At 41.0% G+C, this 72,089-nt stretch overlaps 1 protein-coding gene across 1 annotated transcript; it reads right to left on the bottom strand.

Annotated features, from left to right (window-relative positions):
• Positions 1 to 27,542: 27,542 nt before the first annotated feature.
• On the bottom strand, positions 27,543 to 66,175 carry LOC125340197 (28S ribosomal protein S35, mitochondrial-like). Its single transcript, XM_048331643.1, is given in 9 exon segments — positions 27,543 to 27,814; positions 27,817 to 28,492; positions 28,494 to 28,733; positions 30,975 to 31,197; positions 38,127 to 38,227; positions 43,730 to 43,817; positions 50,323 to 50,440; positions 64,310 to 64,390; positions 66,169 to 66,175. Coding segments are annotated over 9 exon segments (1,599 nt in total). The 3' UTR covers positions 27,543 to 27,749.
• Positions 66,176 to 72,089: the final 5,914 nt, after the last annotated feature.

Here is a 72,089-nt window from a genome sequence, read left to right as displayed (position 1 = left end):
CATGAGTTTAAGGCCAGCTAGGCAAAGTTAACAATATTTTATCTCAAAAAAAAAAATTAAAGGCTAGAGGTGTAGCTCAAGCAGTAAAGCAAGTGCCTAGCATAGCTAAGGCCTTGAGTTCAATCTCCGGTAACCCCCCTCCTTCAGAAATTATACACATTCACTGGGGCTGGGATACTAAAAAGCAGTTGGGACAGTGTTATTATTAATTCCTAAATTTTCCTCTAACTAGCGTGACAACAATTTTTCTTGTTGTAAATTTGTCCCCTGGGGAGGGGAGGGGGGCGGGCTTTGAGCAAGGGAACAGCAGGGACAAGTCTAGGGACAAAAAGATACTGAGGGACGGAGACCAGAGCTCATGGCAGTCAGGATTCAGGACCGACAGGCTTCCTGGAGAGTCAGCGACAGCGGTGACGAGGTGACCGAGGTCCCATTGTCAGTTGCCATTATTTAGAATTACTTGGTGGCTCTTTGGATTTCCAGATCCACTATATATTAGCTCTAACTTTATGACTAACACCCTCATATTGGACTTTCACCTATTAAAACAGAGACTTAGCCTGGCACTGGTGGCTCCCACCTGTAATCCCCAGCTGCTCATCAGGCTGAGATCTGAGGATCCAGGTTCGAAGCCAGCCTGGCCTGGAAAGTGGGTGAGATTCATATCTCCAATGAACCACGGCTCAGGGTGATAGAGCACTAGCCTTGAGCAAAAGAAGCTCGGGCCCTGATTTCAAACACCAAGACGGGCGAAAACAAAGTTCTAAAGTCACTGACATTATACCAACGAGGATAAAACTCATTTTCAATGCTGTTACCTCCCAGGGCTCATCCTGTGTGTGAAGGCACGCAGGTGCGTGCATGAGGGCCAGCGGTTACGTGCATGCGTTGTACGCACGTGTATGCGTACCTGTGTGTATCTGTGTGTATTGTAGAGCGGTCATACACTTCTCCAGCCAGGATTCGGACTTACTTTGGAGCTGTGGGGTTCCGGAGGGAACCCAGGCTCAAAGGGGAGGAAGCAACAATCCTCTGGAGGATGTGTTTGCCTTCCCAGTGCTCTTGCATTCTGTTTATCTGTGAGAAAAGGAATGGCTCAAGGAGGGGAACCCCAAGTCTTTACCCTTGCATTCTACTTTCACGTTGACTTGGCTTGGAAAGGTGTTGTTTCTGCCATCCGAGGCTATTGACCTGTTGAATAGGATTGAGGTGGATGACTTTCCAGAAGGCACAGTCTATGAAAACGATCCTCAGGTCTGTTTTCATAATCAGTTCTAAAAGGGTCTCTGAACCCTCAATGCGTGAACTGTCCCATTGGCTAATTTCTTTTTTTTCTTCCTAAACCAACAACATGAATGGTGGAAATGCCTGCCGTGTAGCGACGAACTGTATCGATGTTGTGAAAGTTCCTGCCTCTTTGAAAGAGTACCAAGGCAGTGTTGTTTCATGGGGAAAGACAGGTTGCTTGTAACTAGAGGAAAGAAGAGGAGAGACACATTTTAAACATCCTGGGTGGAGATCACCTAGTCGGTGGTGCATTGGCGTTCTCAAAAATCTCCAACCTCATTTTCCATTCCAAAAAGGACAGCATCTTTTGAGAGGAGGAAGCAAAAGGAAGGAGAAAGAGACCTAATGCCTGCTGCCTGTCTCCCTAGCTAGGATCCAACTATTGCTTTTAAATTTATGAGATCAGAACATCAAAAGATAGCAGCTAAATATATTCCAGTGGAGTGGAAATTTCCACATCAATTTAGTGACTTATTTTTTTTTCCCCCTCTGAAGAAATGAGCACAAGTTTTCTCAAGCTATTTCTTAGGACTTCATTTACATAGAGACTCACTTAGTGAGGAAAGCCAATAAACAGAAGACCAAAGGAGAGTATCACCCATTGTCGGGTGCTCTGGGAGGGCAGGGTGACTGGTTACCGTCTCATCTTCTCCCCAGTGCACAAGGGGACAGCTGCTTTCTCAGAGGGTCACCCACTGAAGCCAATCCACTGTGGGCATCAAAGAGAACCAGGGTGAGAGGCTGATTTTCTGTTCTTCGTAGAGCACTTTCTTGAAAGGTTTATCTGTACGCTGCTTTCTAACCTCTCATCAAGCCCAGGACAGAGAACCAGTGTGACCGAGCAGACTGTGAATGGCTGAGCATGGAGGCCTCGACTGGCAAGCTCTATCAGAACGTGGACCTTTGGGGATAGAAAATACCATAGAGCTGATGTAGGGACAAAGAGATTATAGACAGACATGTAAGGACTACACACATTGCCAGGGTTATGTCTCACAAAAACAATGAAAAGAAATTTTCAGGTGCATGGAACTATTCATGGAAAAATCACAAAATATGAATAATTGGGTGAATTGGCTATCGATATACTTCCACGCTGTAAATATAGAAAAAATTCTTACGTGTGATTTACTCTTTCTTCAAGATAATGATTGTTTTGGGGGGGAGAGAATAGGGAAAGGAAGACATATGTTGTTGTTATTTTCCCCCTTATTTGTAATGATTTCTTAGTTTTAGCAAAGACCAGCTGAGAAAAGTACAGAAAAAGCAACATATAATTCTTTTGGTAGTGGTTACAGAGAGAGAGAGAGAGATGCCAATAATTTTCTTCCAACTTTTTATGTGTTTAGGATGACTTAACAAAAAAAATCAAACGATTACAAGCTTACCTTCAGTAATTTTGCTGGGTGACTCCAAGAGATCAGGGAAAACACACCGAGCTATATATTACAGCAGTATATTTATTATATATCTATTACATATTATATATTTATTATAACAGGATAAGAATAAAGAATAAAGGTGGACAGCATAGGTATGGAAAAAGAGGCAAGAGGATTCCATGCCCTCCATAGAATCTAAGTATTAGCTATCCAGAAGCTTGCCAACCCCTGGCCTTTGTGATTTTGCCAGGACTGCATTGCATAGGCATGATGTAAGCATGCTCAAGCAAGTCAAAATGTGATTGGATAAAAGTCTGTGATCTGTTACAGTGGGCGGGGTGGGCAAATCCAGCAAGGCCTGTTTGCCCCTTCTTGCTCCCCCTCTCCCAACTGTGCTGTATTCCTCCCCCCCTGCCGTCTCCCCCCCCCCCCAGGGTATGGATGAAAACCCTGTGCAAAGAGGATGAGTCTATCTACCTACTTTTGGAAGATGTCGTTCATCCAGCAATCGCAAATGAAAACATGTAGATGTATACCATTGTACTTATGCTCTGTAATTAATACAGAGCTCTGCATTATTATGCTCTGTGTCTAATGCACTAAATATCTCCATGACAAATTTTCAAATGTACTGACATTGTCTGCCACTTTCATTATTTGTGCTTCTTGGGTACTGTCACAAAAGCAAATAAACATTTGCTAGCAAGAGGAATATACCATTAACCAAAGAAGTTATTGATTTGATATGAAAGAAAATTAAAAAAACTTCACAAGAAGCAATGGAAAAAATAAATTAAAATGATGTACCTATGGAAAACCTAGGTTTTCATTTTAACTAAATGACTAAGAAATGGTGGTAATAAAAATTATGAAGGAAAAAAAGACGCTTTCCTTTCTCTTCCCTTCCATTTTCTCCCAAAACGCTATAAAAGACGGTACATTTTCTCATTGATAAATTATACCTCTGTAAAACTGATGTGAAAAAAATGCTGTGGAAAAACTGCATGTGCGAGATTGGCTCAAACCTGGAAGGCAAACACAAGGGCAGTATGGATGGGAAGAAGAAAGAAGGGAAGAGGCAACAGTGTTTCACATAGCAGACTTTTTGTTTGACTCCCTGTCCCAGAAGGAAAAAATATGAAAGAAAATAGAAAACTGTCTGTCTCTAAGAAGTCAGTCAGAAAATCGAAGAGACAGAACAGTTAGGCATGGATAATTTATCTTGCACTTTATCTCCAAGTAAGAAACACGCAGGTAGAGGACAAAGGGAAAGATCTCAGTGGATGAGAAGATGATTTTGGAAGAGTGGACACACAGTCAAGCTTCAGCTATGTCTAGATCGATGCGAGAGCATTAAAGTGACATTATTTATGGGCCCACAGACACTGGTAGCCAACTGTGGTGAAACTAAGTGAGAAGTCAGAAGGATCAAGCGCAAGTATAGGCTGAATAGACAGGATTCCCACAAAGGCAAACAAAGAATTGGGAAATGATTGGAAACAAGATTTCATAAAGGCTTTTTCCTGGTGCAGGGCCAGAAAAATAAATACAGGAATAAACAGAAGCAAAACGCTTGATTTCATGGTCCACCAAAACCATTATCAAAGGAGAACACTTTCTTTGCAGTTGTAAGAAACGGTGCAGCTTTCCCAGAAAATGTTCTCCAAACTTCTCTGTATCTCTAAATGGCAGTGATATAAAACAAGATACATGGCAGAGCCCAGCTCCCGTGATACTGGGCAGTCGGGGTTTGGGAAGGAGTCACGAGGTAAACCAAGTTTCATCAGAGGGGAAGCAGAACTTGCCACCGCAACACACAGGGGCTGATAGCACGGCGCTCCTGTTACACAGCCTGACTTCTAGATACCCTAAGAGTGGGGAAGTAAGACTGATTGCAGGAGTGCTTCCCCTACTCTCTATCCCAGGCCCACGCAGATACCAGGCAAAACCCCAAGTGTGCATGGACACGCTTGACAGGAAGGCAGGACAAGGAGACCTGAGTCTGGCTGTCAACATCCCATTGCAGGCCTAGCCTGTAAGGCCCCCAGGCCGAGCTGGAAGGTCTGGAAGGGGCTAAGGGGCTGGAAGACTTGAGAACGAGACCCTGCGAAGGTCAAACTACCTAGGCAAGACAGATGTCCAACTGTCTGCACATTTAAAGAGCTTGAGACCTTGCATAAGGAAATACTCACCCTATTCTCTGCTCACACCTGCAGTGGCCTCCCCCCCCCCCCCACACACACACTAAACTCAAGTCACCTCTGTCTCCTTGCTCAGGATCCATAAAAACCTTAACTCCAACCCCACCCTCTGACACGACCTCCCAGTGCAGAACACGGGGAAGGCTGAACCCCTTGTTGTTCCTCAACGAACAGTCCTAGCCTGTGGGAGGTCCAGTCTGGCCTGTTTCTCTCCTTTCTCCTCCAGCTTCCCAACACTGATTACCTTAGAGGATAAGGGACCTTGGGCAAGCTGAGTTCAGGAGACCATTGCTGAAGTAACCTGCATTCTCCTTTATCCGTACAGACAGCGCCTTGAGCATCTACTGTCTGCAAAGTCCAATTTCAGATGCCAAAATATCCAAACAAATAAAACTGAAGGCCTGGTGAAAAGAATTTGCTGTCTAAAATAAAAATACTCTCATAAACATCACTCTACAATTCTTTCCCTGATTTTTTCCCCCCAAACTCTGAAGAAATTCCAGGTTCCTGTTCTGGAAAGTAGTAGCAAAATAATCCGTATCTATGAGACATGTTCATTCGCTTAATGAAAGAAAGAGTCTAGTTAGATAGTTAAATTTTCACTTGACTAGACCCTGCTATATCTCCTTGCGTTGTGTATCTCATAGATACAGCCTATAGCTTAATCCCCCTCCAATCGTGCCCTGTTCTTCCGTTGGGAACCACTCTTCTCCTATCTCTACCTATCAAAGTCTACTAACCTTTAAAGTCCTATCAAGAGTTACCTTCCAAGATCATGCATCAAAGAAAAAATCTTTGACTCATCTATACTATTCACAAGCATTTTATTTACCAAGCTAATTCTGTTTCTCTTAAGAGCTATGCAAAACCTTATAACGTCAAATATGACTTTATCCCATGATTGCTCTCGTAAAGTAAAACAGAGAACGAATAAAAAACACTAGGTGACCTTATAAGATGTGCAACGATTCTATAAATACAAAATAAGAAGTAATTTATAATTATTTTTACGAAAAATTCTGACCATATCACTAGCTGAAGCAATTCTCTTTTACTCACTCACTTGCTTATTCTACCAGAATATAATAGTATTCTTAAATCTAGAAGAGACAATCCATTAGTGGATCATAAGGTAACGCTGATGTGTCACAATCACGATTTTAACAAGAAAACAGGGAAAGTAAACCAGGAAAATATCAGAGTATATTACACAGTATGGTATGTATGGTATTGGGATATTAATAGTTGGTTTATTTGTGTGTATGCATATGTGTGTATTTGATTGTAAAGAAGAACAATTTCTTATGTATGCCATGATTTCAAAAGCTTAACAAACCACTTATGTAAGTCTGTGGCACATTCTTGTCATGGATCTAGCCTTTGAAGGAACGTGACAAGATAAGCTACTTCTTAAATTAGCCAACATTTCTTCACTGGGTAGAGAACCAGTGTTTATTCAGACTGCTTTACTTTCTCCGCACACTCATTACAAGCACTACAGTTGGATTTCTTTGCAAATGTATTTTTTTATCACTTGATGTGGGTTGTGAGCATGAGAACTAGGATGAGATGTAATTGCTAAAATGTTAGCTCTGTTCACCCTCTAGGCCAACGATCAGCATCTTTCCTCAGACTAACCTCAAAGTCTGAGCGATTCAACCCTTGTTCATGAAAAATAAAAGAGCACCAGCTCTGTGAACACTTGAAAAGAGACCCTAGTTAAAACAAGATGATAGAAATAATCTTTATGCACATTTTTAGCTACAGATTCTAGATATCTAGGTCTAAGTGATTCTTTGTCTACATTGTCATTTAGATACAGATTCTAGGTATAATGATTGTTTAAATGGTTCTTTGTCTGCATTGTCATTTGGAATCTCTTGATCGGTAATACCAATAAAATTTTGAATCTGATTTGGAAAGTCTTAGATTAGAAATGTCTTCTTAAAAATGCACTATCAATTAATTCCATTGCTATCTATCTATACTATTCTTCTCTGTCCTAAATCCCCCAATTCTGGCCACTGTATAAAGGGAAGTGGCCATTAAAATATTTCCTCCTTTACCCTAGAGCTTCCAACCAGAAATATGAAGGAATAAACTCGACATTATTTAGGGCAGGTAAAAACCCAATGTACTCTTGCCACAAGTTAGCTGCTGTCTTTCAAGGTATGATTATGCCTGACTCTTAAATGTGTAACGATGAAATTATTTCAAACTAGAGCTAGAAACTCTTATAAACCTGGGCTCGAATCCCATCTCTGTCACAGCAAATTGTGTGGCTGTGGGGATAATTACTATAATAACAAGAAATTCTTGAAAGGATAAAATAAATATACGTGCAAATTGTCTGGCACATTTACTGGCACACAGAAAATGCTCAGCATCAGTAACATTATTTTTGCTATAATTACTATTGTTGCTGGGCTCTAGATTTCCCCGAGATCCTCACAGATTCATCTTTCAACCTGGCCACACAAGATCGATATAAAGATGCTCTGTATAAATACTCTGAATCCTCTTTCAGTTAAAAATGGTTCATATTGAGGCATGTGACTATTAGAGTGCACAAAAACTACTCAGAAGAGGAATCCACTGAATCAGGAGCTTCAGTAAAAAACAAAGAGAAAACAAGTAAATTAACAAAGGCAGCAATAATCATCCTAAAGGAAGTGACATCATTCCAAGTATTTAATTTACTGCAAGCAGGCAATTTCTTTACTGGGCAGAAAAAAATACTTTGTAGTAAATTGTAAATCTGAAGAAAAGTTAGTTGGCTTCAGCTTACCTTAAACAAGGAAAAAATGGGGAAATAAATGTTTCCCCACTTTGTCACATTTTGTAGCTCTTTCTATCTTTGTCTAATGGACTGACATCTTTCCAAACCCATACAGGGAGTATATTTTGATATATGGGCTCACCCACGAAGGAGTTGTAGATGTAATCTATATAGTGTTCTAATTATGTAGGACTTAGAATAACTCTCTGGGAAGAGACACATGGAGGAAATATTTGCAACATGCCTGCCAGGCACCAAAAGAAGGTTTCTGAATGCGAGTTCAGCTACAGGGTGTGAATTCTTAGATGAAAATAAAACTTGTTTCAAGTATTTTGTTAATGTTCTTTTTTTTTGTTATTTTTAATTTTATTTTTTTTATTTTTTCTCAAATTTTTATTATCAAACTGATGTACAGAGAGGTTACAGTTTCATACGTTAGGTTGTTAATGTTCTTTAAATGAAGATTTACTGAAAAATTTTCAAACCCAAAGATATAAGATATCAGGTTACTAACTTGGTATTTAAAGAATCCAGGCAAATAGAAATTTGGGTTTAAATGGAAATCATTTGTAAGTATATACTTTATGCTCATTTATAATTGTGTCCACTTTCCTTTCCTCAAAGCATGTTATACTATTGAGAACAAGCACAGTAGCTTACTAAGAAATCACACTGAGGTAAATAGCAACTTGTCAAGAAAAGGAAGTTTCTTGCTTAGAAAAAACTTATCAATCAAGGCATGGCTACTTATACCTATAATCTCAGCTGTTCAGGAAGTCGGTGCAGGAGGCTCATGGTCCAAGTACAACAACCTGGTCAAAAGCGTGAGCTCCTCTCTGAAAAATAAACGGAATCAAAAAGAGCTAGAGGTGTGGCAAAAGTGGCAGAGTGCTTGTGCCGCGGGCACGATGCCTCCGTGCAAACCCTAGGCTCCACAGATTTGGTCTTGTCGCTTTTAGGCCTGTCATGAGGCAGTGTACCTAAGCGGGGAGTGCATGGTAGAGCAAATCATTTTCCTTACGGTAAACAGGAAGCAAAATTTGCTACTTCAAAGGCGTGCTGTCGTGCCTCCAGGATGGTCAAGTACGGCCAGCTCTGGTAGGTTCCAGCACTTTCCATTGGCAGCATGAAGAGAGAACCGAGCCTTTAGTGTATGGGCCTTTGGAAGACGTTTATCAAAGCCAGAGCAAACACAGACTATTCTTTTTGTACACAAGTTCCACAAGTATTAGCTTCAGCTAAATGATCTCCACTGCCCCAATAAATCAACAGAATGCCCTGTCCGAAGATGAGTTCCTGAGCTGTTACCATCACGATAGTTCTACCATTGTGGGGGAGTTAAACATCTAGCTTATTCAAACATATATTTTGATACTTGACTATTTTTTATATCCTCATAGATGCTGCCTCTCCTTGACATTTGCAAAGATACTGCGGGGTTTACATCAGTTGTCCATCAGAGCTCCCAGGCATTTCTCTTACTGATGCATATATGTTGGAAATAGAATTCCGAGTTAAGGTCCCTAGAACACTGTAGCACATTTCATCCATCTGGTAAGTGACTCTCCCGTTTCCTATTGCTTGAATGGGGAGTCATATTCAAGAAAACCCATTATGCCCTTCCCTGTGGCAGAGGTACTCGAGGAGAGGGAGAGGGAAGTGGGCAGGGGGTGGCGAAGCCTGACATGAAAAATGAAAAGCACTTAAGCAAGCAGGACCACGGTTGCACTCTTTAAAAGATGGATGGTTGAAATGAACACGATGTCTGGAACTGTAGTTTGCCCAAATTAAAGTGGAACATAAAAACCGGGAGGAAAGGAATCTAATTTCCATTTAAAGCCGGTATCAGGGGTAGTCATACAATATTCTTTGTCATACCTTCAGGTGACGGACCTACAGTGCTGCAAAAACTCCGGTAATTCGCAAGTAGCCAGGGGCAAGGGAAATATAAAACCTACATCTGCCAAAATAGATCTGAGCAGAATGTTGGCCAGAGACGCATGGTAGGAGAAGCAGCAGGATGGGGTTTTGATGAAGTCATCGATTGCAATTAATGGCACCTGCCTGTATAATAGCAAATGGGGAGGGAAGGGAGGTCTCCTCGGGCTTTTCCTGAGTACAACTGTGGGGAAAAAAAAAAAAAAAGAAGTTGAGCAGTGGATATTCCACTTGGCCATTTATAGTTCAAAAGAAAAATCATTCCATTGCATTCTGAGAAGATATCCAGCTTTGTCCCCTTAATTAATCTAAACATACATTTTTTTAAAATGAACCCATGTTATTTATTTATTTGCTGGTTTTGATGAGTTGTTTGTTTTTTCTCAAGGCAGTGGGCAGGGCACTGCCCTGGAAATAAGGGGGCTCGATGCTTACTTTGGTCCTTGTCATTGTAAGTTGGCATCAGGGACCAGACATAGAACACAAAGCTCTTGAGCCTGGAAAGGCTTCTTCTGTCAAGAGACACTGAATGGATCCTCGTCTCAAATTCCTTCCAGGAAATGATTCATCTTCCCTGCGACAGAATCCAAGATTCTGTCCCCATTTCTGCCTCTCACGTCTTCCCACACGGACTTCCATGAGTCTTGGTTCTGCTCTCCTGACTGCATTTCCTGCCTTCATTCCAGCCATGGAGTGCTTGGAATTTAGCAGTGTTACAAGTGTGTGATTTGGGAAATTTATTCAGTCCCTGGGAGATTTAGTGCTAATCATCTGAGAAATACAGACAATTATAGTCCCATGTAAGGCTGATAGAAAGTTAAATGTACTAAAGTCAATGAAGTGATAGAAACCATAAAAGACGAGAAATGATAAATTAAGTCAGGCATGGTGGCTCATACATATGGTGTCAGTTCTTTAAAGGTAAGAGGGTCACAGTTCAAGAATAGCCAGACAAAAGTTCATGTGAGAGCTACCTCAAGCGCATAAATCGGCATGATGGTAGAGGTTTGTAACCCTAGCTACCTGGCATGTAGAGGTAAGAGGATGTGGTCTAAGACAAACTTGGACTAAGTTAGCAAGATCTTGTCTGAAAAGCAAACTGAAAGCAAAAGGACTGTGCAATCTGGCTCCAGTAGTAAAATGCTAGCTTAGCAGCATGAAGCCCTGAAAAGAAAATGTGATTTATCCAAATCGGAAACTTTGACTTTCGGAAGACATGAAGAAAATCAACAGATAAGATACAGAATAATATATATATATATATATATATATATATATATATATATATATATATATTTGACAGCTGGCAACATGTGCCTTGGATTTAGTAGCAGGCCAGCAGTTCAGCTGAATAAAGTTAAAGTTCTCTCCTGCCCTACCCCGCAAAACATGTATGTGTGTATATATATGTATATATACATATATACTTTTAACTAACAACACAATTGTATGCAGAAGATACACAGACAAATTGCTAATCAAACAATGTAACAAAACTGGTCATTTTTTTCACCAGAAATTTGTGAATTACCTACAGTCATCTGAAAAAAGACCATGTACCACTAGTCACAGAGTAATTATATGTTACAGTCACAAGGAGACATAATCTCAATTGCTAAAATGCCTGTAGTCAAGGGCTATAAAATCATACAACTATGATGGAGAAAAAAATGGTAGTCCCTTAAGGAGTTAAATATGAATCAATCACTCTACACTTCAGTATTTTTCCATGAGAAATGTAATCATACAAAGACACATGAACTGTTCATAGACTGAAACTTTATTTAGAATAGTCACATCCTGATATAAGTCCAAATATCTGTCTATTGGTGAATAATGGATACATAACATGTGGTATACCCATAAAATAGAAGAACAGTTCATCTTTACAAAGGAACAACTTAATACCCATACAAAATATGTGAATTTAAAAATCACTCTTCTGTAAGAAAGAATTTAGATTAAAAAGGAGGATATAACTTACTATTCTATTTATACAAAATTATGATGTTCTTTTTTGTGTGTATGATAGTGGTAAGGCTTGAACTTAGGGCCTAGGTGCTGTCCGTGTTTACTCAAGACTGGCTCTGTACCACTTAAGCCACGGTTCCACATCTAGCTTTTTGCTGGTTCATTGGCAACAAGAGGTTCCTAGGCTCTCCTGCCTGGGCTAGCTTCTAACTGAGAGCCTCAAATCTCGGCCTTCTGAGCACGTACAATCACAAGCTTGTACTTCTGCCTCTCTCACATAACATTTTTACACATGAAAACTAAGTTACAGTGACAAAAGGGCTGCAGAGTGAGACTCTTCCCATTTGACCACGGTTCCAAAGGCCCATACATGTCGTGGGCAATATGGATAAGTATAATTTATTGTAAGTAAACACTGTTGTAGCATGAAGAGCTGATTTTGAAACTTGGGTCACAGCTCTGTGTAGAATGAATATATTACTATTGTTTTCCCTTCATCATTATTATTATTTTACCATGGCAATTCTCAAGCCTTTTCTCTGCCCCGCTCTGGCTCCATCTGTCAGCAAGATCTTAGAATTGGAAGATACGGTGGTCAGTGAATAGAACTGTCTTCAGTGTTTGAGTCTGCCACTTACCAGCTGTGTGACCTTCAAGAGCTGAATAACAGCTTTCCAATGCAATTTGTCACCTATAAAATAGGCAGGATGGTAAAACTGGATAGGGTGCTTGTGAGCTTCCCAGCAGAAGATGGACAATAAATTGCCGAACACTTGGATCTGGTAAGATCCAGCAGATGGTAGCTATTCTAATCTTGTGCCCAGTGGTCAGGTAGGATGTGTGTATTTTGGCCATGGAGATAAGCCAGCTCTAGAGCTGTGAGTCTATGTGTAGTGAGTGGCACATCACTGTGGTCTTCTCTTTGCTTCTGTATTTCCTCATTTTCTGTGGAGAGGAAGGTCATTCGTATGGAACAGGGTCAGACCCTCCATTGACCATACATTCCTCCTTGCAGGTCATTTCCTCTGTCTGTGAGTTGTTAATGATGTGATTATCCATGCTGGTAGCCAATCCTATAACCTAATCGTAGCTCGGAGTCACTGTCAATTCATCTCCTTCAGCAGCTCCAGATGGCATCCAAACACACAGTGGGAATAAGCAAGGAGAGATTTTTTTTTTTAATTAAAGACGTCTGTAATCAACTTGGATAATTACCTCAAAAATAGTAATAATTCTGAATTCTCTCCATAATCCATGTGGAAAAACCCTAAGATCATGAAGAAAAGGAATGGTAATTAGCTATTTTTAGTTTACCTCAAAAGAACAGGACCAAAGGCATTCAGTCAGGGAACTTGAAATCACATCTTCAAAAGCAGGTTTGGTTAAGGAAGAAAAGGGAACATTCAAGGTCTCCTGGCATAGAAGCAAGGGCTGAGTCCTATGTGAATGCAGAAAATGGGTGACTTGAAATCGCCCCAAATGTAGTGATAAAGGGCCACGCTGTGTGCTTCTGTGGGAGAAGATCTTGAAGCATTCCTGTGTGATGTCATGGCGTGCACAATCCTACAGAGGAAGACCCCAAGCAGCCCACTTTGTTGTTTTCAATTTTTAAAAAGTTCCAGTGTGCCCTTTCTTCTGCGTAATCGGCAAGAACATCAACATTTCATCGGGGTGCTCAGTATTTCAATTAGTCACGGCAAAAGCAACATGGTGTTGCTTGAGGACAGCTAAAAGGAAGGCTGACGGATCCCTGCAGAGCTGGCTCTTGATGGACGGCCTGCAGAGTTCCGGACGCACTGCCGGAAAATGTACACGCATTCTGTGTGGGCACACTTAATGAAGCAAGGAATAATGGACCCCTTTTAGTCTCAGAAAGGCTACTGAGGAAATGAGGTTGAGGTTAATAGTTGGGGCTTATCAGGCTCTGTCCCTTCCCAGGTCAGAACTGTATCATCCTTATAGAAGTGGCTGCAATGTAGCTGCAGAAAGTGCACGGAGCCATTATTTTTTTTTTATCATGTAATGGTCTCTCTCTATTTAGAGAAAATTCCCTTATGAACACTATAACCTCCTCCTATGAATTTCACAGTTTATACTATATTTATAATTCATGGTTTGTTTATATGTTATAATTAGCATTGGTAATCCTGAAGCCTTGAAAAACTAAGATGGCTAGACTAGGAAGCTGTGTCATGTGTGTAAAAAAATTTTAAGAGTCATAAATTCTGAAAATAGTTTCAAAGAAATAATTGTGTAGGAAAACATCAAACTTACCAAGCTTGTCTCTCTTTTGTCCATTTCTCTTATGACTCCCCCCCTCTCTCCTCTCTCTCTCTCTCTCTCCCCCCCCACCCCCCCATACTGAGGCTAGAACTCTAGCATGTGAGCCCTGGAGATGTTTAATAAGACTTTTACACATTAATTTGGAAGTTGAGTTTCCTGGACTTTTCTAGGCTGGTTTTGAATGTTGATCCCTTCCACATTTCAGCATCCTCAATAGCTAGCCTTATGGGAATGAGCCTGGATTTTATCTCATTTTTTATTCACATGATTTCTAAGAATTGGAGGGTTACTATCTTACCTTCCCATGCCCCATCTGAAATCCTTAGGCCAAAAAAATAGCCTGCATGTAGTAAGAACCTGTTAAAATCGAACCCAATAATAAACACAGAACCAATAGACAGAAAAAGAGACTCCAGTATTATAACTTGGGTCCCTAGAGACACAGCTCACTGAGTCTTTCCTTTCAAGAATCAATAAGCTTTGAGGCTTTCTCATCTTTTGTGGTTGATGTGTTTATTATTTGCTTGCTTGTTTCTATTTGTTTGTTGGTTAGCTGGGTTTTGTTTGGTTGTGTGATTCCTTACACACCCTACACAATTAAGTCAGATTGAGTTGATTCTCGGTACTTGAAACCAAAAGAATTTGGCTGCTAGAAGAATGCAATTTTCATACTTTAGAGTTAAAAGTGGCTGGTATTTAGTAAGGAATGTTCAGTTTTCTCTACTTGGAGCCTTATATGAAAAATATATCCTGGCTTCTAGATCAGTGTTGTTAATGTTAGAAGAAAATTTTTAAAAAAAGATGTGAGAGGATATGATGTTAGCTATGATTAAGAACCAAAGATTTTAACAAACCTGATCTTTTTAAAGCCTGAGAAATGCTCTAGGAAATACATTACACCCAAAAGGAAGATAACTTGGAAAATTTTATTGCTAATAAAATCCCGCTTCATTTCCATAGGCACAACTGGAAAAAAATTGCATCCACAGTAGCAAGAATAAAAATTACATGGGGAAAATTAAAAAGAGGATATTTATGTCCTGCTTAATGATACCATTAAGAGTCTCCTTTTACACACACACACACACACACACACACACACACACACACACACCCTGTCCCTGCCCCTTGGTGCTTACAGGAAGACGGTAATTTACTGGGATCTAAAAGTGTACAGTATATTTGATTAAAGGCCACACAAATATTAAAATGTTTCTTCAAAAACTCTGTGTGAGACGGAGAAATGAGGATGACCAACTCTTCTCTGAACCTTTCAGGTATAATTACATTGTAAGTTTATTAATGACTCTGGTGGTTCTACTTTTCCCTTAAGCACATGTAGAAACTCCGTAGCAAGATGGCAAGAGCTGAGGAGGATTATTTTTGTCATCCATCATGGCGTTATGGGCTGTCAAAAGGAGTCCTTTGCAGTAAAAGCTCACATGACAGCTCATCTACTTTCTACATTATAGGAGACGGCGACGGCTGCCTAGCGGGCTGCTAACCCGGGCAACCCTCGCCATTCCCACTGGCTCAGGCTTCCACACACTTAGCTCTGGCCAAATTGAATTGCATGCATCTCCTCCAAGGTGTCTAGCTGCGTGCTACTACCAGATTTTCCCATCTCTTCTGAGAAGCCCTTCCTAGAATCCTGTCCCTCCATAAAACACATTCCTTTTTCATCTAGACAACCTCTGCATCATCCTTTCTTTTGGAAGCCATTACTTCTAGGAACACCCTGTATTTTGAACCCCACATGTCCCAGTGATTCTTATCTCAGTCTTTTGCAATTTCTCCATTGTTGTCTTTCTCTGCTAATAAAGGAAATCCTCCTTGCAAGTGAATGTGTCTGTCTTTCATAGACACACAGAGGTCCACTGTATGACAATAAACGCTCAATAGCATGTTTTCCAGTGCAACGCTGAATGCCTAACTCCCTTCCAAGGCCCATTCAGTGCAATCCTTGGACTCAAACATTGGGCTATAGGAACGGAAAGAGAAGGTGAAGAAGTACGTTTCTGGAAGCGCTAAGAACCAGGAGCTCTAAGAACTGGAATAGCAAAAAACAATGGAAAAATTGCAGCTGGACTCACCAACACATACTACCTACCATTTTCAATCTCTCAGTTACTGTACTCACAATGGAAATCTCGGACAGAAACATTCTAATTGATGCAGCTTGTCATTCTTATTTATAGGGTGGGTCTTACTCAATACTTGGAACTAAGAAATAGAAAAGGTTTCTCTAACAAAGAATAATCAAAATCAGATGTCTGATGAAGGGAAAATGCATTAAGGACAAAACCAAATACAAAAGTGGGTCCACGCATAAAGAGGATTCACCACTATCCCTCCTTCACTGGGCCCTTTGGCTTAGAAATAAGAGCACATACCCCAGTGGCTCACATCTGTGATCTTATGAGGCTGAGATCCGAGGATCACGATGCAAAGCCAGCCCAGAGAGAAAAGTCACTGTGAGACTTTTATCTCCAATTAACCACTCAAAAACCAGATGCCATGGCTCAATTGGTAGAGTACTAGCTTTGAGCACAGAGAGCTCAGGGACAGAGCCCAGGCCCTGAGTTCAAACCTCACAGCTAACATAAATAAATAAATGATAGATAGATAGATAGATACATAGATACATAGATACATAGATACATAGAATAAGAGCACACTTAACTGTCTCAAATTGTATCCTTCAAAGAGATTTATGTTTTGGAACATGGTTGGTTGTAACCTCTTGGTGAAGAAAAGTTAGTGTTTTTATTGTTTTACAGAATTTAAAGTTAATATGTGTCTGACACCTAAACAAAGTCAATTAATGTCATGCAATCGATGATGGACTCCACTTGTGTTCCCTTTGTCAGGCCATCCTAAGTGTAATCATATTTACACCTCAGGACACTTCCTTGCACCAACAGTACATAGGTGTTGCGTGGCAAAGAAGGACCCAGAGCAGCTCGCCACGATTTGTTTTGTGATTATTGGGAGCAAGGTGCCTTTCCTTTTGCTCAGTGGGCCTTCCATAGCCAAGCTGAGAGGGTTTCCATGTGCACTGTGGGCTGAGTCACCAACCAGGAGAACAGGGTGCTTTTGTCTGGAAAAGAGAAATCACTAACCATAAGCATTGTGGAAGGAAGGCATGTGAACAGGCTCCTTTACTCTTAAAGAATTGCTTGTGTGAGTTGGAAAGGGATGAGAGACCTATACTACACACAGATGTACATACTCCTTATCCCAAACAAATTATATCTTTCAGATTAATTATACCTTTATCTACGTGGTTCCATTTTTTTTTTAAATTTTGCCCCCCAAAGAGGAATGTTCAAATAACTTGGGAACATCTGGTTTCAATGCAAGCAATATGTACAAAGGAGAGCTATTCAGATGTGGTCGCTAACTCCGCGGAGCTTACTTTCTACTGGGAAAAGAAAGCCCTATGTGAATAAATAATTTTAGACAGTGATAGACGCTAGGAGGGAAATGCAACGAGCTCTGTGGACGAGATTGACGAGGTAATATCGCCTGGAGAAGCCAGGGACCACCTGGTTGATATGCCACAATTCAACGGAATCTAATGAGTGAAAACCTCGTGAGCTGATAACACTGTGAGCATCCGAGTGCAGAGCTGGGTGAGAGGGAGGAGAACCTGATGTGTCCGGAGTGATTCAGCACTGACTGACTTGCAGGACTTGCAGGAAGTGATACAGAGTGTGAATCTTATTGTATTTGTAACAGGAGGCCATTCGTATTTCCCATTAGGCAAATGTAGTCATCTGATCAGTATGTTTTACTAGTCACTGCCAACTATAACACGGATGAGTCACTGAAGAGGTTAAATCCAAAGCAGGAAGAACAATAAAAGGACTGCTTTAGAAACCAAGGCGAGATGTGATTTGGGTTGGTGATAGACCCACGAAAGTAAACCGAGGATCTATTTTGATCGTAGCTCAAAGGGATTTCCTCATAGAGTGAATGTTGTGGGAAGGAATAGAAAGGAGGAAAGAGAAAGCGAGTGCAGGAAAGTAGAAGAACAGGTGAAAAGGCTGACATTGATCAAGACGCATTATATTCATAAGCTGTTTTATTAAATGACAACTCCTTGGTACAAGTCCTTAAACATAATTTAAATAATAGCCCCCTCTCCCCCCCAGAAAGGAACAGAGATGACTATTCAGTTTTCTGGCTTGCTAACTAGGTTGTCAGTGTTCGCATTTATTGGAATATGGGAATGTGAAAAATCGGAAGGAGGAAGTATTCACAGGTGAAGAATAAAGTGTTACACATAGTACTGAGCATCAGCTAACTAGCAGACAGCCAAGCAGCGAGGTCGGGAAGCTAGCTGGAGTCAGTTGCTTTGAATTTGGCGTTAGGAAGGTCAGCCCCGATGGGACGACCTGGAAGGCAGCAGGAGACTCTCTTTAGAACAAATGACTCTGCTGCTGGGATCCTGCAGTGTGGGGCACAGCACCTACAGCGCTGCCTGAAAGTCTCGTGCTGGAGCCACGGGGATGTGGAATGAGAAGCCCCACGTCAGGGCCCAGGTAGAAATGCGCACGTGTCAATCCTCGCACGCTTTTCACCCTCCAAAGGGGGAAGCCATTCCTCTCGGGAATTGTGTGGGGGAAAGTTTTACTTCTGGACCACCTCTCCTGCATGGTGGGAAAACTTCATGGAAAACTTTATGAACAAGAGCATGGTTTCCGTCGTTACCCTTTAAACACATAGGAAGTGAAGTGGGCAGCGGAGGGTCTTGGGGTTCTATGCCTTCCTGTCACCCTCTACCCCGACAGAAGTGAGGAGAGGAGATGAGGCCTAATGGATGTGTTTTCTTTCCTCAGCTCTCCTCCGACAAGCCAAACTCTTAAAACAAAAGTAATATAATTCATTCCTCAAAGGTTTTCTGTTTTAGGTGGTGGCGATGGGAGCAGAAAGGATCTTGAAGATAGAATAAGGTTTAACTCAGCGGAAACTGATCTTTGCGCCTATCATCCTTTGACACGATACTTCACTTCTCCCTACCTCAGTTTACTCCTCTGTAAGTGAGGAAAATAACACCTCGTTCAAACAACTGTAGTGGAAGTTGAAGGAAGGAAAGACTAGTGAAAACCACTCAAAGTAATCAAGAAATGTTATTTTTTAAGCCAAAGTGTGTATGAATCGCATTTTATACACTCACATTAGAGGCAGGGAAGCTTGATAAATCATGTAGGGAAAAAAATTTGCTAATATTTGTTTATAAGTTAGGAAACTGCCTTGCTGTCCAACTGAAGGGCTCCTGCGTGGAGATAGTTTCACAAGGGAAACATCTGCCTGCCCCGTGGCCTGGCCAATCCCACCGCCCCCCCCCCCCTCCATTCAAGGCACTTGTCTGCCGGTGTTTGAGGAGAGGCAAGGTAAACAGACAGATAAGCACGTGGTGATCAATTCAGAAAGGCAGTGTCGCTTCCCACGGGGTTAGACCGTCCACCAAACAGCTCTGATGCCCATCCTTTGAGAAACCACAGTCATATCCAGATAGAGCAAGTCTCCTGAAACTGGGTAACCCACACTCGGGCTCAGCTGGCAGAGCAAAAGCATGGGGACCTGGCCTCCTAGGTCTCTGCTTTCGAGTATTCAGGATTTTTTTTTTTCCTATAGTTATCTTGAAGCTCTTTTTTTTTTTTCTTTGAGCTTTCCTTGGCCTTTTGATCAGGCTTGCTTATGAATTCTGGAGAATTCTCATTTGGGGAACTGAGCAGAAAAGAATGAAAACTGGTTCTCAGCAGTCCCTGCAAGCTGCCCATGTAATAAATGTCACTGGCGTTGCCATTCTCTCCTGATGGACTGCTTGAGCCTTCTATCTGACAGCTAATGAGCTCCACTAATCAAACCTAGCAGCAAATGTGATTTCCCTTCCTCCCCTCCTACCTGAGAAGGTGAGGAGTTCTAGCCCTCGCCCTAGCAGACTGACAGCACTGAATGGGAACTGAGTAGAAAGGAAAGCCGGAAGGTTAATTAAGGTAGTACCCAAAAGTTGTTTTTAAATCAATTTAATTAACCCGTGATCCCTTAAAATTAGAATATGTTACAACTGGAATGAAGGCAAATTTTATTCAACTTTCCTTTTAACCTTGTCTAGAAAACCCAGTGTCTGGGTAAAATCGGAATGGGGGGGGGGGACCGGAAGGGGAGTGTTAATTACCACCTGGACTTCACACACCTGTCGCGACGCCCTATGAATCGCAGAATTCATGGCTCCCATTCTTGGAGGAAGAATTGCAGCATTAACATCTGGTGCTGTTGTCAATCACCCATGTTTTTAATAGCCAACTCTTTCAACTAATAGATCTGTTTTCTCCCTCATCAGGATGAAAGCGATACTATAAGGGAAAGTCAATAAGGATGAGGTTATGCGAGTCTGCAGGCTGTCAGAGCCCAAAATCAGCCTCTGTAAATTCCTACCAGCTGGACCGGCACAGATTGCTGGACCTCTGTCTTGTCTTTTGCTTTCCTTTTAGCTTTACGGATAGCACATACCACATAGGTCTGGGAGGAGAGTGAAAAGACACAAGGAGCCAGCCCCTGAGGCTCACACTCATTGTCCTAGCTACTAGGGAAGCTGAGATCTGAAGAGTGTGGTTTGAAGGCAGTCCAGGCACAAAAGTCCATGAGGTTCTCACCTTCACTTAATCACCAAAGAGCCACAAGTGGAGCTGAGAGTCAAGTGGTCGAGCACCAGACTTGAGTAAAAGGTTGGGAGACAGCAGCCAGGCCCTGACTCAGGACTCAGGACTCAGGACTTGCGCGCGCGCGCGCGCGCACACACACACACACACACACACACACACACACACACACACACACACCAATCAAAAGATCTAGAACATAAGCTCTTTCATTTATTTATTTTTGTCAGCCATGGGCTTGAACTCTGGGCCCGGGTGCTGTCCCTGAGCTCTTCAGCTCAAGGCTAGATCTCTGCCATTTGAGCCACAGCGCCACTTCCGGTTTTCTCGTGGTTCATTGGCGATATGAGTCTCCTGGACTTTCCTGCCTGGGCTGGTCTGAACTATGATCCTCAGATCTCAGCGAGGTTTACAGGTGTAAGCCACGGGTGCATGGCCACAATGAGCTCTTTAAAGACCAATTATTTAGCAGAGCTCTTAAAAGACATTATTTCTATTGCTATTTTTTCGAGATGAAATCCATAAAGGTTTTCTTAAGCACCTAAAGTATGCGATAATCCTTGTGCTCTATGTACATTCTGCCTTCTGCAGAAGAAATCACAATGTTGAAGACATCTGAAAAACAGTTCTGTGTCTTCTATGGGCAAAGAAGAACTCATTGAAGGACTTACAAAGAGCTCATCTAACCAGGTAGAACATTGCTACTACAATGAAGCCACAACTGGCCTATGACTGACTCTCATCTGAAACACTACCACCTCTGCATTCTGCCTGTGATTTTTTTTTCAAATTTTTATTATCAAACTGATGGACAGAGAGGTTACAGTTTCATACGTTAGGCATTGGATACATTACTTGTACTGTTTGTTACCTCGTCCCTCATACCCCCTCACTCCTCCCCCTTTCCCTTTCCCCCCATGAGGTGTTAAGTTCACTTAGACCAAATAGTTTTGCAAGTATTGCTTTTGTAGTTGTTTTTTTCTTTTTTTTACCATGTGTCTCTCAGTTTTGGTATTCCCTTTCAATTTCCTAGTTCTAATACCAGTATACATGGTTTCCAATATACTCAGATAAGATTACAGAGATAGTGTAGGTACAACCACAGGAAGGTGATACAAGAACATCATCAATAATAGAAGCTACAGATACACATGGGACGTTGAAAGTAGTTACAACTGTGATATAACAATCGTTTCCATAACATGGAGTTCATTTCACTTAGCATCATCTTATGTGTTCATAAGGGTATAGCTATTGGGATCTTGTGATCCACTGCTGTGACTTGCCTAAACCTGTACTAATTATTCCCAATAAGCTAAATATAGAACTCCCCTATGACCAAGAAGCCCCACTTTTGGGTATCTACCCAAAAGAACACAAACAAAACCACAGTAAAGCCACCAGCACAACAATGTTCATCACAGCGCAATTTGTCATAGCTAGAATCTGGAACCAACCCAGATGCCCCTCAGTAGACGAATGGATCGGGAAAATGTGGTACATATACACAATGGAATATTATGCCTCTATCAGAAAGAATGACATTGTCCTATTCGTAAGGAAATGGAAGGACTTGGAAAAAATTATACTAAGTGAAGTGAGCCAGACCCAAAGAAACATGGACTCTGCCTGTGATTCTGGATTGCCACGGACCCAACCTAATACAAATGACAAGAACACAGCCTGCAACAACTGAAAATCAGCATCCTTAGGTGTTGCAGAGGTGGGGAGGACGGCTTCCCACCCAAGACAGTACTGGGACTGCAAAGGAAAAGAAGTCCCTGGAATGCAGGTGCATGGGTCAGTGTAGGATATTGCTTTCAAAGGTAAATTTCTGATGATACAGGATATAATTTTTGATAAAACATACGTGTCAACTATTAAAAATAACAATAGCTATGGACTTTAATGCTAACTAGAAAAATATAAATAAAATATAATCTTGCAGATGTTCAAGCGTACAGTGTATGGCTTTGGCAAGTATTTAACTTGATTAAAATGTATCAGTGCTCTTGCATACATATGTATGCTAAATAGCAGCACAGCTGTAATTCAGGTATGATGAAAGTTGAATTGTGTGGCTAAAATTTTGGAAACAGAAATGTAAGAGCTAGGTAAATTCTAGAAAGAGAACTTTGTCTTCAAGTTGTTCAGTCAAGAATGCCTGGGAGATTCGAGGAGCAGACGGGGAATCGCTTCCTAAACAGAATAAATGGTCACTCTACTTGGCCCACTGAAGTCACTAGGAATATCAGTGCCAAGAGGAAAGCAGAGGATCAGTGTTTTTGACTGATGAATATTACTGCAATGCAATGTTTACAAAGAAAACATGTACAGTCACTCCTTCAATTCTTTACTTATTATTTACCAACTTTCCCCTCTGCTGAAGGATGGTTAAGTATGTATCACGTTGAACAAGGTTGGTCCTAAAGGTGCTCATCAGAGATATTGATGATATCAAGGCTTGATCATTTTTTTTTCACTACGCAAATACATCGTTTTTTTTTCAAATAATGTATTTAGGCATGTTTTGAACTTACCCTGAGTTGGGTAATCCCATACTTCACAGATCCATCTTATTTTCATCTTTTAGGTTTTGATAAGGCTTTTCAACCACCTCACATAAATTGGAAACTATTTTCACATATCTTGTTGTCCTTTCATACAACTTGCCACAAATAGTCATTTTTAGGCTTGCTGTATTCATTGGTATCTCTTGATCCCCTAAAAATGCTGACCTCCTAAAGGCTGAGACTGTGTTAATCAAAATTATATTTCCTGGGTCTAGTACAGTAGAATCTCTGTTGTGATATCGTTAAAAAAAAAAAAAAGCACTCAAAAGAGAAGAAGGAAATACCCATCCTAGAAATACTCTATTTCAGCACACAGAAGTGTTACTGAGAATAAGATAAGTAGGACTTTAAGTACCTATTACACTTCAAACCTCAAATGTATTTAGTCATTCATCAAATACTATTTGAGCTGATTTCAGTAAAAACACAGATTTCTCCTAGTGGAAACATTGATAGCCTAATATAATAAGTTGTGGCTTTGTGTTTTTTTTTTTTTTAACTTCAAGGTGGCAAAAGAAAACAGCAAAGATCTGAAAATAACACCCACGGCAGCAAACTCACGTGTCCCCAGTTCAGACAATGGATTCCAGAAATGAATTCCAAGACTGCATTTCCTTCGTGCGCTCAGCCCCCACCGGGGGCAGCCAGAGGCTGAGGGGGGACTTCCCTAGTTACGAATCTGCCACCCTGAATCAGGGTGCTTGGCTTGATCTTGCTGCAGGTCCCCGAGGTGAAATGTTAGGCGGGCCTGACTTAAGTTCGAGCATTCTAACATAAACAACATCACACAGAAGAGGAATGATGCTAGTTGTTCTGAAAGGAAGATATAAATCCAAGTAGAATAACAGCAAAAAAAAAAAAATATCCTCTCCAAAGTGTCACCCCCCACCCCTCCCCAAACACACAAATAGCGCTGAGGCTTTAAGTGCTATTGTAATGAAGGCAGCTAAAAAACAGTCATAGTGGGAGTCAATATGAGCAAAGGAGGAGCAAAGGATATGATATGCACATATGGAAGTATATTAATTTGTACAACTAACATGTTAATTTTCCAAAAAAAAAACTCTTCAAGTGTCATAATTAACTTGTGTATTTGTTTTATTACGAAATAAGGCAGGGAAAGCGGAAAGCCTCTTTGATTCGTCAGACTTCCCTCTCAAGTCCTGCATAGAATTGTCTTCACTAGTGAATAGCAGCCTTAACACAGAAAAGGGCACTCACTTCCATATCCAGAAACACCAGGTATCTTCATGAAACAAAGGCCAACGGCCCTTCACTTCTTACTTCAGAGGACGAAAGCTGAAGATTTGAATGATAGCTTTCTGCTACCTCAGTTCTGAGAGCTCCTCCCTTCAATCTCTTAGCAGTGACCACTCAGCCCGTTCTAGAAAATCTTCCCTCAGAAATCATTAGGCCATGTGCTAGCATGACTAATCCTGTACAGTTATGTGTAAGAGTGAAAATTGGAAACATCTTCCCTTTTAAATACAGTAACAGATGCATAAAATAGGACATGGTTAGGAATGGCATTCAAGTCCTGTAAGCTGTAGATCTGTGCATATTCGTAGCATTTCATCAATCCTCAAAATTATATGGACTAGACATATTTATCATGAAATCTCTAGAATTTATACAAGTGTCTAAAGAAAAATGTGAATTTCCTCCCTCCCTTTCTTTCATGACAATTATGGTATAATTAATAAGTCAATGGTGCACAAATGTATATCATGTATGTATTTGTTATTATGGAAACAAAAATAGAGGAAGAATTTCTAGCCAATGGTAATAGAAGTACAGAACTGTGAAGCAATTATACATTTTGGTTCTATACATTTCTCTATTTAAAAAGGTACTAAACGAGGCCATAGTCCCTCCATTATAAACGTTTTGAAATATTTAAAATTATGCTAAATAACCATTAATAAATTATTGAACATTGTCAGCTATTTGCCCTTTGGAGTTAGGGCGATTTTTATCATCTTGAATTTTATTCTTAAAATACAATGAACCTTGCATGGTCTCTGCTGTTGGTGAATGAGACAGGAGCCAAGTAGCTCGGCCTCATCTGATGCTGCTCTGAGCAAGGGCTACATTAATTGGGCAGCCACAAAATGGTCCACAGAGTCCTGAAATAATTCAGCTTCTGGGGAAAAAGTCTGAAGTTCTTAGGACACTCAGAGCCACGCATCTTATTCTAAATTAAATAATATACCAACTTTTCTGTTGCCTTCCTCCTGTTACTCTTAAAATTGTCTTAACACAGAGTCAAACTTTACCTAGCTACTCAGGAGGCTGACATCTGAGGTTTGTGGTTCAAAGCCAGCCCAGACAGAAAGAATTTGAAATTTTGTCTCCAATTAACCACCAAAAAGCTGATCGTGGAGTTGAGGCTAAGTGGTATGGCATTAACCTTTAGCAAAAGAGCCCAAGGACAGCACCCACACCTGAGGCTTGCCATACACATACTCACACACACACACACACACACACGCACGCACGCACACACACGTATCTAGCTGGACAGTGTGTATATATACATATATATTAAAACTTTTAAACTCTATGCTTTTAGCATATGGATATGAAAATTAGCTTAATTTGATCAGTCCCTGAGATATATCTGAATAGAAACATTACACTGTTGTTTGTAATTATATATAATCATTATTTGTCAACTAAAGATAAAAGTTAAATAAGAATCTTGAAACAATAAACTATAATTGGGCTACTCACAGATTAGATTTGGAACAAAACATTGCTCTCTCTTCAGACCCAACCATGTTGCAAAACGCCAGCACCATCCTGTCTGTATGATGTCACTTTTAGTCATATTTATTTGTCTTTTTTTCCTCAAAAATAAATGCTTTGTTTTGCTTTGCTCCCCTTAATCTCTATGATAATCGCTGTGATAAGAACACATAAATCGGTAGCTGAAAAAAAAATGAATTCTCCTCAGATATGGCCCTTTATCAAACTCCCACTGTGCACAGCAAATTGGATATACCACGGGTCTGACTTGATTTGTGTCTTTCCTAGAAACGATCTGCCCAAATGCGCCACGGATTTAAATTCTATAGCCATGGCATGAGAATGTGGAAAATAGTTAAATAGCAAGAAAAGTAAAGTCCCGTTTGCCAAATGAAAAAGGGAAGAAGGAAAGTAAAAAAAGATAGGGGGGAAGGAGGGAGGGAGGGAGGGAGGGAGGGAGGGAGGGAGAACAATAAATAAGAGAGGAGGAGGGATGAAGTGTGCAAAGAGAATATATGAATAATGAAAAAAAGTATGTGCCATGTTTGAATAGAACCTTACTATAGCACACAGCATTCCCCACTTCTGCCATCCTTACTTGGAGCACCTGGGCAGCCGAGGGACACCTGGCCATTCTAATAAAGGAAGTCACCGACCCCGGTTGTCAAAAGGAGGGATGATTGTCAAGATTAGGCAGCTCTAGATGTTCTTAGGCTCAGTCTTGGCCATGACAGCAGGGTGCTTGATCAGTTCTTGAGTACTGTTCCTCGTAGTTCCCTCACTCTCCAGTTTTATAGGACTAACAGTAGAGACAAAGAGGACTGTGAAAATCCTTGCTGTTTGGGGATACCAGCCCTCGGATTCACAAAATGTATTCCAAGATCAGAGAACATCAAAATGGAAATGATTAGGAATACCCGAAATTGGCACAACTGGTGCAACATGATCAGGGAAAACTTGCCATCCTTGTTAATACTCCAATTAACTCCCAAAGTAAAGTCAGAATTAGAGCTGTGACTCAAGAGGCAGAGTGCTAGCCTTGAGCAAAATAGCTCAGTGACAGTGCCCAGACCCTGAGTTCAAGACCCAGGACTGGCACAATATATATTTGTCAACTACAATAGCAAAAGGCGTTGTCAAATTGTTGGAGAGCAGATTGTTAGGGGCAGTGAGTATTCAAGCACTGTGTTTCTAGAAAATAAAGATTCAGCCAAGGTAGACTTGATTTCTGACTCTTCCTCTTTCCTAAGCAACATTATCTCCTATCACCACTGCCTTAGAAGAATTATCATTGGAATCTAGGATTAGAACTGGAACATGGAAAACGCTAAAAAAAAACAACGTACCTTTCACCAGTTGTTTGGACAAAACGAAGGAATGACTTGAAAGCTGCGGACACGGTGTTAACGACAAACTGATTCGGTGGAGGGCAGGTAAAGTCTCAATGTTCTGTCAGCTGGTAAAAGCGATCTGAATTTAAAACACCCAACTCAAGAAGGGTTCTTCTGATTATTCTAATCATTCCAATGGAATAGAAAACTTTGAAATAACTGCCGTCACCGTACATAAACACAGAAGGGGTAACTTTATTTCATTTTTGTGCTAGTACTGGGGCTTGAACTCAGGGCCTAGGAGCAGTTCCTTAACTTTTTCACTCAGTACTAGCATCTACCACTTGACCCACAGCGCCACTTCTGACTTTTGCTAATTAGAAATGAAGATTCTAATGGATTTTTTCTTTCAGATCTCAGCCTCCTGAATAGGCAGGATTGTGTGTGAGCACCAGCACCTGGCTGGGTGGGATTAACTTCAGTGCTGACAAAAAAAAAAAATTGTGATTTTTCAATCTTTTCATTAGATACTGATTACCTGGGTCCTAAAATCTATAAATCAAAGTCTATTTTCTGCTTCACTCTTCATGTCAAATTTAATAGTTTCTTCACTGATTCTTTGTACTGGGAGAGGGTGGCCTCATTCTCCCGTCATTCTTCAGGCTCACAACACACTTCTGGTACTCTTTGCCTTCCTTGGCGCCCAGCAGCTCTTCCCTTGTTGCTTCCCCATCTTTCTCTGCAGCTCTAATTTGCCGCAGTGTCTCTAGGACATTTTTTTTTTCCGAGGAGCTATTATTCCATACATACTCATCTATGCCTGCTTCTGCCTTACTTTTTTCCCATTCCTCAGTTTTCCAAGACTCATGGTATAAAACCGTTAGCAGGTACATTGCATAATCATAATTCTGTCTCTTTAAAGGGCGCCTCTCTGTTTTGAGTATATCTGTGGTCTTGCAATATCGGTTTCCTACAAGTTTAATAAGTTTCTTCTTTGCATGATCATCTCTATTCAAACTGGAAAGTTTCACCCTTAATGTTACCACTCTGGCTTTGGGGTTCCGGATGGACGGTCCTGAGGACACATAATCAATGGTGTCAATCTCAATGGGAAAATGCTTCTCACATTTCTCATCCCTGTCTAGTGCAGCTGGCCACTCAGTGCAGAAATCTTTAAGAGCATCACAGTGCTTCTTGATTGCTACAGGAGTCAAATGAAGGAAGTTGGGGATCTTCAAGCGTTCTAGATTTCCCTCTTTTGCCAGTGGCACACCTTTTTTTTTTAATTTAGGATAACCCATTCGAATAGGAAGAGGCACCACAGAGGGGTTTGAATGGCGCTGCCACGGGGTAAACACTAGGCCAGCCCTGGTCAACTGCCATCTTCCTGGTCCTGGGAGGCAGGCAGGGCCTTTCTTCTCCTTTGCCTGTCACCCCTGGGTGTCTCTCTGGGTTGTACGCGCACGGTACCGCAGTAGAAGCAGCCGAGCTTCCCGGGCAGTGGGGAAGGGGCGCTGGGTCTTGGCCAGCCGCTGCAAGCGCAGGCACTGAGGGAAGGTGCTGGCATTTCTATGGCCACCAGCATTGATTCCAAGGTTAACGTATGATCCACATTAGATGCACATCTTTCTAGTCAACAATCAATCCCATCTGTAGAGGTGAATGCTTTTGCTAGATGGTTGTAAGTCTCCCTCCTCATCTCCCTCTCCCTCTTCTCCCTCTGCTTCTCTATCCCTCCTCCCCTCCTCCCTGCTTCCCCTTCCCGAATGTTTGGAGATGCCTGACAGAGGGAGCACCAGAATCCTCCTCTGAGCTGCTTCAAAAGTTCATGGGCATTTTCTAACCATGGAATTGGCATAGTGTATGTTAAAAGTATCTCAGAGAGATACTTAACGATTGCAAAATCTTTTCAGATAAATGGTCTCTTTAACCATAAGTCATTTCAATGGGAATATTATTTCAGTGGATTGGTATGTTTAACAATTTTCCCCTCTGTGATACGAATATTAAGAATGAATTTGAGTAAGAAATGTGTAATAACTTAAAATCTATTTTAGTCCATCTCAGAAACAATCATCTAAATTAAAAATATATTAAATGTTCAAAATAAACAAAGGACTGCATGGGACAAAATGCCTAAGAAATGAGCAAACCAACAGTTGTACTTTTGTAATTATAAACTTGCTAGAATAGCATTATTTGATAAATAAGCTACTTAAAGGAACAGAGGATAAAATGGTAGTTAACATTTACTGAGTGTTTTACTATATGCTAGGGACTAGAAAAATCACTTCATGTGTAGTGCCTCAGTTAAACATGACAACAGCTCCATTAAGTAGCCTTTTTATTGTTCTCATTTTCGGAGTGTTAAAACCATTTTAGAGGGGTATTCAGTAATAGACCTAACATCACACCATAAAACTAGGAACTAAAACCAGACTACCCTGGTACTCAATGTACTGCATAAAATTTTGTATGATACCAGTTTATGCCACAAAGGGGGAAGCACTGGTCTGGGAAAGTATTCCAGTCCAAAGATGTCTGTGTCTACTTCTCTCTCTCTTTTAAACTTTGCTTACAGTGTCTTGTTCCCCCAGTTCTCCTTTCCATGAACAGCACTTACTATGCAAAAGCCACAGCACCCAGTGTTTGGTTACTGACATGAGCAAGTCTTGGTTTCTGTCCTCTGATGAGTACACACTGATTGGAAGAACCAAATTAGCTGTGATTTTCTTGGCAGCGGCTCATGTCCATCATCGTAGCTACTCAAAGATTAGTAGGCTTGAGATTTGTGGCCAACGTGGGTAAAAAGTCCTTGAGATCCTATTTCAACCAATAAGAGCTAGGTATACTGGCTTGCATCTGTCATCCCGGCATAAATAAGAAGTGCAAATAGAAGGATAGCCATTCAGGCTGGCCAGAGCATATACCCAAGAGCCTTTGTGCAACACAGCTAATGCATCCAAAGGGCTGAGAGTGGGACTCAAGCGGTACAGTCCCTGCTTAGGAAGTGCAAGTCCCCGAGATCAGACCTCAGTGCCGGAAAAGAGAATTAACATTTGAACATTTGCTGAGTCTTGAGTCCCACTTCAGACCTGCTGGCCTGGAAACTGATGGTGATCTTCTGCCCCAGGTTTCTGCACAGTGCTTCTTGCTAACTCTGATGCAGCGAAGAGAAGGAACCACTGCTCCCGAACACAGTGAGCAGAGTGAGCTTTCTAACATCTGAGGGTCCTGACCACTGCCCTGAGTTTTGAAGAACAAAGAGAATTATCTAGAACAAGACCAAAGTCCTGAGCCAAGAAAGCAATGCTGCCAGTCTCCGAGACGTGAAGGGGCAAATACAACAGAAAATGACAAATGACCCGGTATAGCACAAGTAAAGAATTCCAGTATGGAGGGAGCAGACCCATCAGCTGCTCAAATAGGACAGAGTAGGTCGTGGAGTCTCGTCAGCCATCACGGGAAGACGGAAACTTTGCCTTGAAGGACTGAAATTGGAAATGAATGTCATAAGATTGCAGGGTAGAAGATCAAGTAAGAAATTATGACACCATGAGAAAACTACAAATGTGGGTATTAAAAACAAACAAAAAAAAAACAGTGGTGAGAGAGACAAAAACGGCATCATTTAAGCCGGACTTTGGTAAATTTATGTAAATTAATGGGAGGTGAGGCACTAAAAGATTGGGGAGATTTGCGGACACGCCCTCTTGGCTAATGAGTATTATCTCATACCATTCTGTGTTCTTTTGTCCCTCAGCCCAGGATTTCTTACTGACTGAATTCTGGGAAGCCACAAAGTCCTACCTCATACAGATCAACCCATGCAAAATATGAAGAATCGTTAAAGCCCCCTGGGGAGTAAATTATTCTCCTCTGAATATGAATGTGAGGCCTGGTTTTTAATGGTGTCTTGAATGGTCCCCTTGTGAGCATCCTTGTATAGGTTCTATCTCCTTCTCTGCCTTCTTCTTCATTCTCACACATAACTAGGACAGTAGGCTCCCCGGTGAAGTCCTTGCCGTAGCCCCTGACGTACGTGGGAACTCAGCACAGCTCATCAATGCTACGCTGAGCACGTGGTAAACATTCCACTTCATGCCAAATATCATGGTAGGGGCGAAAGACAAAGTGACAAACTCAACAGAGCTCGGGCTGTGATGGGCTTAGAATCTACCCCATGTGTGGCAAGCAATCTGAAGAGCACAGTATTAATAAATCCTCCCAGGGGCAGGTGGGAATGCTGTAGAAACGGAGAAAGGAAAACGGCCTTAGTGACAAAGTAGAAAGACAAGTTAATTGAAGGCATTGATGGAGCTTTGTCATGAACAAGCTTAATAGGCTAATACGATATGGTCTGCTGGGTCCGTCTATGATGGATCAGTGTGTAGACAGTCTTAGAAGTTATCAGGATGGAGGTGAAGATAAGAAATGATAAAACATAGTGGCAGGGGAATAGTATTGTAAGAATAATCTGGAAAAAAAAAAGCTATGGGGACAGCCCAGACACATCTGATACAGTTATTGGACCTGTATCTCTATTCTTCTGGGCCCTTGCAACGCCATCTCTCACAAAAAAAAAATTGTTTTGTGTAGCCAGCCATCAAGCTTTCTCTGTCTCTTGGCATTTTTTGTTTTCATTCACAAGATGTTACGAATAAGTCTTCAGGCAGAGGAGATATAGATTTGGGGCAAAATATACCTTCCTTATTCCTCAATTCACATGGTAGGAAATACTCTCTGAAATAAATCTGTTGCGACATGCAAAACAAGGAAAAGTAGATTGGCTTTCAGTTGGGTTCCAGATAAAAGGCATAAACAGTGCTGTTAAACATAAGCTACTTGTTACCACATTTTTCTCTTCATTGTACACGTGGAATAAGTGCACCCAAGCGTGACAACACGGGTTATGCAACAGCAGAGAAAAGCAAAAGAAGTTGTTCCTTGTCCCCGAATGTTTTGCAAGGCACATTCTCTTCCCTGTCAGGAAAGCCTTACATAATGAGGCGAAGCGCTGGTTTTTCTGCCCTCCTGGGCCTCTCACTGAGTGCATAGCTCAGTTTCTGGCAACAACGCACCGTGGGCCATTTCCCTGACAGCCACTTGCTTGACACTTAGCCTCACTCTATGACTTCCAAAAATCAGAAGCCAGACTGAATTTTCTGCTCTGTCCAGGCATTCACAACTAGAGTTCTGTCCTATAAGGCTTCCTTCACCAGGATAGGAGATCAAGGGGCAACCAAACACCCGGTGGGGACCAAAGGCTTCATTGGAAAATGAATCCCTACGAGTTGACATCAAGCCATGGTTCCGGCTCCTAGTTCTCAGCCACAGGAAGCGCCTGGAGAGCTTGCTGAAGGGTAGAATGTGATTCTGGGACTCTGAGGTGCAGTGTGGCCTGTATCAGCTCCCCAGAGCTGAGTGATCATCAAAAACCCAGCCTGTGGTCGGTGAACTGTCTCCTAGAATCTGCCTTGGAGGCAGCATTTCAACTCAGGAAGTCAGCAGACTCTACCAACTCAGGACAACTCCAAAATGACTGGACAGCCTTCACCAGCACATGTCTGGGGTGAGGTCTGAGAGGCCGCTTTCTGGACAAGGCTTCAGGTAGTGACACTTCCCGTACCAAACTTCCAGTTAGCAAGAATTTCAAGCCGGGGCTCCTGAGTACGCGGGTCCAGGAAGAACTTCTGATTCTCTCTCTTAAACAAGTCTATCACTAACACACTGTCATTAAGTTAACCTAACAAGGCTGGGCAGAAATGGCCTGAATTGGTCTGAACTTTTTCTAGTTTGGGTCTCTACACTCAGACTTTCCCATCTGCAAAGGGAGATGCGAAACCGATGGTTTCTTACTTCCTAGGAGCATCCTCGCCAGTAAGCAGAACAATATGGTTAGCCGGGTGCTGGTGGTTGGCACCTGTAATCCTGAGACCTGAGGATGGCACCGGGGAACGAATCCAAATCCAAGAGACTTATGTTTACAATTAACCAACACAAAGCCAGAGTCGTGGTTCAAACAGTAGTGTCAGGCTTGAGTGAAAAAGCCAAGTGAGAGCATCAGGCCCTGAGTTAAAGCCCCCAGTACCGGCACTAAGTAACTAACTAACTAAACAAAAACAAACAAAACGCTTAGAGCACAGGGAGTGAGTGGCACAGAGTAAACATCAATAGATACCAAGTGAATTTTTTTTCTTTACAAAATATAACCCTCAAAACTTCCAAAAGCAAATAAAATAAAAAGCCAACACTTGGTGAGAATGAGTATAAAAATATCATGGGTTGCCACTGTCTGCATTTGAGACCTTTTTATCCGGCACTTAACTCCATCTTTAAAACTCCTAACTCCACAATATTAGAATTCCAAGGTGGTTTTTCAGCTGATGGCAAAGGCAGGGGAGGGAGAAAAGGGAAAACTGAATTTGCATTCTATGTGTCATCGAACACACACAAGTTTTATTGTAAAGAAAGCAGTCTCTCTCTGCTCTCTCTTTCATGAAGATAAAAGTGGATCTCCTTGACGCAGAGACAACATTAGGCGTTTTCTATTCCGGAGCCCCGCACGTGCCTTTCAGCCCCACGCTCACAAGGGCTGATGGCTCGGATGGGTGGGGCTTCCTGGGCTTCCTGAGGAGCCATGTTTGCAGCTGTGTCAGCTATTTCCCCCCCAACCATCTGCATGTCCTAAGTGTGCCTTCCCTTCCCAGCCTAGGTACAGACACAGGCCACGGGTCCTTCCCTAATACCTGTGGACCTGCAGAGACAAGAGCGGGAAGACCTCCCAGCCCAACCTCACAGACAGGAGCCCTCTTCCTGCTCTCTATGCTGGATGGAAGAGTAGCAACGCGTGCATCCTGTCTTCTTATCAGTAGACAGGAAAGTGGAAGAAGAAACTTCAGTGGAAGAGACTTGTAGAAGCCCTCTTTTCACCTGCCTTTCTGAGATAGGCAGTAACGAAAAAGGTGATAGGCAAACAACCCAACCAGGTGATAGTCACACAAGCGAATAATAGTGCAAATGGACAGGTAATTTTTATTATTTCATCAGATATGTTATTTCTGTGACGGTAGCTCACAACACTTTTGGATGTGTTTATATCAGAAGGTGGAGACACTGGGCCATTAGCAGCAGGTGCCTGGTAGCTCAGATGCCTGGGGTGATCTGGGTTGTGTCAGACAACACTCAGGCAGGAAGATGGCAGCTCGCATCTGCTCCCCACTCGCGCTTGATGGGTGGATGCTTCTGTTAGGAATGGAGTTCATATATCCACAAATATCACCCCCTCTCCCCACCCGAAGCCCAAGAAAAGGTACGAAGTAAGGGACTCTTAAAAACGGGGGTAGTACAACCCACCCCAACATACTTTTTCACATGCATTTTTCTTTTCTTAAAAAAAAGTGTGTTGGGGCTGGGGATATAGCCTAGTGGCAAGAGTGCCTGCCTCGGATACATGAGGCCCTAGGTTCGATTCCCCAGCACCACATATACAGAAAACGGCCAGAAGGGGCGCTGTGGCTCAAGTGGCAGAGTGCTAGCCTTGAGCAAAAAGAAGCCAGGGACAGTGCTCAGGCCCTGAGTTCAAGGCCCAGGACTGGCCAAAAAAAGTGTGTGTGTGTGTGTGTCTGTGTGTCTGTGTCTGTGTATGTGTTAGTACTATGACTCGAACCCGGGTCCTAGGTCCAGATTTTTTAGCTTTTTCACTCCAGGTTGGCTTTCTACCACTTCAGTCATAGCTCCCCTTCCAGCTTTGGGCTGGTAACTTGAAGATAAGAACCTTCCAGACGTTCTTGCCCAGACTGGCTTCAAATCATGATTCCCCAGATGTTAGTCTCCTGTGTTCAAGCTTTAAAAAGAAGAGAAAGAAATGAAATTTTTTTTTTAATGAAATTGAAGAGGAGGGGAGGAGAGAGGAGGAGCGGAGGGGGAGGGGAGGGGAGGCGGGGGCTTCCGGGGCCTCCTGAGGGTCCCCCGTGGTTCTGGAAGTTCTGGGCATCCCCATCAGCACCCTTGGGAGGTCGCGCCTGGCCCCCAGTTCTGTAGAGCTCCCGCAGAGACGGAAAGGGAAGAGCTGGCCACGGCTGAAATGGGGGGCCAGAAAAGAACCAGGTGTCTAAAGAAGCAAGCAAGCAGGGGGCAGGAGGAGGGGGTGGGTGGGGTGGGCTGGGGTGGGGCAGGGAGCGTCCCTCTCATCAGGACAGCTACAGGCACAAGCCCCAGAAGCTGCTGTCATTGCCTGTCATGGCCCCGGCACGTGCCCTTCTGCCTCACTGCCTTCTCCTTGGGCGCGGGCCCTGAGTGTGGCAGTGAGTCTCAGGCTCCTGCAGAAGTTACAATGGAGATGAAACTGGGGAAGGGTGGGTCATTCATCCAAGAGACACTCGGCTGGGCTGAGAGGCCCCTCTGCCTCCATTGCTTTCCAACCAAGCAGAGTGGGGTTTTCCTGGAGGGGTGTGTGTGTGTGTGTGTGTGTGTGTGTGTGTGTGTGGTGCTTTTCTAATCTGTTCCATCTTTCTTTCTGGTCCTCCCCCCACCCCCAGAACAGCAGAAGGACTGGCACTGAGGTGGGTTCACTTTGGGTGTGCGTACACAAGCATGGGAAGATGGAAATGGAGGAGGACTCTGGAGAGCCCAAGGCGGTGCAGAAGGCACCAGAAGGACGGCCATTGGAGGGGCCTTCAAGCTCAGCTAGCACCGGGGCCCACTGAGCGCACTGCAAAGCCACCAGAGCCCTGGGTGAAGCAGACACCAGGGCCAGGGCGAGACTTCTCCCTGCGGTAGCGAAGGGAGGCGCTGCCCCCGGCTCCTCCATTAGCTGCCCTGGTGCTCATTTCACAAGAGCACCACCACCAAGTGGCCAAGCTAAGTGATGGCACCGTGCAGACTGGTAACTATCATCAGTCCTAGAAGCAAAGAAGCAAACCCCACAGGACTGACTGCTCAGGAGAGTCCTGTGGACCGTGGTCTCAACAGAGAAGACCGTGGAAGATTTTATAGATGGATTGCCCAGCCATGCATTCTTAGAGGACCCATTGGTTAAGCTGTGTACTTGTCACAAAGCCTCTTACTCAGAGACATCACTGGAATCTTCCCCTCCATGAGAAATTCAGGCGATGGGGGATCTCATATATCATGCCAAGTACACATCCGTATACAGAAAAGGAGTTTACAGCAAGCTGCGTGCAGGCCCCTATCCCTTTCCATTCGTGTTTACCATTTCCTTCATTAGTTATATTAAAAATGGTACCTCAATAAACATATTCTAATTATAAATTATGATTTAAATGGAAAGAGATATATTTAATCTGACTTAAATGGTACACAATGTATACATATATTAAGACATCCTTTTACCCCACTACTGTGCACAAACATTATGTTTCTGTGTTAGTTAAACGTAAATGACAACCCGGGTGCTAGTGGCTTATACCTGTAATCCTAGATACACAGGAAGCTGAGGTCTGGAGGATGGCAGTTCAAAGCCAGCCCAAGTTCACAAGATTCCCTCTCCAAATTAACCATGAAAAAGCTGGGATGAGGTCATGTTTCAAGTGGTGGAATGCCAACTATGAGGAAGCAAACAAATCAAGTGATTTCAAGACCCTGAGTTCGATCCCTGGAATAGTTAAAGGAAAACAAGTAACATGAAGGTGGGAGGGACAGAAGGAAGAAAGGGAGGAAGGAAGGAAAGAAGAAAGGAAGGAAGGAAGGGATGGAGGGAGGGAGGGAGGGAAAGAATTAGGGAGGGAGGAAAAGAAAAAGGAGGAGCGAAGGAGGAAAAAGAAGAGAAAAGAACAGCAGTTTCCACAAGATCCTTTTCTTTTATTTTCCAAAGTCCTTTGGATATCCACAAAAGAGCAAAGTTATTTTTACAATCAGAAAAATAACATGAAAATCAATATATACAGATGATGATATATCTTATTATACTGCTTCAAAATGTGAACTGCAAAATAACTGCAAAGCAATATATAATATGTTAAAACTAGCTATTCTGGGGTGATAATTATTCCCTTTTGTATTTTCCAAAAACTTTCATTTTACAAGGCTAAAAACATTTCACCTTTACGGTAGCAGAAATAAGTTGTTAATTGATGTTGAGGATGTCTTATGAAAGAATTCGAATTTGGACTTGGTTGCTTGAACTACTCTGTTGTTTTATATTGTCTTTCAAATTAAGTACTTAATATAACACTAGCCTTGGGTTGTGAATAGCTGTTCCAGAAAATAAAAGTCCCAGTGGTTGAATTAGGACATACTGAGTTCATAAAGTTAAACACATAAAACCCTTGTAAACCTCTAGGATATAACATGTATTACACACTTGTGCTGATGATGACATGTACTTCATTTCTGAAACTTACTAACTATGGAACTCAGTTTCCATTGAGGAGATGAAAGGAATACACTCTGGGAAAGATTCATGTCTAAGTTTAAGTAAAGGTATCACCATTCAAAGACATGCACATACAAATTCACATTTAATACAGTACAAGGTAAGCATTCAAAGACTTCATTTTGGAAGAGAATGCTCAAGAGATATATTGTCAAAAGTTTAATAACATATTCTATTCTTTAAAATTAAACGTTATCACCATCAAAATTGTGATAAATATAAGGAATAGTGCATGTGTTATGTAGAGCAATTTAACTATTCAACTTGTGTATATATATGTGTATATATATATATACATGTATGCATGTAAATATATGTATACATATTTCAAAAAATCCTGATTAGGATGAAAATACACACTTTCTAATCTATCAATTAAAATGTGTTTATTCATTTATTGAAAATACTCTTTCTGCACATTCTTTACAGTTTCTTCTCAGGAGTGTCCAATTATACTATCCATGACTTGGCTCCCAGACAATAATCTGCCTAGAGTACTGTACTATAGCTTTGTTATGCCGTCCATACCTGTACATTGCACTTTCCATTTTCCCATCAGCCGCTACCTCTGAACCATTTTCTTCTTCATGTTCAGAATGATTTCCTGGCCATCTTCATATTTCTGGCACTTTACAGGTGTGCAGTAAATATTTACCGACTGTATTTCCTGGACATAAGTCAAGAGGAATGAGGTTCTGTAGGGTTAACAGGAAAGGCTTCCACCGAGCTAACATGCTTTGGAAATAAAGTTAAGTTAAAGGAGTACCAGAGAACTTTGGACTTACAAAGAATTGAGTTGAATCAAATTATCCTGATAAAAGTCCTGGAGGGAAATAAAACTTGGCAGGGCAGGTCCTCCAAATTAGGTGTGAAGCTTGTCTTGTACCAAAGTCATAATAAAATGTAATGAAAATATTTGAAGTAGAAGGACAGTTGTATCTCCCAGAGAAGAGTATTTTAAGACATAGTGAAATAGTCCATTAGAATGAAAAGAGCTGAAGGCATTAGAATAAAGGGACATAAGTTTGAAGGCTGAAAAGAAATTTGGCTCTGGGGGACAGGAGAGCTATTGAGGACAGCGTGATGACTGTTTTCTGAATCCCTAATTGTTCTTTTTCTTGCTTATGCCTTGCAAATTCTCTTTGGGGAAAAATTACATGGAAACTCATTGTGATGCAACAAGAATACATTATTGCAAGTGGATGTCCTGCCAGTGACTGATTTCAATGGCTCTGCAGTGGTATCAAAACAACGCATAGGCAAGTTGGGAGTGGAGCTGGGGATCAATGTGCCTTCTAGTTGTTTTCAGCTCTCTTCACTTGTGTCATCTCAGGGCCTTACGAGGGAGTGCCTGGCTGTGGGTGCCCAGCTGCTTTCACTTAACTGTAGACAGATTTCTACCCATGGCATACCCCACATGAACTCTAAACTGACTCTGATAGACATTTTTACCTCACATGAACACTAATACACTGCCTCAGTCTGTTCTGTCTTAGCATGGTGCATGGAAATACCCCAGGATCTCAACTATCACTGGATTCAAACATAAGCAACACTCTCATTCGACACGTGAGATCACCACAGTCTTTACTATTGGTTACAGATTAAAAATCCCAAGTCAACAAAATTGGCTTCACTTGATACAGAAGCTACTGTTGTTCTTCTTATTATTATTATTGTACTAAATATCTTACTTGCATGATTGCTAAATTCTCAAGCCAACACTAGAGCATAACACAGTATTCCAGCATTTATAGCTGGGAAGATATAATTGTTATGATTAAGTAGTTGGTCTAAGGAAGGAAGGACAAAAAGAAAGGAAGGGAGGGGGAGGAAAGGAGGGAAGAGAGGAGAGAAGGAGGGAAGGGAAGGAAAGGGAATTCAGCTTCCTACCTCCAGACGCCTGACCTCCTTTTCTTTGGAATACTATAAATTTTAATAAGCTATATCTTTCCTTGTCTACTGGACATCTCCCAGCTTCTTGCTAGTGTTAGAACCCAGGAACATCCTTTCAAACGAACTGAAATCTATCACTTCAAAATTTAATGGTGGAATGTAGTCTCTTTGGGACCTTAGAAGTCTGTCTTACTCAGCTTGGACTTCGCTACAAATTACCCTAGAATAATCGACTAAAAAAATGCCAGCAGTTTATGTTTGACAGTCGTGGAGGCTGGACGTCTGAGAGCGGTCTCATCACAGCTGAGCTGCTGAGACGCCGCTTCCAGCCTGCAGGCTGCTGACTTGTGGTATCTTCATGATGCCAGAAAGCGAAGGGAGAAAGCACTTCCTGGACCCTTGTAGGGGCACTCATCTCGTTCATGAGAACTCGTCCTCATACCTTACCTCATCTCGATCCCTTCCTAATGCCTACCCTACCCACAACATCACATACGGAAGTACAGCACTAGTATATGAATTTGGGAAGATACAAATGTTCAGTCCACAAGAGCCAAATTCTTGCAACTGCCAGACACAGATGGGCTTATTACAGTGACCACCCACCATGTTAATATCTTCAAATGCCTTCCATAAAGTCATTCCAGAGCTTGACTTCTTTCAGTAGAATTGAGAAGCTCATTTCTATTTTGCAGGCTTACAATGAAGTCTTTTATGATAGTTTAGTTTGTCTACTGAAGTTTTCTTTGGTAAATATTAATGAAGCTGGGAATATACAAAAAAGACTTTACTATCTCATCAAAACCTTGCACTTTTCATTCAATGCAAATGAAAGATTGGCATATTACTTGTTGAAAGATCATAACTCATAAGAAATAATATTCTCTTATTTCCTTTTTTTAAAAAAAGTCCTTCTAGCATGGGTTAATTGTACAAAGCGGCTAATTGTGATAGTACCACACATGTACAAGTACTTTGATCAAATCCACCTCACTCTTGCTACTTCCTGCCCTCTTCTCCTTTTCCAAAAAAAGTGGTTGATAGATTTTATTATTCTATTTTCATACATAAAAGAAGTCTGATGATATTAAATCCGTTTCACCTTCTAATTTTACCATGTGTAGGTTCCTATTCTCACCCCGAAACAGTTCCTATTTTACAAGCAAGTCATTCCTTTTTTTGTTCTGTATTTCTATTATCCACACAGGGGGAAAGAAAAATAATTTTTGTCTTTCTGAGTTTGAATTATTTCTCTTAACATGATGAGGTCCAACTCCACCCATTATACTACAAGTGACATAATTTCATTTTTCATGGCAGAATATTATGTTATTGTGTATAGGTATGGGTGTATGGATATATTTTTTCTGTATACCTTCATCAGCTGGTAGGCATGAAATAAACATGATATTCAGGTGTCTCTATTTTACATTGACTTCTATTATTTTGGAGCAATGTCACAAATGGTATAGTAAGATCACATGGTGGTTCTATGTTCACTTTTTTTAAAAACCTCCCTACCAACTTCCATAGTAATTGTATACCAACAGTGAGTGTGAAGATCACTTTTCTCTGAACCCTTTGCAGAATTTTTTCTGTTGTTTTCTTCTTTTTTTTTGCCAGTCCTGGGACTTGAACCCAGGGCCTAAGCACTGTCCCTGGCTTCTTTTTGCTCAATGCTAACACTCTATCACTTGAGCCACAGCACCACTTCTGGCCTTTTCTGTGTATGTGGTACTGGGGGATCGAACCCAGGGCTTTATGCATGCTAGGCAAGCACTCTACCACTAGGCCACATGCCCAGCCCCTGCTGTGTTTTCTTGATAACAGCAATTATAACTGGGTGAGATGGAATAGCAATTATAACTGGGTGAGATAGAATTTTACTGCTGTCTTGGTTTGCATCTCCTATATGGAAAAAGAGTTTATGTATTTAGGAACCTTTTGTACATCTTGTGAGAAGTGTCCATTCTATTCCATTTATTTGCTTATTTATTTATTTCTCTTTTTGTTTGTTAAATTATTTGTTCATTTGATGTTTACAATTTGGAGCTCTTTATGTATTGCAGACATTCACCCATTATCTGATATACAGCTGGCAAAATGTTTTGTTTTGTGGATCTTCCTTTGGTTCTACAAAGCGTTTTCTTGGATGTGTGGAAATGTTTTAACTTGATGCAATCCTCTTAATTCCTGGGTTTTTTTCCTGAGTAAATGGAGATGTTACCCTCTCTCTATGTTCAATGGGCTCATCCTTGTGGGTTCCATAGTAGTTTCAAGACTTACACAAAGATCTTTGAACTGTTTTGTGTTGTTAAGTTTTGTACAGTGTAAAAGAGAGGGTTGTAGTTTCAGCCTTGAACATGTGTATATTGAGTTTCCCGAGTTCAGTTCATGGAGGGACTGTCTTGGCTTCAATATGTTTTTCAATTCTTTCTTGAAAATCAAATGGAGAATGATGCAGGTGTTTCATTTTTCTCTGTGTCTCCTTCAATTTATTTAAGTTTTTAGACTATTCATTATATTTCACCTTCCATTCTAGGTTTATTCTGAAGTATTTAAATAATTTGAGGTTATTGTGAATGAGATTATTTTCCTAATTTCATTATCTAATAGCTCACTCCTAGTTTTTAGAAAAGTAGTTGACATTTTGTGTGCTGATTTTATATCCTGCTACTTTGCTGAAAGTATTTATCATATCTAAGAGTTTTGAGTGGAATCTTTAGAGTCTTTGAATTATGGGATCATAGCATCTTACTCAAGAAGAATAATTTAACTTTTTCCTTTCATAATAGTATTACTTTTATTTCTTCTTTTTTATTGTTCTGGATAAGAATTCAAACACCGTATTGAATAAGAGTGGAAAAAAATGGACATCTCTGCCTCAAAGCCTTGAGAGAAAATAATTTCTGATCCTCTTGATTTAATACAATGGACAATGTTAGCTATAAATTATAATGTGTGTGTGCTTTGTTATGCTGATGTATAGTTCTTTTTTTCCTCCTGTACTCTGTGCTTTAACATGAAAGTGTGTTGAATGCTTTTACTGCATCTATTGGTGCAATCATACCATTTTTGTAAGTTGAATGAAACAATCAAGATTTGTGATGCTTTTTAATATGCCATTGAATGTGTCTTACAAGTCTTTTCCTGAGAGAACTTGATAAAATTAAATCCAAGGAAACTGATCTATAATTTTCTTTCTTTTTTTTTTTATCATGTTCTTACTTGTTTTTAGTATCATGGTAAGACTGGCTTTTTAGACTGAGTTTGAGAGTCTTCCTTCCCTTTGTAACTTTTTGGCATAGATTGGGGGCCATTCTTGTTAGTTCTTCTTTGACAGGTGGAGACAAATAGCTCAAGTGGCAGAGGGTAGACTAGTTGCCTTCTCTAAGGGTCTTGTTGAATTCATCAGTGAATCTCTCCATTTGTGGGCTTTTCTTCTTTGGGAAACTCGTGTGTGTGGGGGGGGGGGTGTCTGTAGTCCAGGGGTCTGATCTCAGGAACTTTAGTTTTCCAGGCAGATGCTCTACTATTTGAAACCAAAAGAGATGGCATCCCTTTAGCTCATGGTAACACATCGCTGGCTTCAAAAAAAAACAAAAACAAAAAAACTCCTTTCTTTGTTCTCGTCTCTGTGGCTTTTCTCATAGACATATGAAAGACTCAGTGTTCCATGGAGCACTGATTTAGAATCAACCATAATGTAGGATGAACTCATATTTTAAATTAACTGATTGCATCTTCTGAATCTATTTCTAGAAAAGTTACATTCTCAGGCTTCAGGTAGACATAAATGGGGTAGCAATTGGTCAATATGCTACAGAACCACAAAAACCTTATTTCCGAATATGAGTATAATTACGGATGCTAGCGTGTAGAAGTTGGTCATATAATTTTGGAGGACACAATTTGCAGAAGGAGGCACAGTTTAACTCCTTCCAATGGTAAAAGGTCTATTTAAGTTCTAGATACACCTCTGAAATGCACTCAGAACTAAATTAATAGTGGCATTCTCTTAGTCATTGCCCTATTGCTTTGAAGTAACTATTTTGGTGAACATTGGTGGGGGATAAGAGGGATAGGAAATTGAAATCCAGATTTTAATTGTAGCATATAATTAAAATAGGAATTGAACATGTTTATATTTTAGGGCATTATATAATGGGTCCTTCATTTATATGTTCCCAGTCACACACTTTTTCTTAACTTCTGTTTTCTGCCAACTCTATCTGTAGGCATCATCAAGAAAATAAACATCCCAGATCATTACATTTTGGAGGAGGTTAACGAAAGACTCGATGCAGGCTCTGGAGGCTTCTTCCAAACTGAAATCCACCATGGAATAGACATGGCATGAACTACAACCAGGAGAGAACAAGGACTGTGAATGTCAAAAGCGGTTCTCAGTAGCTACTACTGCTCCATGGAAGTTGCAGCAACATAGGTACGAAGAGGATGAAGTCTGGAAACATTATCTCCACGCATATTCTGCAGCTTCTGTATCTTCAGTGCCCTCTGATAAGATGACTTGTTAATATGTGTATTTGTGCTATTATCTCGAAGATATCAATAATTCATATTTTTATCTTCCTCACATGCTGAGCAAGAAGCTTGGCCCTTTGTATTTTCGAGAGCCCTTGTCTCAGGCCAGTTTTATCAGGGTGGAGTGCAAAACAATAAACCCGCTGAGATCAAGAGATTTTTCTCATTTTTACCGAAATGCCTCAGATATGAGAACAATGTACACCGTGATTTTTATTGCTCTAGAGAAAGAACAAAGGAGAAGAACCCCACTCTCACTGAGAAGGGGCAGGTGCAAGAATCCAGCATGTTCTGCTCATACACCAAAGGAATTTGCATAGCAGGCTTAGGGCTCAGGGTCATGGCCTCTGTTCCAATGTTCCAAGCCAGTTAGTCATGTAAGAAACCTGTAGATCGAGGTAAGTATGCATCTCATTGTGAACCAGAGTGGGCAAGATAACCTGAGGGGCCTTCCCTGCTGCTTTGGGGGTGCTAAAGCAATTAGTACTGCTATAGAGGAGTGGAAGGGTGGGGGGTAATCGCCAAAGTAACTTTCCTGCCAGTCCACTGGGTGGACAGTGTGTGTACAAATTTCAATATCTTTAACTAAATAAATGTTTTGCTTGGGGTTTTTATTTTGCTTTTTTTTTTTTAACACTGTAGTTCATGAAATAAAGATGACTTAAAACTACACTGTGTGTGGACGGTCCCAGAACAAATCATGTTAAGTAAAGTAAACCAAGCTCAGAGGGACAAATGGCACAGGTTTGTTTCATAAGTGGAAGCTAGAGTTAAAATATACTGAGACTATAACCATTTATACAGGACTCTAGGTATTCGCAGCCAGTGAGACCCAAGGAGGGTCATCCTAGGAGAAGAACAGGAAGGAGCAATGTGCCTCTAGTCATATAAACGAATACTTATCAAATTTAACTCCAGGAAATGGAAATAAGAGGTCTTTTCCTTGGTTGCTGCTTTTGTTTTTTCTTCTTTTTTTCTTTTGGTTTGTTTATCTGTCTTCGGGAAGATAAGGGGGAGACAGAAATGGCAGGACAAAGAGTGAAGAAATGAGGTCGTGGTACTTGCTAGACATACTATGTTGAAAATGAACTACACAACTTGTGGGTGGGGACGGAAGGGGAAAACGGGGGGGGGGGGAGGAGGGAGGGCAGAGGTGACATTCTCCAAAAAGAAATGTACCAGACTTAAGTCGTGATCAGACTTACGCAACTGTAACTGCTCTGTACATCACCTTCATAATAAGTAAAATAAATAATAAAAAAAATAAAAACCTACACCATTACTTGTTTCTCTTATAAAATTTTGGAAGTGTGCCATCAGATAGTATGTGTCCCCTCCAACCGTAGAAACTGAAGAGCAGAGAAAAATCAGCTGAGCCCAGGAAGCCAGGGCAAATAGAGCCCGAGCAGTCAGGCTCCCAGAACAGTGCTCCTCCTAAAGGAGGCACAACAGGAGAAAATTCAAAAAAGAATTGTTTTCTTCATTGTGGCTGTAGGTATTGTTGAATGTGTGGTAGTTATTGTCCTGTCTATCACAATCAATGAACGCTTTCTGTAATTGCCAGAAATAGCGAGGGTAATTTGCTATCATTAAACACAACGGCTCTAGTTCTGGATAGAGCATCTTGGCTACGAGGTAGTGGTAATGACTAAGGAACCGTTGCTGCCAATCATGGCAGCTGGTGTGCCAAGCTCACCTTTAGGACAAGCCCCCAAACAAACTCACACCTGTCCCTCCAGGGTCTAGAGCAATTGCTTTCATGATTAAAAAAAAGGGTTCTCTCACTGAAGTTAGTCTGTGTGCTCAGCTATGATGCGGGCATGGCTGTCCTGTGTCTGGCTCCATCAGTGCCCAGTGAACCCACCTAACCCCACCGTGTGGACAGAACCTCACGTGCCCACCACGCACCGTCCTTTCCCAGACTCCCTGTCGACTGGCTGTGGCTTCCCACTGGCCTTAGGACGTCAGACTCTGAACTTTTCATACAAATTCCAGCATCACCCCAGATGATAGTAGCAAACGCCATGACAGTAGTTATTGCTTTTCGTGACCGACATGACTCATTCTTCACAACATGAAGCCGTGCGGTTTTCTCCGTGATGCTCAGGTGGCAGAGGTGGAGAGTGGTAGAGCTGGAATTGGAGCGCAGAGGTTAATCCGACGCTCCTTCAAGTCCATCCAAGTCTCCAATATCTCTTACCAGACTCATTGTGTGTGCTGATAAAGTCTGTCCACTGAAGGAACAAATCACCCTTGAAGAGAAAGAAATGAAAGATCCACACGATAATGTCGCTGTCCGATACTACAAGATCCGTGCTCAAATAGCTACCCGGCACAGTGTGCACACGTGTGTGTGTGCCTCCTCACACTCAAAATGATACACAGTGAGAGGAAAGTCAGCAGGAAGGCTTTCTGTATTTTACTTTATTATCTGCTACTGTAGGCATAGGCACTGTTTTGGGGTGGGGTGGGTTTTTTTTGGTCTTACTTGGTTAATTTTGTTGTTTTGTTTAGTAAATCTTGTTCACGTGCCCAGAGGCCCTGAAACACACAGTGCTAAAAAAAAAAAACAGTATTAAAATAATAGCTATGAATATAAACATTGCCAAGTGGTAATTTGTAAGGCTAGGAGTCAAGCAAAATATTAAAAAATATAGATGTCAAAGATACACCAATTCTTCTTGAATTCTTTTTCCTGTTCTTTAGAAGTCAAGAGAGCTGACTTGTTATTAAAAAATATTTTTAGAAAATGAAAGTCCTCCTTCCAGAGCTCTCAGTGGCTAGAGACGCACACCTTAACCCATGACAGGAGTGGATGCTGGTTAACCGCGTCTGAAGAAGGCTTCTGAAGGAATGTGTCTGTCCCCCCGTGATTGTAACCAGACGTTCATTCTGTCTAAGAGAGAAAGTGGAAAAACTCGACCTGCAAACAAGTTGTTGGGAATGCTGATCCTCAAGGTGTGTTCCACTTGTGGTCATGGTCAGTAAAGACCAGACAACAGCATGAAAGCAAAACACTTAGACGGCTGGCGGGTTCTGACACCGAAAGCTGCTTCCAAGGGGTGCAAAGGGGATTCCTGCAGCGGTTCATTGTTCCATTCCCTTCCCTAGGCAGAATCCGAAGTCAGAAACTAAACGAAAGAGCAATGCATAGATAGTCTTACCCAGTCTTGTTTCTTCCTCTTTTACTTTTGACTGCACTGGGACTTGAACTCAGGACCTGGGCACTCTCCCGTAGCTCTTTTAGCTCAAGGCTGGCACATTTGAGCCACATGTCTGGTTGTTTGTTTTTTGTTGTTGTTGATGGTGGTTAATTAGATCATTGGAGAAAAGACTCTCACGCTCTTGTCTACTCAGGTTGGCTTCAAACCGCAATCCTCGCAGCTCGGCCTCCTGAGTAGCTAGGATTGTGGACATGAGACACTGCTGCTAAGCGTTTTCTCTTTCGGAACACTATGGCTGAGACTCCCCCTATCTAAGTAATACAAGGATCGAAAGAACACAGTGAAGAATGAGAGCAGAAATTAAAAATCCAGGAGAGAACACCAAGTGTTTCGTGCTTGGCATGCTACACCCACTTGCAGAGCATTTCTCAACTTGCAGGAGGTGTTTCTCTACCCCCTCCTGCTCTCCTTTGCATCCTAAAAATCCTAAAAGGCTGGAGTGAAATCAGATTCCGGCTGAATATCCAAAGGCCCTGTGGAGTTCAGCAGACCAGTCATCTTGAAGCTGTGTGCTCAGCTCCTAGGGCCCAGGAGGACACGGAAGAGGTAGCAAGTTAGGCCAAAAAAAAAAAAAAAAATGTACTCACTACCTTACGAGTGAAACTGTAACGCCTCTGGTCATCACCTTGACAATAAAAATTAAATTAAATTTAAAAAAAAAACACAGAGTTGCCCCATCTGAAACTAAGTTTTTAATACAGTCTGAATATACTGGTTTTATTGCCAGCTCAGACTTGAGCAAAGAATCCAAAAATCTATAAAACACGAAGTTCTTCATGAGCTGAATTAAATCCATGGATGCCCAAAAGCACAGACTCTACGACTCAGCTTTGTGCAGTGAATAACTTGTTCTTGTTCCAGTGTAACTAGTCTTAACTTCTTTTTTCCCTCAACACTCAGCTAAATTCTTTCCTGATAGTCAAACAGCCAGGATTAGTTTGATATCTACGCTGCCCATATTTCCTTTCGTTTCTCAAGTGAAGTGCTTTGACTAACCTGTGCAGAAAAGGAGATTAATATAAAGGGAATAGTGAAACATTTGATGGATATTAGGTGTTTATCATTCTTCATTAGGTGATCCTAAGTCACCTTCTTAAATCACTGCAAACAGAACAGAATGGGCTGTGACAATTGTCCAGCTGGCATATTAATGAGGAGGAATGTAAATGGGAGAAGGCTTTCATTTTGCTAGAACAAACAGAGCGATAGCACTCTCTCAGCTCTCTGCATTTTCTCCAGGGGCTCAGTCCAATTAGCTATTTCATATTAATCACTATTTGTGCAGTTGATTCTTCCTGCGGCCGCTTTCCATTATCAGTTGCCCGGAAGACTGAAAGACATTTATATTTTTTTTGGATGCTCTACAGAATCCAGGAAAAGAAAATAACAGTGTTTCGCGTGTGTCTTCCATTTGATTCTTTCCTAAAGTCATTTCATATCTTAGCTGCTTTGACCCTCAAAAAAAATCTTTTAATATTCCAGCTCTGCCTGCATCTTTGTGAATACTTTGCACCTAGTAGGTATTCAAACGCATAAACAGATAAAGCACAGAAGCGTGCTGGATGAAGAGGTGGCTCTCTTTAACCCAAGCACTTAAATGAGACCCTATTGTTTTTCCTTAAAACTTGCTTAGATATAGAGGGATAATCAGATTTCTCTACTTTGAAACATGTCAGTTTATGAGTATAATACATCTTGATTATTTCCATCATTCTCCCCCATCTGGCCCAATCCCACCAATTCCCTCCATTTTCCTACTTTTATTTTCACATATGAACAACAAGTATTATGACTGTCTTCTCCCATTCTTCCTCTCGCCATCCATCTTAAATCCCCTTTGCTTAACTTTAACTAATTGAAGTAGACTTTTTTCCCTGAGGCCTTTATTCAGTATTTTACATATCTCTTCTTAATAGAGTAGCAATAGATTGCAAAAAACACCAAAATATATCAAATAATTACACGAAGAACAAACTACCATCTTCTATAGAAAGGTACTGGTCACTAATGGAGAATTTTATGCTTTTCAAATTAAAAGTCATAGATACAAAATGAAAGTATTCATAAAAATTATGATAGAAGCCCAGAGGCCTGCAAGTCCAAACGATCTCTTTCACAGTGATTTGAGTAGAGACAAAACCAGCTACATTAAGTCCTTAGAAAGAAATAGTTAATAATTTTAGAATTGGGTGTTAAAAGACATCTGCCGAATTAAATATGTTGAATCCCTAATTCTATTACTGAATTCTACTCATTCAGTAAGATCTGAAAGTTCGAGGTTTAATCTTTCTTCTTGTTAATCCTACAATACTTTTGTGAATAAAAAGGAAGACGTCTGGAGCTCTGACTTGAGAAAAGAACAGACTGTAGGTTCCGAGGTCAGAGAGGCCGGATTGGAAAGAGTCCACCCCTTCCTGCCATGCTATCCTGCAGATTCGCCTGTAAACTGGGTTAATGTCAGCCCCTAGTCCTCAGGGCTGTTACAGGATGGTCTAACAAATCTAAGAGACAACTCGCACAGCTATGGCATTTCAATAGGAAGAGCAAAGTGGTCGGGAATCTTTTAACTTTTTGTGTGATTTTTGTTGAATTTAGAAGCTGACGTGTCATGAAATCATCCTGTCTATCATCAATGGCTTACAGAACATGTTTCCCAATTTATTGTACTATGTGGTCTTCCTCATTTCCCTGGACAGCTGCTAGAGAGTTGCCAAGTGCCTGATTCTGTGTTATTTACTAAGAAGCCAGATCCGAGTGGGTTACAGCCCTGACCTATTGAAGCTTGCAGGCTCTCCCAGGCAGATTTGGTCAGTTTGGCTTCCTAATTTGTTTATTTTGAAGACAAAGAAGATGACAGTGAAAGAATTTAATCTATTGGGCGAAACCCACACGGAATTTGCAGCCTGATTCTAGGACACAGAGGACGGACGAGCTGTCTTCTTTAGGTCTGTGGAGAATGCTCTGCTTCCGGCACCGAGGGAACCTTGAGCAGAATTAGACGAGGTCATGAGGGTACTGAATGTATTTTTACTGATTTACGTTCATTTGCCTCAGGGCTAAAGCCAAGCTGCTGCTTAGATTCATAAACCTCACTTACCATATGTTTGACTGGAGACTTTTCTCTGGATAGCAAAGTTGATTAGCCACTTTGGTGGTTTTCTCTGACTGATGATAATATAACCCAGTTTCAACACATATCTCTTTCTCCAAGCTCCCTGGAGAAACAAGTATAATTCCACTGATATAGCACAGTACAGCTAAGCATTCTCAGCTTCAACTAACCCCCCCCCCCCAATATGCCGTAGTTGGGGCTAGGGCTTTGGAGTTGCTCTAGGAGAGAGCCCTTCAGTCCCTCAGAGAAGTATTCCCTGAAGCACGTGGAGCCAGAAGGGTGAGTTTTCAAATCCCATAGAACTGCAGTCTGATGGGGATGATGAGTTCGTGAAAGTCTAGGTGAACTTTGTGAGGCTCCTATCATTTCTCTGCTTAGTGCCACTCAGCAGAGCCCCGCTGCCGAGAGATGAAAATCAACCTTGCCTAGCATAGAACTGACCTTCCAAAATGAGCCTCGTGATTGATTCATCTCGCCTACCTTCCAACCCAAATTCTCAAGTCCAAACTCCGGGCGACATGTTTTAAGAGACAAGCAGCTTCGCGATAGTGTCCCATATTTTCATGCACCTAAACGTGCATGTCTGTCAGTGGGGTCTCGCTACTGTTGTTTTCCAGATTTCTAGACATGCTTCTTTCTAGGCAATAGGCATTAGGAAAATGAGATCCCAAAAGTTTATTCAGGGAGAGTATCGATAGATGCCAAATATCCGAAGCCCTCTCTCCACCCTCATTGTCATCTGACGGCCGTGTGCGCCTGTGGAAATGCAAACTAGCCGATTTCTATTTAGAAAGCAGCTCGAGGATGGGGAAAGGAAATCAATATGAGGTCAGATTCAGCAGGAAAAGGAATTCTCAAGGTTGAACCCATTGACGTATTAGGTTTTGGTGAGTGCTACTCAGTGTGACTCTGTGGGGATTCTGCCAAGATACCTAAGTGCCCACCAGAGGGGTGGTAGTTTTAAACATCAAAGCCGCGAGCTAACGGATGGCTGGCTTTGGAGTCACCAGACAACGTCCCACCTCTCACCAAAGTCTCGTCAATGTACAATGTACCTGCAGGGGGAAGAAATTTAAACTCTTCCCTAGTTTTTTGCTAGTGAAGTAATATTTCTCTAAAGGTAAGGTAAACACATTTGTTTAGACTTTCCCTGCTTTTGCAGTAATACTTTTATTTCTGTATGTTTCTATATTCCATCTAATATTCTAGGTATGCTAACAGAAACATTTGTTGTTGTGTACAGTCGCTCTGCTGCATAGAAATTTACATTTCTGCTCGTAATCAACAGTCATGACATCAAAAGCAAGTTGATGATACAAGGAGAGAAAAATAGAAAAATCTTCCAGAAGGTAACATAACACAGAACACAAATAAAATATACTTTGTTTTTTTTAAATTTTTATTATTTTTAGTTGTACAAGAAGTTATCATTAGACAAATCAGCTTAGAGGTACAATGAATGCATCTTGATTGATATCTGCTTTTCTATCCCTCTCTCCCATTCCTCCTAATCTAACCATGCCTCTCAATTTTCTTAGTTTCATTGAATATGCATTGTGTATGTGTGATTTTTCCAATAGCAGTTATTTTTCTCATAAATAGCACAACAATAGGACTCTTTGCCTCAAGGGTATCTCCTGGACTATCTCTTTGAAAGTAATTATAAAGTGAATGTATGAGCTAGGTACCCTTGGCTACTGGCAGAGCTATTGGCTACTTAGGAGGCTGAGACCTGAGGATTGCACTTTGAAGCCAACCCTGGCAGAAGCATCCATGAGACTCCTACCAGCAATTAACCAGCGAAAATCCAGAGGTGGAGCTGTGGATCAAGTAGCAGAGCACCAGCTGTGAGCGAAAAGGCCAAGAAAGAGCATGAGGCCCTGCCGTTTGCTTCTTTGCTGTAGTCCTCACAGCTGTTGGGGTTCTGAAAGGAAAAATGCTCCATTTCAGTTGTTTCAAGTAAAGAGAGTTTAAATAAAGATTCTACTTTGGGAATATTTCCCAGTTGAGGAGGAGACACGCTAAGTTGGACACACAGGGAATAGGAATGGTAGAAGTTGCTACCACACGCAGAGTTGCAGGGGTCTGGAGAGGAGGCGGTGCAGGCCAGAAGTCAGGAAGAGATGAAGCTTCAGCAAGGCCAGGGATGACCCAGCCCTGGTCACAGAGGCAATAAAAACAGCCACCGCAGCAGCCAAGTGAGGAGCAGGAAGGGGAGGGAAGAGAAAAACTGCCAGAGAGTCTGTTCACTGCACGCAACCCAAAGCCAGCTAATAGCAGGATGGTTTATTCAGGTCAGCTCTGCAAACCAGCGAGCAGAAGGAAGCATGCAGCATCACCTTGTGATAGGAGAGAGGTAAATAAAATTAGTGTAGGGAAGGACCATGTCCATTTGAGGACTGTGCCAGAAACATTTCCAGTGTTAGGGTAATACGGTGGCATCTTGTATAAACCTTGTATAATACATAAAGCAATCTTACCATATGTCTTACCATATCAGGTAAGCATTTTCAGAGATCAAAGTCTTCCTATGTGTGTATGGCTGGTCTTCATATTGTTATGATATGTACATGATCTTCAAGCCTTGGATTTATTTAACAAAATGAAAATAAAATATCCCTTCTATGTGTGGAAACCATTAAAACGCCTCAGGTTTTAGTGCAATGGTAAATATATTCTATGACAGGCTTAGAAAATATGTCTTTTTTCATTTTTTCTTGGCATATATCTTACCCTGACGGCACAAACAGTTGACAACCCAGTCCCCAACAATAAAACGTATGATCAAATACTCAATAAAAGTATCACTTTCTTGAACAGCGAGGCATGTTCTGCCCTGAGAACTCTTGGTGGAATTTCTGGGAAGGCTGATGGAGTCATAAAGGAGCACCACACCACAAAATGCCTTCCAAACAACAGCCAGAAAAACTGGCTGACAAATGAAGAGAACAGTAATGTTTCATGGAGTGACAGGGACGGATTCCCTTTCAGTTTTATTTTGTTTGTCAGTTGTCACATATCTTCATAATTATTCACCTTTTGTCATCTCACACCGATGCTACTTTCACATATTTTCAAAGATTCTGCCTACTTCTACTTGTATACTATCTTTCACATTTTCTTTTTTTAATGGAAAATATTTTATTAGATTATTATTATTATTATTATGACCATTAATTCATTGTACGAAGGGGTTAACATTCCATGAGAGTCTGTGAAAACAGTACTGAAGTAGTTTCTATTTCATAGTCAGACATCTCCCTATTTCAACTTATGGCAAACTACAATGATGCAAGTTGTTCATTTGTACACGCCAGGTTAGGAAAGAGGAGAATTCTCTCCCTTCCTCACTGATACCCTTACTGCATTCTAATTCGATGTCCAAAAGGCAGAAGGACCAATAAGGTATCCAATTCTAGTTCCATGGGAGAGAAATGGAGCCATCTTGCTACAAAAGGAATGTCTTCCGAGTTGAGTAGAGGTGAGACGTTTACATTTTCCAGGTCTGTTTCTTTCCCTTTTCACTTGCTCTTCTTCTCTTTCTCTCTCTTTCACTCGCTTTCTCCATGTGTTTGTGTGTTTCTTTCTTCATTCTCTCTTTTCTAGGGTATGAACTCAGGCCCTCGTGGTTGCCAGGCATATTCTCTGTCAGCTCGTGCTCTCCAGCTCATTTGTCATTCTTTCAATCAGAAAATTCCATTTGTGAGTTCAATAATAGCCCAACCACCTAGAGTTGTTCTGTACTACCTGGAAAGACCCTTGTGGTATACTGCACAGACAATGTGGATTCTGGGACAGAGTGCTTGGGTTCAACGCCTGGTTCTTCTAATTCCTATCAGAAGGCACTGAACAGCATCTCACGCCCACCTAAACTCCCTTGCTACATCAGCCAAGTGGGGACATTCATTGTACCTCTAAGTGACTCAGTACATGTCCTCTTAGTCATAGTGCTCCGTAGGTGTTAGATGTCACGTTGTTAACATTTTTTTATTTATGATGACGTAGAGACAACAACAACGAAAGCATTAGTTATTTTAACCCAAGTGCTTCTGCGTCTCCATCCATTTTCAGCCCATGCAATCTCGCAGATGTGCCCAAGAGAAGCATTCCACAAACAATTTGCATAAAATCATCCGTTCCTCTTCAAACTTGTACCGATATTCACTTGGGCTCCATTCAAATTTCAAGCTCAAGTTCCTGTCAATTTTGTGTTATCAAAACAGGCTTGCTCATCATAGTTAGAAGTTTCATAAAGTGATTTGTCACTTGAAGATTGCATATCCTCACAGGGAGATATCAAAGTCTTATACAAATGCAAAGATACATAAATTAGCTTCCTTCTGCATTTTCAGGTCTGAGCAAGGAGAGCAATTCCAGGTTTGCCATATCTCAGTTGGTGGTGGCCAAGGTAACCACAACATGTATCCAAACATTGATTTGGCTATTCAACATGGCAGCCATCAGCAAAGAATAAGAAGCAAACTCTTTGCACAATTCAGCTTCCCGGGACCCAAGCTCTGCATTTTGATTTGCATCTGAACATTGTCTCCCAGATGCACAGTTTCTATTCATTCTGTACTACACACTGGAATCCCGATTCTCACTGAAAACAATGGTGATCTATACAGAACTCAGTATTTTGTTGCCTTCCACCAAAGTGATAATGATTCACCATACTCAGTAAGAAGTATTATAGTTCTCAGTATTGTTACTAGAATCAAGTCCACTCTTCTGATTCCCAAAGAGAGAAAAGCATAGCCATTGGTTGTTCATTGCTATGCTGGGATAGGAAAAAAAGCCATAATGTCATTAAAATAAAAACACTGATAGTAATAATAGTAAATACAACAGATAGATAGATCAACAGATACATAGATAACAGATGATAACATGATAGCAGAGGGATTAGAATCTGGAAGAAATCTTAATTTTATAATGTAATCAAGAATTTGTCAACCTAGTAGAATTTATTTTGGCAGTCTGATCATACTAAGTGAAGTGAGCCAAACCCCCCAAAAACATAAACTCTATGGATTCACTCATTGGAAACAATTAGTACTTGTCTAGAATAGCCCTAGCAGAGGAGCACAATAGCTTAATAGCAATGTACATGTGAACATATAAAATGATCCTAAGCGAAATGAACTCCAAGTTATGAAAATTAGTGGTTTATCGTTGTCATTCTTATTTTCAATGTATCATGTGAAATTATATCTTTTTCTTTTGTCTTTCTTCCCCATGTTTTTACCCCTGATGTCACTGTAACTGACTTTGGTACACTGGGTATTGTATGTATGTTTATTGGAACGAGGGAAGAGGAACACCAAAATGGAGAGAAAAACAGTAACAGGCAAACCAATGCAACAGCAATACTTACAACACAATATGCTGTAAACCAACTGTACACCTCAGGGGGAGGGGGAGGAGAAAGGTGGTAGAAAAACAAAGGAGGAGGGTAATAAGTTTGATAAGAAATGTACTTACTGCCTTACATATGTAACTGTAACCCCTTTGCACATTACTTTGACAATAAAAAAGTTTACAAAAAGACTAAAAATAGACCTTCCCTATTACCCAGCAATCTCACTCCTGGGCATTTAGTCAAACGACCACAAACAGGGGCATCCTAAAGCTACCAGCACAACTATGTTCACTGCAGCATTCCTTACCATAGCTAAGACATGGAACCAACCCAGATGCCCCTCAGTCGTTGAATGGATCAAGAAAATGTGGTACGTATACACAATGGAATTCTATGCTTCCACCAGAAAGGACACATTGCCCCATTTTTAAGAAAATGGAAAGACTTAAAAAAATAATATTAATTAAGCCAAACTCAAAGAAACATAGGCTGAATGTTTTTTCTCATTTGTAATAGCTAGAATATGTCTAGTTATATCTATTCTTAGCAGAGGATCACAATGGCTCAATAGCTTTGCCCATACAACCATATAAAAGGATGATTATCAAAATGAACTCCAAGAAATAGAAACGTGTGTGTGTGTGTGTGTGTGTGTGTGTGTGTGTGTGTGTGTGTTTATTGTACCATTTGCAGTTGTTTTCTCCCCCTTTCGGTTGATTCCCTGTTGTCACTGTGTTTGGTTTCTGTGCCCTTCGTCTTGTAGATCAATTTATCTGATTTGGGGAAGGGAAGAGGAATCACAGAAACAGTGGGACAAAGTGTGAACCAATTCACCAGTGATACTCACTAGACACTGCTGGACATGAGCTTTACGACTTGGTGGGGCTGATAGTGGAGGAAGTGAGCAGGAGAATATGAGGTAGGAGGTAACACTATTCAAAATAAATGTCTGCATTACCCTACCTTTGTAACTGTAATGCCTCTGTACATCTCCTTTACAATAAAGTTTAAATGAAAGAAGAAAAAAGGGCAATACATATACTAAGGAAAAAAAATGTTTCACGGACCTTCCCACCAGGCTGGCTTTGCAGCACAATGCAATCCTCAGGTCTTACCCTTGTGTGCAGCTAATATTACAGGCCTGAGCCACTGGCACCTGAAAGAAAAATATATTTTGTGTGGGTCTTCTGTGGAACTTGGTTTCAGATCAACAATATGTATTTGTTGATTATTTTGTCTTCTAGTAATTGTGTAAGAATCCTGTTTCGTAAATAATTAGATGGAGTAACCATAGCATATGAACATATTTACTGGAGTCCTCCAATTCTTGTGTGACAAGGAAAAAAAAAACTTGAAAAGCAGAAGAAAACTAAAAGGCAAAATCTTTGACCTATGCCAACCTTTAAAATCATCATTGCTTTCAATTATTACAGGAAATAGATGCCTGGAATGAAGACAACATAAATCTTTTGAATTTTTGCAATATTGAAGTATAATTTTAGATGTGAAATTCTTTCTTCTGTTGAGATTCTCATAAATTTTGTTGTGGTTTCAATCCTGTAAAAAAACCAGACAAAAGTTTATTGGTATAGTTAACATTTCTAAACAGTTAATAAATTAAGATATAAATATTATCGGCTAAAAAAGAACCCCTATAGCCCACAATCATTTCTTCTGATAAAATGGAGAATGATTATATGCGGCTGACTACTTCCATAAAATCATTTTTAAATGAACTCTTAGAAATATATTAGTTACAAACAGAAAAAAACTATGTTTATGTATGTCAAGGATTCTGTATATTCCTTTTGCTACGCTGACTCTTACCTAAAGCATTAGTATTTTAAGAAAAGTTTTGGTTTAACTCATTGTCAACAAAATCATAGCTCCAAATGCTAGCAATTTCACTTCTTTTCCTCATGTAATCAGAAGTATTGAGTACTTGATGGTGAACAAAATGATTTTCTTAAAGTTCAGACTATTTTTCATTTCGAATTGAAGGCGAAGGTACAACACATTGCACAAAAAAAGCAAAAGCAATTTAGTCTAGTAAGACTGCTCCGTCTCATTTAGATTTCAATAACGTGTTTTTATTAAATAATGGGAAAAACCCTGTGAATGAAAAAAGCATCAATACTAGAGCTCACTATTGTGGTTTAAATGGACTCGGGGATGTAATTTCCCTCCAAGATTAATGTCAACATCTGCCCTTTGTAATCTTTCACTATGGAGCTCCAAGGTGTTTAATAATTTTACATTTTAAAAGTACCAGGTCCTAGTTCCCAATTAGAAGCACAGTACATATTTTCGTTAGACATTTGGAAGATACGAAATCTATTAAGAAGATGAGAACACTTCTTTTACCACTAGGCTAATAGAACGAAGCTTCCTGGTATTTCATCCATATTTATCTGCATTTTGCAAAAGGCAGGATTGCCTAGCACAGCAGCCAAGAATCCAAATGCCAAGATGGTGATTAGACTAGGGCTAGGGCGCCCGTCAGGAGTACTGGGGACCACCAGCCCCCAACCCAGCTAACCACTACCCCTTGGTGAATGGGAGACGTCTGTGACCTGATATCTTGGTCTTTTGGTTTCCTGAGCATTAAGGATGGACCCCTAAACTATGAGCACCACAGGAACCACACAAAGTAAGCCTACACAGGAGATTCAACAAAGCTCTTTCATCTCTTCCCTAACCCTTCCTTCCTTTCCTCCAGTTTTTACTATTTCCACCAGCCATTTCATCGTGCCACCGCGTACTGCTGATGACTGCCAACATTAATGTTAGACCCTGAATTACCTTATAGGCATATATCGTTTACGTTGCTACATTTCTATAAATGGATTCTATGTTCTTTCCTCTTTGTTATCGTTGCCTGTTCTGTGAGATCAACTCGGTGGAAAGCTTTCTTAGTCTGCGCCATTAATTCCTAAACTGTACTATTAGTCTAAAATTCGGTGATACTTTAATTAGTGATCTAAATTGCTTTCGACATAACTGCCAACTTTCATTCTCACTAATAATGTCTTATCCCTCTGGCATGTTGTACATTATTTTGTATTGTTTCTGACTTTTAATTTTTTAAATACAACCAAAATGATGTCTTGTTTTTAATGTAATGATATCATTTACTGCAGTAAAATTTGGCATTAGACCTTAAACTAGGAACACTGAATTTGTTTTCCTTTTCCTTGAATTATATGTTTTGTAATCCAATAATAATTCATGAGAACAATTATCTACACAAAACAATAGTTCATTAGCAATCACATGACATGACCTAAGTCAAAGTCATCTTGCAGAATGTAAATTCTAATATGTCATTTCTTTCATTTATTTAGCTTTGGGAATAGAGGAAACTAAGACACAGACAAAGAAAATAGTATGTCTGTGAAGACTAAGTGACAATGCATATTTCAAAATGTAAATGACTCTTGCTTTGCAGGACCATACATTTCAGCAAAATTGGCTATAAAATGAGTCTTGTTTCCCTACAGACTTTCGGTACAAAATCAGCAATATGTTGTTTTAGAAAGGAAAAAAAAACCTGAGTAACTTGAGTGGTAAAAATAGCTTAAGTATAAATAAAGATTGGCAGCTTGTAGCATTTTGTATGAATTCTTTATTTATTCAACAGACATTGGGGAGCTTACTAGAGCTGGGCATTGTGTAAGGGACTAAGAACACAACAGATGCTAACATTGGTATATCTTAGGTCATACCTCCTATGGCTTTCGAGAATTTGCTTGCACATTTTACCTGAGGGTCTCATAGCCTATGCACAGAGGCAAGTTTGGTACCAGAGGTGTGTGTGTGTGTGTGTGTGTGTGTGTGTGTGTGTGTGTGTGTGTGTGTGTGTGTGCAGGGATGGGAGTTTAAACTTAGGGCCTTGGTGTTGAGCCACAGCTTCATTTCCACCTTTTTTGGTAGGAAAAGTCTCCCAGACTTTGCTGCATAATCTTGAACCATGATCCTCAGGTCTCAGCCTCTTGGGTATCTAGGATTACATTGTCACCAGTGCCAGCACAGTTTGGGTTCTTTTGTCCCTAGTTTCCAGAATTATTTGTCCTTTCTCTGCCCCACTATAATCCAATCAACACGCAGTGGTGGAGTTTGGAGCAAGGGGTCTGTATATGGAATACATAATATACCGTTCTCTTAGAGGTTTCTTCAGGCACTTGATTATTTGGCAGGTTTAATTCTCAGTTATTTGAATCTGCTTCAGTGAAGACTACTTTGCTTTAGTCTAGATGCTATTCCCAGCCCTTGTCTGTTGGTCTGTTGGTGTCAGGCACTATCAGCTGATAGGGTGTTATCAGATATGATATAGTCAGGAATATGAGAACTGTCACATTTTGGACTTGTATTTTATTAAGAGATTCAGACCAAACACTGAATGAGAAAATCAATTATCTACACCACTTTTAGTACCCTTCAAAGTAAATCTACTTTGGGTAGGATGGTCAAGAGAAACATTTCTGGGATTTTTATTGACGTTAGTTGGGGACGTCCCATGAGAGGTTTGGGAGTGGGAGTATTGCAAGCAGAGGGAACAGCAAATGCAAAGGCATGGAAGCAGAAAAGCCAACACCAAAAACCAAAAAGGAAAGAAAAGAATGAATCAGCATAGCTGGAGTATGGTAGAAAAGGAGAAGGGGAAGAAATGCTTCTGGAAGGGTCCTTCGATGCCAGAGGCAGTTAGTGCCTTGTATATTGTGGCATTTAGATACTTTCTATGTGACATGAAAAGCCACCGTTGTAGAAAAAAACTTCAAGAGTCCTATACTAAATCGGATGGGATGATTGACAGCTTCCAAGAAACAAAAACTGTCACAGAGACGCAAACCAGCTGGTTAACACCCAAGTGCTGAGATTCTGCACTGAGTATCTTAAAGACCAAAGGGTAGCTAGGTTCAAGACAGAAAGACGAGAGACCCATGCTGTGATTGTGTAGAAGAGGCGTGAGAGGTGGGAGTGGGTAGCCCATGATCGCACCGGGAAGACTTGTATCACTGACTTTTCTTGGGGCCAGAGAGGCCTCACTAGGACGCATGGCAGAGAACCAGGAAGTTCTCACACGGGAGACCCACGCTGATGTGCACCTGGGATTGAAAGTCGCTCAAACAAAATGCCACAGCAGCCCTAGGAAAGACACACGTGTATCCAGGGTCAGTATTCCAAAAACTGAGTATTGACAAAGAAAAATGTCCAGGCTTCCTGACAGGTGGAGTAAGTTTTGTCTGATTTGTCGTTCCTGGCATTAGTATTTTGGAAGGATCCTTTTCATTTGTGCAACCACACACAACTCTGTAATCTGTTCAGAGACGGGGCTTGCTCGTATCGGAGAATCGGTAAATAATTAATCATTCTTAAGTGATCATTAACATTGCATAGCTTTTATTTCTTTCCATCTTCTACATCTCCAGTGTCCCTGCGGCCAGCTTTTATAAGTTAATAAGTGTACCAAATCTGCTTCTGCTTCTGAGTAATGCTTTTTTGTGAGAGAAGTTGGAGTTGTTGCTTTCCATTGGTGCACATACTGGTATGAAATGAGTGTCCAGTCATAACAGTGAAGTAAACTTAATACTGAACTTAGGACCGAAGTCAGTGGGAAGGCCAGGAGCTACCTCGGACAATGGAAAAGTATATGTTTACTTCCTCCCCAATAGGAGAGACCTGAACTCGTGGAGCGATGGAGCATCAGGAAGACTCCCTATCCTGAAGAAAATGGCACTTCAGCTGAGACCCGAAAGACAAGAAACATGACACCATTGGCAAGGGTTGGGCCGAGGGAGAGAGAGTAATGGAATCAGAAATACATGTCTATGTCAGTTAGATTACACAGAGGACATGACAGATGGACAGAGTGTATATTTGCAAATATATACATATCTACACACATACTCTCATATGGCATGAATATGACTGAAGAGATAGATAGATGATACTCAATCACCTTGTCATCACTTGAGAAAGTTTGAAGTATTTTTCCTGAAGACAATGAAGAAAAAAAAAAACAGTAAACAGTTTTGCATATGTCATTTCAAAATGTGCAAATCATAATGGGAGGGGAAAAATTTTGAAACGACAAATCCTTTCTGGTTAGCTGTCATCTACCTAAAGTACCTTCTACTTATATATCTGTACTTTGTTTAGCGTTTGACTGCTTTTGTGTGTTTCTTTAGTTAGTTGGTCTTTTTTTTGCAGAGTGGGAGGGGGTCCTTTGCTCCAAACATCTCCAAGCACTGCGTGGTTTCTCATTCTGGGTCAACAAGTTGTGAACAACATTCCGTTTGTCCTAATTTTTGTGGTTCTTTCCCTATTACATTACCACCATCAACAAAATTGAGGCTCACTGGACATGTTTGTTTTAGTCAAGAGATAAATTTGGCTAAACAATTTTCTTTTTATATTAGCAAATCGGAGTTTAAATTGTAAAATGTTGTCTTAAGCTTTCGTATAATATCATATTTCAGTGTTAAGTATCTAATGGAGGTCTAAAGCCTGTCTAGCATGCATGTAGAATCACACACATATGCAAATACATGACACATCAGCCACGCCTAAGGTCTCCATTGACAGTCCTGTCAAAATACTGGTTTTGCCCAAAGTGTACCATTCCAACGCTGACAAGGCGTGAAAATGCGTCAGCACAAACTATAAAGCAATATACAATCACAGTTCTGACACGAGCATTTGTGGTAGGGAGTGTTGTAAATACACAGGCCTCAAATCTCTTTTTTTCAGACATGAAAGCCCTACGGAAATGCTCAAGAAATAAAAATGTAAATATGCTGAGCTGTGGTGACTTACATAATTGTCCCCCTCCCTAAAGTGGTGCCTAAATCCTAAGAGCCTCTCCTTACCTCTACGTAAGTGTTAACATGCTTCTACACTTCCAAATACCATTATTCCTTAAATTTTGTCTTGGAAGAAAAATAAAACAGACTGATAATCTTCATATAAGGTAAGCTACCAACCCAAAAATCTAAAAAAAAAAAAAAAGAGTAATCAACCATGGTATAGTGGTATATGCCTATAATCCCTGCACTTATGGGGCTGAAGCACAACTTCAAGCTTAAGGCCATCTGGAACTATATAGTAAGATCTTGTCTGGAAGGAAGGAAGGAAGGAAGGAAGGAAGGAAGGAAGGAAGGAAGGAAGGAAGAAAGGAAGGAAGGAAGGAAGGAAAAAGGAGGGGGGAAAGAGAGAGGGAGGGAAAACAAAGGGTAAAGGAAACAAGTTAATAAATCAATAAATCCAATGAACACAGGGGCAGGTTTGTCAAGGGTTTTGTAAATAGCAACAGATATCATTGATATCAAAATTCAATGTTCTGCTATTGTTGGTGACACTAACTAGCTTATAAGAATGCTTTGACATTAACCCCCTTAGCCTGGAGACACCAAGGACTCAACTCTCCAAGCCAGAACATGTCTCTGGGTCCTCTCAGCCTGGCTCGTAGCTTAGAAGATGATTATTAAGTACTGATTTTATGAATTAAACACTGAAGCTCAGAGAAGTCAGCCACCTTGTCTATAACCTCAGAGCCAAAACATGTTAGTTAAAATATAAGCTTAAATTCATGTGATTTCAAATTCAGCATTGTTTCCTCTGAAAATGAAGCGTATAATCTGATCATCTCAACAGATTACCTTCTTCTCCTCCCAGTAAATGAAATACACCACACACGCATGTTATTACTGGCAGAAAATTCCCTTGCAATCTCAGTCCACAGGTGTGTGGAAATATTTCTTTCAAAAAAATATTTCTTTCAAAGGAGAGGCCCACTTTTTTTTTAGTAAGGTTACTGGTGTGACTCCCCTCACATTTAAAAAACATTACAGATTTGGAAAGGTTGTTGTCACGATCCTATTGAACACTGAAGTTCCTCAGTGGTGAGGAACCCATGCTAGAAAAGAGTTGTCCATTCTCATTGGCCTCCAACTCCTACAGCAGAAAGCAGCTTTGCTGGCTGAGAAAGCCCTCGCGGTCCTAGCCTCTTCCAGAACTCACTGGTTCATTCCCAGAGAAGGGAAAACCCATGAGCCCCCTGCTACCTGTCTCATCCCAAAGCACTCGGTGTCTTTTCTGCTGTCACTGAGCAATCACTAGGAAAGCAGCACATTCTATTAAACAAAGGTCAAAATGTCATTTTCTTACAAGCTAGCCCAGGCATTGTGTGTAATTAATCATCAGTCCCCTCCTTCCTTAGATCACATTAATGAAGCAGGTGTGCTTGTAAAATGTAACCAATTTGGGGATTTGAAGGGAATAGAACATTCAGCCTTTACATGTATGTTTCTACTACTTGTCTGCAAGTTCTTCGATTGCAATGATGATTCTATGTATCTTGATTATTCTTGATGTGGTGTTGGAAGAGAGAAATCGTATTCAACTCACATGGCTTCCCAGACACTGACACTATGCTTTGCTTTCCTGCCTCTTCTTTATCTGATAATAAAGTGAATACTGATCAGTAGTACCAAGTATCACAATTAATAATTACTCAGTGCTTCAGGTGACTCTATTACTTCTCCTGCCTCACAGTTGATAGAACTAAGGGGTAGGGGAGTTACGCCATCTTGCTCAAGACGTCCTCCCTACCAGTCAAAGGTGAATAGGCCACGTCAGGTGTAACGGTCATTTCTGTCTGCTGCTGACTGCCACGATAAATAACAACGCGTCCTGACCAAGGGAAAAGGAGCCTCGAGCTGAGTGAACAAAGTGTCTGTCTGCTTTGATCTAAATATTCCTGAAAGGAGTTCTAACTCCCATCACCATATTCTCGGTGTCTTAGTACAACCTAAAACCTTTCCACAGGCTCCAAGGAGGCCCATGCAGCTTTAGGAAGAATTCATTCCATGCACCTCATTCTTCCTAAGAACTATGTCTTCCCTCAAGCCATGCCAAGCACTCATAAAACATTGCCTCCAGAAACAGTCTCCCCTGGAGTGCCTTTGACACACACAGCTCTGAACCAGCAGCGGAAGCGCCCTCCAAGCCACGAGCTACGCAGGGAAAGAATTGAGCAACTCCACACACACTTATACAAGTTCTGCTTCAAGATGTCTCATGGCTCTCCTGCCGGAACAATCCCCCTACGTGGGATTGCCAAGGAAAAAAGCCACACCACCAATCAATTGCCTGTCAACGAAGGAAGAAGGAATCCATTGTTTTATATTAAAAGGAAACTTAGCAGAATAAGAAGGTTACCACCCGGGAGTGAAGACGGAGTCAAGGCACTCAGAGTGGCTCCTTTCTTGTCACTGCTGTGTAAACACACACATACAGCCTATGAACCAGCTTACAGCGAAGCTATCATCAGTATAAAACAGTACAGGGGAAAAACACATAGACGCCCATAAGTAACTGGGCGTCCAGGACCTACCTTCAGATTTCAGTACAGAGTCCCAAGCTTGGTTGCACTTCCTGTGGGATGACTTGCTCCATTCCAGGATTCCAGCATGTATGCTCCTTCTTTGGGCAAGACACTCAACCTTGTGTAAACTACTCATCCACCAACTCACGCCTGGGATATAGTTGCCCCTGTGGAATCTAGCCATCCCAGAGAGTGCAACAATTCAACTATTGCCTTCACCTGACCGGCACTGCTAAGACTGGGAAATGAGGGTTCATCGGAGCAGTGCTTGAGGGGGGTGTTCTTCTTCATTTGTTTGTTCCGTTATCCTTTTCCTTTGTCCTGGTCCTGGGATTTGAAATGCTGTACCTGACCTTTTGTTGTTGTTGTTGTTCTCAAGGCTAGTTAGTTCTCTACCACTTGAGCCACAGCACCCCTTTGGGGTATTTTTGGTGATTCATTAGAGATAAGAGTTTCGTGGACTTTCCTGCCCCAGCTGGTTTTGAGCTGCAATCCTCAGATAATCAGCCTCCCGAGTAGCTACAATTACAGGTGTGAATCACCTGTGCCCAGCAAGGGGAATTATTTTGCTGAAACATGAGTTCATTTCTCTTTGGATTGATACCCAGGCCACTTCTTTGGTTATGACGATCATGTTATTAAAGAAAAAGTCATGAGCTGCCAGACAAATGCCACATTTATGTGTGTGCATAACTTCATATGAGTACGCTTGGTAAATAAGTTCTAGTTGGAAGTGTACTTCAGGCAAAGAGAATAGCACATATAAAGAAAATATTATATGCGCATTTAACATTGCTTTTCATCTGGGACATTAAGGAGCTGGTGCAGAGGGTCAGAAAATGAGATTACAGCAGGTGAACAAGAGCTCGTGCATGAATCAGTTCCATAACTGTGAAGTTAGCAACTCTAGCCAGATCCAGCGCTTAAGAACCTGCTATTAAAAGTGCAGATGTTCCCACAGAAAACGAACTATTACAGAATCTGAAACCTAGACTCTAATGCTAGAAAATGCTTGCTTTCCGTTTCCTATAGATTCTCTTTTGCTTCACTGCCCTTAAAAGCAATCTGACAGGGGTGGAGTTACCGGCCATGTCCGTATGCGTGGAAGATCACAAGAAATGGCTCTTCTGCAGTCAACTGCCTGATATTGCCTCCTTTTTTTTCTGTAAGATAATATAGCATTAGCCATTGCAGGATCCCTGCCCGGGTCAGAATGCACATCTCCACGGTACTCGTACCCCGGGCTTGGTCTTGTGATAGGCTCTTACCACTAGAATGTGAGTGAACTCCGATCCATGCCACTACCCAGAGAAGGGATTCAGAGACGTCACTTGGCTCCTTTTCCCTCTTCTATCCAAAGCACAATAGGTCCTATGTCGGATCTGATCTGATCCTTGAACTCAGTCCTTCCATACCAAACTCAGGAAATATGAAACAGCACCACAGCAGCTGATTTATGGTCATCCAGTTGTATTGCACATAAGAAATGCACTGCTATTTTCGGCCACCAAGACGTAGTTGGGGTTACTGGTTATGTAGCCAACCTGAATAGAGGAGAGTTGTATGGGTTTGGTGAGAGGACTGGTTAGAAGGCCAGAAAGATTCACCATTTCTTGTAGAAACATAGGAAGGGAAGAAGCATAATAAATAATTAGCAAGAAAATAGCACCCAGACAGGGGTACCCTGTTCCATACAGGGTCACCACGAACTCAACGAGGAAAACCTTTGAATAGAATGACATTCGTCCCCTATGTCACCTCCCATGACTGTGACGTGGACATAGAAGGTGAATCTCAACGGGGAAATATTATCCTAATCCATGAGAAATGTCTTCCGTGAGCACCAAATCAAGCGGCAACGACACGGATGCTGCTCCAGAGCTATCTTCTCCCACCATTATCTTCATCTGAGCTCTTCTGGTTTGGGGGACTCTCCTAACCCTGCTCGCAGTGCCCGTGGGGTGAATGAAACCGGCGTGTTTCCACCACCAATCGCAGGATAGAGGGTCCACAGGAATGCACGTCTTCTCTCTCCGGACGACCTGTCCGGGTGCCTTCTGCTCTGCTCTGTCCTTCCTCTGTTCCTCTTCCTGTGCTTCAAACCATCTTCCTGACCCTCTAGCACAAAGTGCATACCCCTCCCATGGACCTGAAGCAAGCATGAGTATGAACACAACGACCACCCCCCCCCACCCATGGCTGCCCCTTCTACTGTCTCTGTCAGGGCCAGCTGAGGATGTGACCTGTGGGCCAGGCCCAGAGCTCAGGCAGCACCCAGCAGCACCAAGTAGCTGGTGTACATGCCCTGCTCCTCCTCCCTAACCACCACCTGCCAGCAAACCCCTCTCCCATTGTCAGAGCGCCATCTAGAGGCAACTGCAACGAACGTTTCCCCAACACCTCTCCACACAGCTTGCTGTGCATTGAACCACCGTGCAGCATGCAATGGCAGAAGATTAAATACTGAATCTCCATTTCATCATAGAGGGTAGTTAGGATTGCACCCCTTTGGGGGTTGAGAAAAACTGAGTTCATGAGGTGAGTCGTTTGCAGAGCCATGAATTCAAGGTCATCAGGTCTGGCTGGTATCAAAGATGTGATTGGTCCTTTTCTAATTCAGCAATTCCAGTGCTTGATTGAATGGAACGCTCTTGTGTCTCCGGAAGCTGCGTTACTCTTCAACAGAATATGTCAACGTCGGTGGAGAAAACGTTTCTGTGTGAAACCTCAAAACATTTGTTGAGATTTTTCCTATCATCACTTTTCACTATCTTCTTCTCCTATGCCAGATATATACTAAATATTTATTGACTAAATGCCTAAATGGATAAGCTGTTTTTCCTTGGCTTTTTGTCAGCATCCCTATATGCAGTGTAGTAATACATTGGAATGTTCTTTTTGTCTAAATTTCCAACTTGTGAAAGTTTTTCACCTTCCTCTCTCGCTTTTCTCACAAGTAAATCCTATGCTAATACAAAAATGCATTTTTCAGGTGTAAAGAGACTTAGAGATTAAATTACTAGAATACTCCCTCTGCAAATAAAAGCATGTGCGAAATTGTTCTTTTAAATAAAGAAGTATCCTTATTGCTTGCGCCATCATTTTCTGATTATTCTGATTTTTGGAGCTTCATTCTCCAAGTCTATCTGTCTGTCTGTCTGTCTGTCTGTCTGTCTGTCTCTCTCTCTCTCTCTCTCTCTCACACACACACACACACACATACACTTTCAATGGTATCCAATTTAACAACTGAACTGTTTTTCCTGGGATGATACATGTTGTCTCACTAAGAAAGTGAGCTCTATGAGGGCAAATACAATTTTTTAAATTATTTTATAGTTCTATAAGCTCCATTACACTATATCCTGGCATCATCTTAATATTCATGATGGGTCAAATATTCCTCCTCTTTCTAAGATACACCTTTGAGGGAAATAGGAATGAACAATTAATTGTTTAAAAATGACAAGGCCTAAGGGGTAGATCTTCTTTTTAATTTTTATTGTCAAGGTGATGTACAGAGAGATACGGTTACATATGTAAGGCGGTGAGTACATTTCTTATCAAACTTGTTATCTCCTCCCTCATTTTTCTCCCCTCTTCCCTCCTCCCCAATTCCCCATCGCCCTCCCCCCCTCCCCCAGGGGTGTATTTTCTGAGAAGGTAATTATTGAGTGTCTACCATATTCTGGGAAATGGGAGCACATGGTCTCCAGCCTCAAGGAGACACTCTGTTGGGGGGGGGGGGGAAGCTCACCATGACGTGGCAATGCTCTGGGCCCGCTCATATCTCACAAAATCCCACGCTGTGAGAGGATATGACGGTGGCTGACTGCTGCAGTCTAGTTTCCGAGCTTTCCCCTGAAGTGATGGCAAATGCTATTGTGCAATTATGACAAATACTATAATGCAATTATGACAAATGTGTAAATAAATTGCAATAAGTTATAATAAATGGAATTAAAGCTCATTGCCACCCAGATCTATCAAATATGAACCATGAAATATGGAAATGTCATTTTTTTAATTCAAGGCTCTCCAATAAATTACCAATGAGATAGTTCACATTTTTAACCCGTAAGAATTCTAATAAAGTTCTAACTACCCCAGTGGTCCCTTGGTCTGCTGAATGCACCCTTCGAAACTCTAAACTTGTTGAGGTAAAGCAATCTCAATGCCAGCAAAACGAGGATCTGGTTTTTCTTCTGCATCCGAATGATATAAAGTTACTAATGACAACTCCATGTGATTGACAGCATCCACAATTTGTGCTAAATTATTGTACATAAAGCTATCGTTCCCCAGGGAGAAGCACTTTCCATGCTGTTTCTCGCCATTATCGACGTGTGACATCTCATCCACCCTTTAAGGACTGTGTCAGTCTTGCTGCTTAGTGTATAGAGGGTTCCTGCCAAAGTAGAGGAACATAGACAGAGCACCACACAGACAGCAGAACAGGTGAGTATATGATAGCAGAATGCCCCAAGATAAGTGCATTAGATGGAGCCTGGGAATGGTATACGTTTTGTGGCTGTAATATTCGTGTACAGATATCTATCTATCACTCACTCTGTTGAGCACATGTGCCTTCTTTTAAATTTAAAATTTATGCTCACATGGTTTCATTCTTATAACACAAGTAAATGGATTTGTAGAAATACTTTAAAAAATAAGCGAAATTTTGAAAATAAAACAGTTATTACCTAGACCAATCAATCTCAATATAACATATATCTTTCTCAAGGTTTTTGCATGCAACTATAGTTTTAAAAATTGAAGTATTTTCCTGATATATAATTACAAAATAATATATGGATATTTATATATGTATACCATTTATTTATATAATTTATGTATAAATTATACAAGTTTTATAATATGTATGCATAGGTACATATACCTGAATACATATAATGTACTATGTATTTTATAAAGATAACATTAGTATAATGTAGTATGTTAGTATATAAGACAATATAACAAAACTTGTATAACATATACTATATAAATATGCATATATGCATATTCATATAGGTGATATACAGTACATCTATGATGTATCTGCATACATCATATCGAATACATATCAAAATCACTAAATTCATTAATGAACAGGGCAACCTGTGTCTCTCAATACACACAAGTCCATGAAACCAATAGCATGACAGAAATTATGGCATACCTTTATTAGTAACATTGGATGTTAATGGGTTTCACTCCCTAACCAACAGACTCAGAGAATAGCTACTTGGATTAGAAAATGAGACAGCCAGTTATCACTCACAAGAATCACAAAGAGAAATACGGTATCAGAGTGAAAGTGCAGAAAAAGGTCTTCGAAGGACATGGATGCCAAAACAGCCAGAAGAAATGATACTGATTAGGTAGACTGCCAACTAAATTTACTCAGAGGAGACAAAAAAAAAGTTCACTCCCTATTAATAAAGAGAAGCATACAGGAAGAGTATGGCAGTTGTTTGGACATCTAGAATATCTCATCCAGCAGCAGTATGACATATAGTCTTTTCAGTGCCCCATGGAATTTTTCCTAAAATATTTCAGGCAAGTCTTAACAAACGCAAGAAAATAAAAATTATGTCACATATAATGGCATTCAATTAGAAGGCATCAGCAAGAGGAAAAACAAAATATTAAAACAAAGGAGAACTAAACACTTATTTAAAATGACAAGAGGCTCATTGAAAAAAAAAAAGAAAAGAGAGAAAATAAAAATGTTTCTGATATCTAACGAAAGTGAAAAGGCAACCTACCAACCAGACCCTTGGGACTCAGCAAAAACTGTACTAAGTGCTTACATGAACCAAATGAAAATTAAACCAAAACCAAACAAATAATAATAAAAAAAAACAGGTCTCAAGAAAAAAAAAAAGAATTTCTGGGCCAGTTACTGGAAAGACTAAATTAAAGGACCTTCATTCTTACGCTGAAACTTCATACGGTGATTCTCTTAGATATTTGACATGCCAGTCCTAGATCACATATCATGTTATAAGCCTGATAGAATAAAGTAAACGTCATGTAACACATGCATGCCTTTCTATGTTTAGTGAGTCGCAAAGCTATAGTCTGGCACGCTAGGTCTCTGCTCATATAGGTAGAATACGTATTCGCTAGGAGGCTTGTTCTCAGGTCAGATTGGTCGATCTCATATCTGTCCCAGTCAGTCTCTTACTCATTCTGGGCCTCACCCAGATTAAACAGCCTCTGTTTTTAAAAATGACTTCTAAAATGGCATGGTTAAAATATCCATCACTTAGGGTGGATTCTGAGGCTTAGGTTAATAGAAAAAAAAATCTAGAGGGCCTCAGGAAAGTGCATGGCACGAGTGAGTATTTAACAAGTGCTGCCCATGATCTCCCGCCTGAGAACACACGTAGGTAGCGCTTGCAACCCCCCTGGTCGCTCCATGAATCCATGGGAGCAGAGTGCGAGAAGAACCGCTGCGTGCCGTTTACTGAATGGACTCTGAAACACCTTCCACACGTACTGCACATTCGTGAGTAGAAATGGCTCCAAGGGCCACACACAAGGGAAGGAACCTGGAACTACGAAAGAATGACCATTAGATAGTAAGAAATAAATGCTTGTTGTGTTTCTTTCGAAGTTTATTATTATTATTGTTGTTGTTGTTGTTGCTGTCGTAGCCTAGCATTAACCTTTCTGGGCTAATAGAGTTGTCTATTATTATTCTCTATCACACACTATCTGTTTGAAAGAAGGGATTTCATTTTAAAATAGAAGGGATGAATAGATGAAAGGAGTTCAAGACCCAGAACTTGCTGCACGTAATCCTCGACTTGATAAGATGTGAATCCAAGGGTGATTTGTCTGCCCGTAATGTATTTTACCCCATCTTTTTATTTCTTCCTAGTCTCCATTTTTGGCTCAAGGCTACAGAGGTTAATCTCAATACAGCTTAATATGTTTATCCAACTTAAAACCACAAATTTCTCCTATTCCCTCTTAGCTTTACCAGTGAATGTT

Source organism: Perognathus longimembris, chromosome 22 (genome assembly GCF_023159225.1).
Source record: "Perognathus longimembris pacificus isolate PPM17 chromosome 22, ASM2315922v1, whole genome shotgun sequence".
Classification (NCBI taxonomy): Eukaryota; Metazoa; Chordata; class Mammalia; order Rodentia; family Heteromyidae; genus Perognathus; species Perognathus longimembris.
This window is presented reverse-complemented; position numbering and strand designations above follow the sequence as displayed.